The sequence below is a fragment of the Momordica charantia genome (assembly GCF_013281855.1).
Source record: "Momordica charantia cultivar OHB3-1 chromosome 4 unlocalized genomic scaffold, Mcharantia_2.0 BLBB01000004.1, whole genome shotgun sequence".
Lineage (NCBI taxonomy): Eukaryota > Viridiplantae > Streptophyta > Magnoliopsida > Cucurbitales > Cucurbitaceae > Momordica > Momordica charantia.
In genome coordinates, this window is record NW_028275162.1 from 20,415,069 (window position 1) to 20,470,037 (window position 54,969).

Sequence of the window (54,969 nt, forward strand, 5' to 3'; positions counted from 1 at the left end):
TTTTGAACTTACGAAGTAAGCCGGGTTCCCCGAGCAGAAAATTCTAATGCCGACGCCTTGACCAAGTTAGCATCAGCGTACGAGACCGACCTGGCCAGGTCGGTCCCCGTCGAGATCTTAGATAATCCCTCGATCTCAGAGCCAGATCTGATGGAGATCGACGCTCCAGAGTCCTCATGGATGGACCCGATTGTGGACTTTATTAGGGGCAATTCACCACAAGACCCCAAGGAGCGCAGAAGGTTGGCAAGGCAAGCAGCTCGGTTCGTGGTCCGAAGTGGAGCGTTGTACCGACGCGGCTTTTCCCTGCCTCTATTGAAATGTCTAACCCCTGAAGAGGGCCTATACGTCCTCAGAGAAATCCACGAAGGAGTGTGCGGCAATCACTCAGGCGCCTGGTCGCTGTCAGCCAAAGTGATCCGACAAGGATACTATTGGCCGACCCTCAGCCAGGACGCCAAGAAGTTCGTTAGAACTTGCGACAATTGCCAACGCTACGGAAACATAATCTACCAACCTCCCGAGCTGCTCACCCCCATCTCGGCCCTGTGGCCATTCGCGCAGTGGGGGGTAGATATCATTGGTCCTTTCCCTTTAGGCAAAGGCCAGACCAAGTTCGCTGTGGTTGCTGTGGACTACTTCACAAAGTGGGCCGAGGCCGAGGCACTCTCCCACATAACGGAATCCAGAGTCACGTCCTTTGTATGGACAAATATCGTATGTCGCTTTGGTATACCGAAGGCCATTGTGACAGATAATGGGAAGCAGTTTGACAACGCGAAGTTCAAAAACTTTTGCAGCAAGCTTGGCATAGGTCACCTTAGCTCGTTCCCCGCACATCCGCAAGCAAATGGGCAGGTGGAGGCAGTCAACAAGATCATCAAGCGAGACATCAAACTTAGACTGGACTCCAAGAAAGGAAGGTGGGCCGAGGAGCTACCAGAGGTTCTATGGTCGTACCGGACCACCCAAAGAGAATCGACGGGTGAGACCCTGTTCTCCCTAGCCTTCGGCTCCGAAGCTGTAGTCCCGGTTGAGATCGGCATGCCATCTGACAGAGTAGAGCATCACGAGCCTACAGCAAATGAGGAAGAGCTGCTCCTCAACCTCGACTTGCTGGAAGGAAGAAGAGCAATGACCCAGCTACGCCTGGCGGAATATCAGGGCAGAATGGCCAGACACTACAACGCCCGCGTTCGGCCTCAGACCTTCCAAGTCGGACATCTGGTCTTAAGGAAGGTCCAAACCCATGTGGGTGCCCTTGACCCGACCTGGGAGGGGCCGTTAGAGGTCAAGGGAATAGTCCGACCTGGGACGTACATATTGGCCGATCTGAAAGGAGACGTCATCGCGCACCCGTGGAACGCGGAGCAACTGAAGCGTTATTATCCTTGAAATGCCAAAATGGTTTTCAATGGATCTGTAAAAACTGTTTCAAAAGAATTATGATCGGAATAAATGTGATGATTTAATTTCATGATTCCGAGTTCGACCAGAAATTAAATGGGGGCCACGGACTCCCACACGATCACATTCCAACAGTCTGTTAAAATTCAATCCTCCAAAACCTAAGGGTACGAGGTGCGATGCCAAAACCGTTGGTGAACTTAAAATTCAAACCTTCAAGGCAAGGGGGCAATGTGAAAAGTTCAGAATGATCAAGCCTTTGAACCTGAGGGTACGAGATGCGATATGAAGAACAGTTATGGACTTAGGATTTTAGCCTTTTAACGTTTTTAAGTTAAAGGTGTGATGTTAAAAAGTCCAGAGTTGGTGCCATGCATTGAATACTAGACAGCGATCCGAGTTCAAAATTTCAAGTATTTTAGTTAATGGCGCGACCTCAAAGGTACGAGGCGCGAGGTGACATTGGCTTCAACTTGAAGAAAAAACGAAGAAAGAAGGCAACAAAGTAAAAACAAATGAGAAGCCTCTTTATTGAATGAAAAGCAGAGCCGAGGCTTATAGACCTTGCAGCTCTGCCCTAACACTTACAAAAGAAGAGAAGAAAGACAGAGAAAGACCTCATGAAAGGTGATCGCCTAAGAGTCTGCTTGAGGAGCGCCCTCCTGAGTGGTGCCGACCTAATCCTCTTCGAGGTCGGAGTAGTTAGAGTCCAGATCTCTGACGTACTTATCCACCAACGCTTGGAAGCCAGGGGTGCCGCTAGGCCCAGACGCCCACTGCTCAGCATACCTCTTCTTCAGACCACCGAGATTGATCTGAAGGTCAGGCATGTCGGAAGCAATGCCCTTCATGAGAAACTTGAAGCCCGCGTCAGAGAAGTCTTTGGCAAATCCATCGAAGTCAGGATGTTGCCTGAACGATTCCTCCAATAAGGCTCCACTGTTGAGACGCTCCTTCACCATCTCCAGCTCAGCAGTCGCGTGCTTCAGCTCCTCCTCCTTCGCTTCAAGCGCCTGGAGCATGTCGTCCTTCTCCTTGAGGAGTTGGAACTTCTCCTTCTCCAAGCCCTTGGTGATAGCATGGGCAGCTCGGAGCTGGGCCTTGCGTCTGTCCTCTTCTTTCTTCAGCAGCTCGGTCTTGGCCTCCACCTCAGCCTTCAAAATTTCCACCTTAGAGTGAGCTTTCAGCAGCTCATCCTTCATGGTGGAAGAGGCAGCCTCCAAGGCAGTAGAGAACTCCTCTTTCTCCCTCGCTGCCAGAGCTTCCCTCCTATCCAGCTCGGCCTTCACGGCCAAAGCCGATTGAATGGAAGCAACAAACGCCTGAGAAAAGGTACAAAGAAGAAAGTTAGACCGAGCTACCTGTTAGGTAAATTGAGCAAAAATGAAGACACCAATCTTACCTCAGCGGCATAGTCGATGGTCCTCTGCAGGACGGACCCCGGGTCACTTACAAATTTGGACGCTCTTCTGAGGCAGCGGTCCAAACTTGCAGCCGAGATGCGGGACATCTGGTCCCTCACCCCAGAACTTAACGGCTCGACTCTGAACCGTGCTGTCACGTCGGACGTCCCGCCCATCCTGGCCTCAGGATGGTCCACCCGATCTGCGAAGCTCGCAGGCAGGGCCCCACGAGCTCCGACCTTCAAGGGGGAGGTGGTCTTCTTCTTCTTCCTCCTTCGCTTCAGAGGGGCCTCCTCCCTCACCTCCTCGCCCAAGGACGAGACGTCCGCCGCCTCGGTCTGAACCCTGTGGCGCTTCTCCCTCGAAGGACCCTCAGAAGACTCCAGCTCGATCACTGGGGCTGGATCTTCCGAGGCTGGCCCTGCCACGGCAGGAGTGGCAGGTTCCGAACTCTGGGCGGCCTCAAGAGCATGGGCTCGGCCCTTGGACTTGCGTTTCACGTTGCTTGCAAATCCGCAAACCATGACTGCAAAACAAAAACAGGAGTCAACACAAAGTTAGAGGAAAAAGGGGGGGAGCAAGCTCGGCATACCAAGTTCGGAGTTCGGCCTTGAGGATTCAATGGGACGAACTGCAGGGTTGTAATCTAGCAGCCCGGACTCAAGCAGCAGCTTGTCGGTCACCAAGGTTCCGACCTTCGTACCCCTCGGAAAATGCTCCTTGTAATATTTCAGCGTGTCGAAGGAGGCTTGCGTAAGCTCGAGGACTGGTCGGATTGAAACTGCACAAAGACAAAATCCGAGTCAGACCTGAATAACAAGAAAGAAAGTTATCACAAAAAGTAAGAGTTACTCCGTACCTAGGTTCCCAAACCTAGTGGGAACGTCAAAGAAGGAACGACCCGACTCGTCCTTTGCAAGCATTCCCCGGAAGCGTAGAACCACTTCCTCACCCATCCTTTGATGGAGGTCGACCCCTTAACTATACCGCCTGCGCCTTTCCTTGCGCACATATAGAACCGACCAGGCTTCTTAGCTATCCTTTTCGCTTCGAAGCATGTGAGGAGCTGGTCTACGTCCAACAGCTCGGCCTCTTCACTATCCCGAGCTCGTAGCCAAAAAAAGATGGCCAAAGCGAAAATGACACCCCACCCATTGGGGGCCACTTGAGCCGGAGCCAACCCAGTTTCGAAGAGAAATTCTTGGACAAAAGGGTGAAGGGGAAGCCTGAGGCCGTACTCAAACATTTTGAAGTAGAGAGTGACCCATCCCTCTGGAGGATTGTCAGCTCTCTCCCCCTCCTCCGGAATCCTAAGGAGGATGTTCTCAGGGATAGCGAACCCCCTACGAAGGGATCCGAGGTAGTGCTCAGGTATCCTAGAAGGGTATTCCAAACCCTGACCCGAGGTGGAGGCATCACTATCCTCCCCGTCATCGGAGAACCTAAAGTTTTCTATCTCCTCGAGCTCGGACTCTAACCAACGAGCTAAATCCTCATCGGATCCTAAGTCGCTGCTAAAAGAGGACGACATGGCAACTACGTTCGAAAGAGAAAGTGAGGGAAGAGACCGACCTACCAAGGGTTCGAGCTGCCTTCAGATCGAACTCCAAGAATTCAGGAAACGTAAGGTATGACCTGAAGGATTTGGGGTATTTATAGCTCGTCGGAAAAATTTCCCCACCGTACATGTGTAATCAACGAGCGGCTAGGATCCTCCCGAAGATCCGAAGCGTCGGAATCTTTGAATATTCCGACGATAAATCCACCGCAACGGTTATATTTTCCCACGAATAGGAAGTCGCCACGCGTCCAAAGCAAGTCGAATGAACTTCTCTGCCAGGTCGAGATCGGACCAGACAGAGAGGGGGCCAATGTTTGGGGAAGAGAATACCCTGGACACGTGGAGGACCCCTATTGGTGCTCCAAGATGACTCATGAGTCATGCCCAGCTCGGACCGCTGAGATCACCACTACTAGCGTTGACAAATGCTAAGTATGAGGGCTGAGGTGAACCTGGCCGAGGTTCGATCTACCGAGAAGCTCGGTGGGGGCCGAGGTGAGCTACTGTCAGCGGCGTGATTATCGGGTGTAACCGTCGGTCCCGAGATTACCGTGTGTAACCGACGGTCCCGAGATTACCGGGTGTAACCGTCGGGAGATTAGCGGGACTACCACTCATAAGTAGAGGACCTCACTCCACGATCAGGTAGGATGATTTTCTGACCTCGAACTAAACTGAGAATCCGACCTATACTGACTTGATCGTCGGAGTGCTCACCTTTTTGTGCAGGTCCGCCCAAGTATTCAGATCGGTCCGGAGGTCGAGTTCGAGCTGCAATCTGAAATACACTATTGTGCATATCTTTGCATAAACAGAACTCATTCGAATAATTTTGTCGATCGAATTCGAATGACATAATGGAATTTTGGTGAGGCCCAAAAGAGATAAATTAAATATTTTGAAAGAAATATATAAGAAAGTACATAACTTTGCAGCCCTGTTGGTAAAATTTCAGTGCATGAGGAAAAAAAAGAAAGAGCAGAAAGAAAGCAACTGAGGGTTTGTAATAAAAAGCTCAGTTATTGAATCCTCTTCTCTGCCTGCCTTTTACATCATTGGATCACTAATCCAAAAGACCCCTCTGCCCTTTCTTTCCTTTTTCCTTATTACCACAAAATCTAATTTCCACATAATATAAATAAATATATACTAATAAACATAAATACATGATAATTTTTTTCTTCTGGAATATGGCATCCAAAATTACAGAACAGCCCTTGAATACCAGGAAAAGAAAAGAGGGAGAGAGAGAGAAGGGATATGGATATGTGATGGAGGTGGAGGGGAAGGTAAGAGTGACAGGCAAAAGTGAAAGGTGAGGGTGAAAGGCACATTTGCGAGTGGTGGGTCACTCTGTCAAGGTGACAGACAGTGGTGATATCAAATTCCTCTTTGTTATTTCCACCCACTGTTTCATTCCGGTGGAAAAAGGTGGAGTGAAATTGGTGTGACTCGGTCCCAAACGGGTTGACTCGGATCAGTGAGTTGACTCGGATGACTCAGTGAGCTGCCACCGGGTTGTTGCCGAGTTTCCAGGCGGAGGTGGCGATGAGTGGGCGTGTGTGCCACCCGAGTGTTAGTGATCCGTTGTTCTCTTGAACTTGATACCCTTCTCCGCTGCCGAAGAGGGCGAGGAGCATGCTGGCTTGCTTGAATGCGTTCGAGCCGAGGTGGACCGGCTCGAACCCGGCGGAGGAAAACCGAGCCCGCCACTGAGCCAGCGTCTCGTGGCGCTCGACTCGGTCGGGGCCTTCGCAAGCCACCACGTTGCAGATTTGCTTCCCGAGGTACATTTCGGACATGATTTTGTCCTGGTTGTTAACCGATCCCTCCAGCGAGTCGAAAAGCGTCGAGTAGTAGTGGAGTGACTCAGTGAACCGGTCCACGAAAACCGGACCGTTGTGGTTCGCTTCTTGCTCCACCACCGTCATGATCTCCGGCTTCATCTGTTTCACCACCGACAGAACCTTCTCAATGGCGCCCGGCCGGCCCAGAAGTTTGTGCATCTCGAACACCGAGTTCACCACCACCGATTCCCCCTCGCTCGGCCGGAGCTCCAGCATAGACGCGTCCAGATCCGCCAAACTGTTCGCCACGAATCCTCTGTACTCGAACTCCACGTGGATCGTTTCGGCCAACTGAGCCAGTTTCCAGCCGACTTCTTGCAGGTAATCGGAGTTATCCGGCGCCGGCGGCCCGATTCCGGTTAATCGGAACACCGGGGGACCGCTCGGCCGTAGAGCTAGGGCTTGAATCAGAGCCGGCCACTGCATCCCTTGGTTCATCGAGAAGTCGATTACGTGAACGCGATTCTTACCTTCGAAGGCTTCGAGAATCGCTTGATTCGCGGTGAAATGGGCGAATTTCAGATACGGACAGCTCTCGTAGAAATGCATCTGAAGCATATCGGAGATTGTGTGATCGAGCGGATTCTCAGGGCAGAGTCTGTAGATTCGGCGAGCCAATGCTTCGGCGAAGTACGTGGCGACCTTCCGCATCGCTCCGGCTTGAGAACCCGCCAAGTAACTGATTCGCTTCACCAGAGCCTCCGCGAGATTCAGATTGTTTTGCTGAACGGCTTCTGCGCAAGCCATCAGAGCATGAACCAGTTGAATTCCGTTCTCTTGCGAGTCAACGAGAAGGACTGGGCGAGTCGCGGAATCGGACGTCCCAATCGGCGAGTTGGAGAAGAAATCCGAATCCGACTCGGACGAGGGTTTCAAACGCTTAGCGCTGCTCGTAATAGCCTTGAGGTCGTAATCAGAGCTGGAGGACACCTCGAAAATCCGGCTGCTGGTTTGCCGTTGCGGTTCGTAATCAATGGAAGTGATGGTGGAGGATTCCGCCGGAGCCAAGAACGACGACTCATCCAACGTCGGCGGCGCAGGCAAGGCCGGGTCAAAATTAGGCGGCGGATTAAGCTCAGAGATCATACTCTCAAGCCAAGTGGATATATCAGAAGGATTATGATGAACAGTGTCGAAAGCGAGATGCGAAAGCCCGGTATCCTGAACTTGACCCATGGCTTGTTCAAGCTGTTCAAGCTTGTGGGCAACTTCCGCCATGTCCGACGACTTAACCTTGTACCCGAGAACCGCAAGAAGCTCGTCCATTCCACCGTCGAGGTGGGCGTCCTCCTCCCAGAGCTTTGCTTTTCCACCATTAGAGGCGGCAGCCATGGAAGGAGGCTCCGGAGGGGGATGCAGCTGATGATGCTCCCTCTTCATCTCGCCTTCAGACGGCGGAGAATTTGAAGAAAAGAAAAATTGGGGGAAAAAAGAAGAGATTAGAGAATCAGAGGCTTAGGGAAACAATGGTGTGAAATGGAGCGGCATCTTCTGAATGATTGAATCAGCTTCCATTGCCCCTGCTTCATCTTCATCTGCCCTACATAACAAGAAGGACCCAAACGGACCCCGCCGTCAACGTCATCTTCTAACGTCCGTCAAATATCCTCGAACCCACCCATGACCCAGCTGCTTTTTCTTTTAATTAAATCCAGATTTTTTTTTTTTTTTTTTTTTGTGGGTGTGTTTAAAATGCGTGAATGGGCCGAGGGCCCACTGGTTTCCCGACGGACGAGGCCCAACTCGGCTGACACAGCGCACTTACCATACCTCCGCCAAAAAGCCATTTCTTTATTATTTATTTTAATTTATAGTACACCCTGTACTCGATTCCAGTCTCCACCTGTCCGATTCTGAAACGTGTCCGGATACTCTCCTGTGGGCCCCTCCTCCAAACCCTATTTTTCCTCCACTTTTTACCTTTTTTTTTTGGCCCTCGTTTGTATTTCTGTCAGAACAATCCTGGATTCCTCATTACTATAAACGCAACCCCTCACTCTTGTAGGTGAAATTTCCCAACTTTTACTCTTCCCAATTTAGTATTTTAACTTTTCCCCACTCCATATCCAACTTTTCTTATTAATTCTAAGCTGTTTTATTTATTAAGTCATATGCTTTCATTTTCTTTTTTTTTTTCTATATTATTTAATATTTCGTTTTCTTAGAATTAATATTTATTTTGACGTGGTAGTTTGAAACCAACGCTGATTGCTCGAATATGTAGGACAACTTTTTTTTTTTTTTATCTTTTCTTTTTCCTTGTCCAAGAGCAACCATCCATTTAATATATAGTTTTGTACCTCAAAATCACAACCATAGGCTTATATTACTCATATCTACAAAACTAGGATGCATCAATCTCCACACAAAAAAAAGATTCCTTCTCATATCAACCCTCTTGCCCCTCACAATAACCCTATTTAAAAAAAAGTTGATGCCTACATATCTACACACTTTTTTTCTACCCGTCTTAGACCCCATTTTATATATATCTCACCGCTACCCCATAAAAAAAATATAGCTTATTCGTACTATGAAAATTTCGATAGGACTATCATTCAAGTGGTTGGATTTCTACATGATACGAATCTGCTATGAACTTTTTATTTAAGAGATTTAGTTATGGTAATTTTTATTGCTTTTAAAAATTATCTTTTTTAGAATTTAATTAAGTAAGGATATTATTGATGATGCGGCATTTAGAATTTAAATGGATGGCTATTTAAAGTCTTGTCACGAGGTTGTTTTACGGCTTAACTTTGATATTTTCCTTTCAAGTTAGCCAATAACTTCTCAAATCTTTACAATTCATGTTTCTAGTTTTATACTAAGAACATTTCGGTAGGATTGATCATTATTTTATCTTATGGGATATTCGATTATGAGATTCTTTACCTGAAATTTTTTTTTTTAATCTCAAAAGCTTTGATATGAACGCAATCTATGTCTACTAAACCTTGGAATTGAAATCTAACTGATTTTGGAAGTTTTAGTTTCTATGAATTAGGATTCTTATTAAAAAAAAAAACTTTTTATTCAAAATCACTTGGATTTTCACAAGATCATGAATTTGAATATGCTCTCTTTTTATTAATAGAAGTAATCTAAAGGGTAAAAAATTCAATCATTTCATTGCTATATACGAGTTTTTACACGTCATCTGTAAAGGTAAAAATTCTAAAGAACGTAACTAAGTAATAATTTGACTATTTTGCTGAATCCGAACAGTAAACTTTCTAACATCATATAAATATTATAAATAGATTCTCACATATTAAAATGTATACGAAGGAGGTTGAAAAGAGCTCGACTTTTTAAAAGTAGATTTGATGGTTTAAGATTTATAAAAATGAGTCCACCGGTGGATCCAATTTTCGGCATCTATAGATAACTTTACATTAATCTAATGATATTGATATCTTAATTTTAATTTTAAAAATAAAAAAGATTTTGAATTTTATTTTGGTTCGTGAATTTGTGTGCTCACTTTATTTCTAATTCGTAATCTTTAAAACACTTTGTTCTGGGATGTTGGTTGGCTTGCTTTTTAAAGTGTTTATTGATAATTAAAATTTTATTGTGTTTGGTTAAAATTTTAAAGAGTTGTAAATTTCTTTTTTAACTAATTAAAAATTAATAGAGAAATTCTAAAAATTGATTGAAAAATGAAGGAAAAAACACTTAAATGTGCTTTTGATCAGATGAAGGTACATAATAATTAGTTGCTTCCAAAATAATTATTTCACATAAAACTACCTTTTTTAAACAAATACATCCCAAATTCCCACTTACTTTACATGAATAATCATATAAAATCATTGTTTCTGTAAGGACTTAATCATTGTTATTTTTTAAAAAAAAAAGTTATTTAATTGAACTTGACATAAAATATTTAGTTACACGATAAATAAATGTTTTACATAGATCATACTCGTTTGAGCTTACATTTATTAGATTTAATAAATAAATAAATAAATAAATAAATAAATAAATATATATATATATATATTCTTTGCTAAAATCAATACTTTCTTTTTATAAAAAGAAAATAGTTTAAATTAATTAGTGTTTGATAAAGCATGCTAAATATTTTTTTACATAAAAGTACTTTTTATAAAAGAAATTAGTTTAAATTAATTAGTGTGTGAGAAAGCATTCTAAATATTTTTTTATACTAACTAAATTACTCAAAGTACACCTTAAAACTCATTATTTAAAAAATTCTTCTAAACATAACCTATAAGTAATAGGTTATCGCCAAATCGAGCATAGTTCAAGTGAATAAAGCACCTATTTCTGACATAGAGATCATGAGTTTGAATCCCCATCCCTGCATATTGTATAAAAAAAACAAACAATTAATAGTTAAACCAACCAAAACATGACATTTGAAAATAACAAATATTATAATTTAAACATTTAAATAAAATAATAAATAATAATTAAACTTTTGATGGTTTGGATATTAAGAATATTATTTATTGGCCATGAAATAGGCCTTCCTCTCGTCTTCTCTCCACTATTATTGTCAACAGCATATTCCTCGTTCCCTTTCCAATCGCTTTCGCCGGCCTGTTTTAAAGATTTTTTTTCCCTCTTATTTATTTTATTTGTGTTTTTTTAATGAAAACTTTTTACAATTAATTCAATAGGAGATATAAAATTCAGCTACCTTTTCTAACTTTAAACTATCATTTTTTAACTTGGGGTTGTGAATTTCTCTTTTGTTTAATATAATTTGGACCTTAAAAAATTTTCATCTTGATGTTACACCTTCGTACTCTTAAATCATATAATTTGTTAATTAATTTAATGTTACATCATATCGAAAAGGTAACCATCTCGATATTTTAATTTCTAGATGTTGCATAGATTAGAAAATTCAAATTTGTGATGTTTTTATATTTTATTAATTTGTAACAATGTCCTAATCACTAATGAATTTTTTAAGTGAATAATGAAATATAAATCATAACATTGAATTTTGGTGATGAAATATATCCATCTAACTTTCAAACTTTGTAGAGTAATAGTTCATTGAACAAAAAAGGTAAAATTAATTGAATCTTTTAAGATTTTTTATTTAAATGTCTATTTTGATCTCTAAACTTTGTTTAACCAATACTAGTCTAATATGATAATATTTTCACGTAAGATTTTTTTCTTATTTAACCGATTAAAATAAATATTTTAAAAGTTTATAAACTATTTAATTATGAGACTAAAATTAAAGAAAGCTAGAAAGTTCAGATAAAGTTAAATTCAATTTTTTTTTCATAATCTATTACACAATAGCATTCATAATTATAGAACTTTTTTTTTTTGGTTCTTGTATATTTTTTAGTATTTTTTATAATTTTTTTAAATCTTTCTCCTGAGAATTCATTAATGTATGAATTAATTAATTTATCCAAATTGTCCATTGTATATAGTATATTAAACAAATAGATATAACTAATTATATATTAAGCAAATAGAGATAACTAATTAGTGTTGGGTAATCTTGTGAGCACTAATGAAAAAGGGTCCTTTGAAGGATGTGTGACGAGTGATCTTGTGAAGAAAGACACTTTTTAGATTTAACTCAATTATTCGAATTTTGAATTTATTCAATTGAACGACAAATTTAACCATAAAGTTTATTGTATGCACCATTGAGTCATTAGCGATAGGTGATGTTGGAGGCGATTTCTAGAATTTTACACATCACATATTTTGATGGGAGGAGAAGGACCTGCGTGGCCTTTGGATGATAAGGCCAAGTTTTGTCACTTCGATATTGGGATCCAGTATCGAGCCGACACCAATTATAGTCAAACTGACCTTCTTCAATTTGGGTCATGTTCTCTTTTGGGCTCACCAATCTTAACTGGATCTCATTTTTAGATCGAATGCATTTGAGTTTGTTAAACTTCGATTCCATGTAAGTATTCATAAGGTTCATCTTAAAACCCAATTGAAATTGAAAATGAGAGAAGTAGTTCAATTATATTATAAACTTTTGTTAGGTACTTTATGTTTGAAGTGGAATCTTTTCAACACTGCACGACCTAAAAATAATGAATCTAACACAGCCTACTTATTTTAGATTAATTACACTATATAGATTCTAAAAAAAAAGATTCTAAAAAAAAGGAGATAGGAGAAGCTTGGATATGAGTAATATGAAACTTAAAAAAAAAAAAGTTATATATATACCAAAATGAAATTTGTAAACACTCAAAATATAATATATAAATTCAACGTATCTAGAAAACTTAAATAGAACATTACGTGGAAGCCACGGTCTCACTCAATGCTAATCAATTAATTGATTAACTAAAAATTGTCCAAATTTCTCTGACTTACTATCGTATCTTTTTAAATGCATTTAATTTAATAATTCTATTCCTAATAATCTTATTGCGTGACAGAACATAAACCTATGGTTTTTTTTTTTAATAAAAGATGCTAGCTTTCGATTTAATATATTAATGTCTTAAAGTTGTTTGATTATATTTTTAGGATCATTAAAGTTGCCTAATCTTTTCAATATGGATCTTAATGGATTATTTCATTAACCAACTCAAGAGCTGATGTGCCCAATCAACATGTTCAATGGTTACTATATAATAAATAATTATATTTTTTTAGAATATAAGTTTTTTTCAAAACCTTTCATCTATTGTTGGGTGACATCAACATTTGTTTATTTACCTTTACTATTTAAGTTTAATATTTTATTTTTCTCGCTAAACTTTTAGTTTTATTTTATTTTGATCTATCAATTTTTAAGATCTACGTTTGGGTCCTAAGTTTAAAAAAATAAAAGAAAACAATCTCTACCCTTGTCATTATTTTACGATGAATAATTATCTTTCAATTATTTAAACGCGGTTCAATGTTAAAATTAATTTGTTAAAATATACATATTTAAATTTATATTATCCATATATTAAATAATAATTAATGATGAAATAACAACAGCCACCAAAAAAGTTTAACTTTTTTTTTTTGAATTATGACCAAACTATATATTTTGAAAATTCATTAAACTTTAATGTGTTAAATCTATCCCTAACACTATTGTAATATAGTGCCATGTGAAAATGAGTGAATATTTTATTGAAAATAAGAAGATTGTAGAATGAATATTCAAATATTAACCATCATTGGAAGATAATTAGGGAGTGGTATTTGTAACTTTATAATTATTAGGGCACGTCCTCTCGTTTTTTCGTTTTTGATTTTTGATTTTTAGTTTTTTAAGATTAGGGTTGTTCAATAACTAATTTTTTTTTTTTAAAAAAACTATCTGAAATTCTATGTAAATTTCAAAAAGAAAAGGTAGTTTTCAAAATTAGGTTTTTGTTTTTTTTAAATCGAATTATTTTTTTCTAATACTCAACTTTTTTCTACTTCTTCATATTTATCTCTAAAAAATTTATTTATCGTTCTAACATTTTTTTATTTCTAAATTTCTCTCTACAAACTTTATTTTTCTCTCCCTAAAATTTTCATATTTTGAATATTTATTATTATTTGTCTCTCTCCAAATTTTTCTGTATTTTTTTTTCTAGAAAACTAGTTTCATTTTTCTCTCTAAAAATTTAATATTTTTCATAATTTTTTTCTCTCTAAAATTCCATGTTTTATAACTTTTCTTTCTCTTCGTAATATATTTTTCTCTGAAAATTATATTTTATTTTCTCGTTTAATTTTCTTTTACCGTAACTTTTATTTATCTTTGTATTTATTTATTTTCTCTACAAATTATCTTTTGAATCTTGTTATTATATCTAAATTTGTTTCCACTATAATTTTTCTCTTTCTTTATAATTTTTTTTCTTTAACATATCTTTTTCTCTTCACTTTATTTTTTTTCTCCACCATTTTTCTCTTTTTCTCTTTAACTTTTATTTCACTATTTTTTAAAAATCTTTTTATTTATCTATCTAAAATTTATCTTTCAAAAGTTTATTTCCATCTCTTAAATTTTTTTTTTCATGTCTCTTTAGAGGAAGACAAAAATTTCAGTATGGTCCAGTCCCAAAAATAGGAAATGCATGTCTCGACCCTATCCTCGTCCCCGATTCCATTTTTTAAATAATTAATATATATTTATTACAATTTTTTTATACTTAAATTCTAAAAATAATTATAAAACCGATAGCTTTTTTTAAGAACATCTCTCGGACCCAAGAAAGATGTGGAGACGGAGACTAAAAATTTTCACGAGCACGAGAATGGGGGAGAACATCCTCACTCGCACATTGTCATCTCTACCCTACATAAAATTTAATATGCATTTTAAATTTTCTTACTTTTTAAAATAAAAAAACTAAAAAATGGGTTATCAACCCTATATGTTTTTGTTTTTTAAAAACAGAAAATTAAAAACAAGAAAAATCCAAAACAAAAAACAAAAATGATTATTAAACAAATCCTAAATATATATGTATATATCTTTTTCATATGTATCAATTTAGGATTAAAAATGACTCGTTGATAGCTATATTTGAATAATTTTTTTCAATTCCTAAAAAGAAGGGAGCCGTAAGGGAAAAAAAATAATTCAAAGGTTGTTGGAACGTGAAGTTTTGAGGTTGGTTTAATGGATTGAAAATAAATAAACAAATCCAAGTGGTTATTTATTTATGTGAAAATGACTTAAATCAAATAATTTATTTCAAACGATCCGACGGCGAAGATTTAAGTCAAAAACCGCCGCCTCCGCCGCTGTGCACTCTCTCTAGTTTAGTTGGCCGGCTATGAGAGAGAAAATGCAGGCTATCCAAAGCTACAAAATTTTAATAATTGACATTTTGCATTAAGTAACGTTTCTTCACTCTCTCTCTTCCCAACTTTCTCTCTCTAGAGGGGGGGGGGGGATTTAAAAAGTCGGAACGCATATTTTTAGCCATCAATTATTAGATTTTGTAATATTTTAACCGTTAAATTATGATTTTAATGTCTAGGTTGCGTCAGTTTGTAATTTATAAATATTTTATTTATTATTAAAAAATTATTTTATTATTTCTTTGCATTATTAGCATTTCAATAAACTAAAATCAAATGTTATTTAATGTAATTGAAACAATATATATTTGATACACAATATATATTTACAATATATTCGATATAAAAGTCTGTAACAGTATCTATTTAATATACTGTATATATTCGATATACAGTATATATTCAATATATATGTTCGATATACAAGTGGATAATGTTCCAGTAATAACCTAAATGGTCTATGGTACATGGATAAGGTTTGATACCTTATCCTGGTAACACTATGGATACGACCTACTTTATAATAGTAATAGTTACAAACGACTTTATCCAGGTCGTTAATATAGAGACATGCTAGTGGGGGTATCCTATAATGAGTTTTTATAAGACCGGACCATGAAATAATTAATCATTGGCTCTAACATTGTTAGTCAATAGGTTGTTATCTCATAGGATGACCAAGTAACTCGATCTTAATCCTGAGCGAGTTATGGCCTCCTGCATATAAGGGATCGTCCTTTGATTTGTATGGGTGAGAGTGACTCAAATTGCCAACTCAATAATCCTACCATTTTGGGGACGAGATCGAGTGGGGAGCTGGTAACATAACTACGCAAGATGAAATTGATTCAATCCCGACTTTATGGAAGTAGATGAGTGTGTTCCCTTACATATTGACTCTGGAACTTAAACAAGGGGCCCCACCCTCTCACTGGCCCGAGAGGGACTTCCGTTATTGGTCAGATCATAACCAGGTTGTTCATTAGAAGAGCAGTAGTATTTAAGGGGCAAGATGTAACTCAAGGGTACGTAAACCGGTAATTTGACCTAGCTAGAGTTACGAGCACTCATGAAAAATTGACTTGCCGTTAATGGTCGTACATCCATGGAAACGAAAATATTTTGCGGTAAGAAGAGTGCAGTTGCAGATCTGTAGTGGAGTGACCCAACATTAGTGAATGTTGATTAACTCGGTTAATGAGTTTAACTGATTAATCTCGCATCGTTAGAATTTTTTATCTGTAGGTGTAATTAGGTCCCCTTGCTAGCTCACAATGGATAAAACAAGGATTAAGAATTATGAGATAATTTGAAATGTTCAAATTATATAAGGGAATGTATATAATGTATATTTATACATTATATAAATATATGTTAATTTTGGATAAATATTCAAAATTAATTCTATGTATTTTGAGTGTGGGGACTAATGTTATGGATGAGAAAAATCCTATTTTCTACGTTGGGAATTCAAAAGAAGAAGATATCTTGATGGTCTTGGGATTTTCCCTAGATTAAGGAGAAGATATAATATATCCAAAAGGATAAGATATCTTGATGGTCTCAGAATTTCTCCTAGATTCAGGAGAAGGTATCCTGTATCTAAAAAGATAAGATATCTTTATGGTCTTAGGATTTTCCGTAAGCTAAACCTTAAAGGTACGCTAAAAATCTCTCAACATTCTTACTCTCTCAATCCCATACAATTGGATCCCACAATCCGGATTCTCTACCAGATACTTAGCGAGGAAGATCAAGTGGTGTTATCCCATCGGGTTTACACATAGAAGAGTATTCAAAGGTAAAATCCAACGTTCTTCCCTATTTTATATTTTTCTGTGTTTTAAATTTTCAAAAAAAATTCAAGAATGTGTTCTACTGCTTTCGCACCAGGATTCACATCCCTTCAGCTCATTCTTCAAAAGTTGCAACCTCGCATCATTTTTCTTTGAAAAGAGTGAAACAAATGTGTCCCATGCCACTTTAGGGGTCTCTGCATTCCTAATGTACTCCAACATTTCTTCATCGATAGTAGTTTTCGTAGCAAACATGACCTTACCTGCCCTGACCTTCCATTTCTTCAAGGCGGTTGCATCCTCTTGTGGCGTGACTTCACTACCTCCAACAACTTCCCATAAGTCTTGCCCTTGGAGATACGACTCAATGCAAGTGGACTATGTTTTGTAATTTTGCGTGTTGAACTTCTTGATTCCTCCAACAATTTGAATGTCTCCTCTCATCATCTTGTAGTGATGAATGCACTCCACAAAAAAGTATGTCCCAGACAACAAGCTTCATAGTCCCAGACTGTTGACAATCTTCAAAAGCTCCACCAAAGCAAACTATGCTAGCTTGGATATGATACCACTTGTTGAATAAATTAGCACAAAAGAAAATAAACAATCGTTTGAAGAGAGAAACTTTTATTAGGAAAGTATAAATGTAGACACTTTTTGAAAGAAAGCTCTCTCACACTTTCTAACTTTTCTCACTTTATTCGCTAGTTCAGTTGATTCAGTTCACTTGATTTACTATCTTCACTGAATTCACTTTCTTAACTTGATTCACTCTCTTCACTTAATTGACTCGCGTATATTGATGACATCCGTTTTATTTATAGGAGATGAATCCTTAGAGCTCAAGCAAAAAGATCTTTCTAGGCTTCTCTTAAACTTTATGTATTCTAGATACTTTTTTATAGTTGTTTTGTATGGTTAGTGTGTTGTATTTTAACAATACGAAGTGAGTTTTCTTTTTAAAGGGTGTAGTTTTTCTTCACTTTAGAGTTTTCCACGTAAATTCTTCTATTTCTTCACTATTTTTTATGCTTTATTTCTCCAACAATGTGGTGGTTAATTTGGATACAACATTTTTGTGGTCTTGTTTGGATTGAAAAGTATTAAAAAGAAGCTATGGCTTTTATCGTACTCTAGAGTACAATTAGTAATCTTTGTTCGATTTTTGTCATTCATTTTTAAGCTTGAGACGTAAATAACATTGGATTTCTATTTATGATTGTTATAAAATGGTAGGGAAATAGAGACCAATGACAAAATAGTTTTAACCAAGGAAAAAATCAAATTAGATAAATAATTAGTTAACATAGGATAGACTTGTTATTGTCCCATTTTCATGTTTCTTAAGAAAATTTTTCGACATGTCATCTAATAATTAGGGATTATTTTAGTTCAAGCACGCTTAATAATTTTGAAGTTCTTATGAACGAGTCACTAAAAGCAAGGTGAACATTATTGTTATGGGTGGTAGTTAGTTATAAATTCTTTTCAGCATCTCCTAACCTAACTTGCACAATCTTAAGATCTCTTTCATCTGGACCTAACGTTGGTTCATTTATTTACCCCAATTTCTCATGTGGATACGATGTCCGTTCATTTATTGTGAAATATATCTATCGATTTTTCAATGGTCCTTGTACCAAAAATTCAAAATAAGAGAGAGTAAATTTTCCTACAAAGGAAAGAGGAGAACGGCCTTTCTTGTGTGGTCCTCGCCTCGGTGCAATGGACACCAAGGAAAAAAAAACATATCGAGATTTTGTTCTAAAATATTTATTTATGATTATGACATTTTTATATACACAAAATTATTTTACAAGTTTTTAAAATCTCAACATCTAAGAAAAAAAGGAATAGAATATTGATTAAAAATTAGAATACATGCAAACTTCTCCATGTATATCTAATCAAGTACAAGACTTCAAATTTCTAACCCCTAGACTCCCAAATAGCGATAAATTTTCTAACGAACCCTAATACATTTATAGTCTATTAGACATTTAAAAAAAAAAATCAAGAACCTATGAACATAAAATTAAATGTTGTGCTTAATAATTCTTCACTCTTTCAATCTTTTATCTAATAATTAAGTCCCCAAATAAAAAAACATCTAAAAATTTAGAGACATGCTAAATACATTTTAAATTTATAAATCTATTAAATACTGAGTTTTATTATTATCATCAAATTTTTTTTTTTGTGAAAAGTAAAATATTATGAGAATTGGATAATGATGAGGAAGGGGAAGAGGAGGTAGCATATAGGGGGCAATGATGGGAGATTGGTGAAGCAATAATATTTGGATGGTTGTTGTTGAATCCCAACATGATAAGAAATTATAATTAAAGAAGATGTAAACATATATGGGGAGATGGAAATGAAATGAAAGGTGCCATACCCCAACATCTCATCTGTCACAGACAAATATGCTATATTGCTGCCGCATCATTCATGTCATGCCCATGATCTATTTTTCGTCCTTTCCATCGAATATATCGAAAATTATTAGGTAACATTTTTGTTTCTTATATTTTTGTTAATAAATAAAAATATAACTGATTGGTAACTGTTGTTTTGAGTTTCGTTCTTTATTTTTTTATTGGAAAAGGAAAGGGAAATGTGTTTGGTAAGTGTTTTTCTGGTTTCGTTCTTTATTCTTTCATTGGAAAAATAAAGGGAAACGTGTTTGTTTCTTGGTCTTTAAAATTTTAAATTAAGAAAAGTAAATTTTTATAGAAAAATTATTTTTTTATTAAAGTTTTAAAATTTTATGTTGTATTTATTTTTTAATATTTATTATGCTTTATAAGTCAAAGAATGATAATATAATCCTTTTATTTACGTTTTGGAAAAAAAATTGGAAACAGAAATGAGAAACGAGAAATTACAAACTTTTTTGATAGCATATTTGTTTCTTATTTCTTGTTTCCACTTTTTTTTTCTCCGTGGAAAGATAAATAGAATGGTATTTTTAACTATTTCTTGTTCTTTGCTAATTATTTTTTAATGAAGGTATAAGGTTAATTTATTGTTTTTTTTTTGTTGATCTCTAAATTCTATATTTAAAAATTAAAAATTATTATTATTTTTAATATTTATAATGCATTATATAAGCTTAAGAAAGGACCCAACAATATTTTTATTTATATTGAGGAACAAATTGAAAATGTAAATAAGAAATAAGAAACTTAATTTTATTATTTCTGAAATTTATATACAATATTAGAAACGCTAAAAAACATGAAAACCAAAAATATAGACAATTAACAAATGCTTAATTTGGAGGCAATTTATCGACCGCCATGTATCAGCATCTGGAGTCAACAACTATTAAGATGATAAAGACAACCCATTAAAGAGGATCTGACGAAGTTAAGTTTCCTCACACTTTGAGCTATCACACATTCTACATACTGGTTGACCTACGACAGGTACGAGTTGAGGTTAAAGAGTAACCGATGGTGCACATATGACAGGCATATTCTCCGACAAGATAGTTTGGTCCTAGGTGGTCAGAAGCCGGCCTGTCGGGAGCTCGTCGCCCCACCTCTCATAAAAAGTATGCGAAATATATTTTCTCTTAAATATAGTTTGCTATGTACTGACTAGAGCGTCGAAGTACTAACCCTATTTTGCAGGTCTTGAATACTTCGGAGCAACTAGTCCAAGCTTCGTAGATCCGAGTTTAATCACCTTTACAATCAAACAGCTTTGGTTTCTTGACAAGATGAAAACGAGAGATAAAAAGAAAAAACGAAAATATTACCAAATTTCAGATATTTTCTTCTCACATATTAAACGGCATAGATTCGTTAACCACATTGTTCCGCTGTAAGCTATTGGGATGCACTTTCCTCCTTCCTTTTGGTGGTGGGTATTGGGTGGGAGACTGAAATAACCCTCTCCCTTATATGGTGGGTGAGGGAACTAACATGAAAAATGGTGTCAAATCAAATGTTATGGAAGAAGAGAGGAACCTCACATATATTCATATATGTATTTGCAATATGTGTCTTTTTTGTTCACACACACCATGGACTTGTGCGAAGGAGACGTGGACCATACGTGGTGGTCGACGTCTCTCTTTTTTCTCAATAATTTTTCGCATCATTTCTATTTGAGTGGAGTAATATTTATATTAAGATCTCTCTCCATTGAGAAAAAATTGTTTCATGTCATCTACATGGATGTTGATAATCTATTGCCAATCATTTTTCATGGTAAAAGTGCATGAGAATTTAACCTATTTAGTGGAGAAGGACTGAAATATGCTTTTTAAGTAAATATGATAATAACACAGAAAAAGTAAATAAATATGTGGAGAAATTTTAATAAAACTTGTATTTGTGTGTAACGAATTAAAACAACCATATGGAACAGTTTAAAATGAAATAGGACTCATAAAAGATGGGTTTTGTAAACATTGAAAAAGAATGTGCTGAATGAAGGGTTGGGTGTAATTGGAAAGAGCTCCTCAATTTGAACCAATATTGCTACATATATTTGATATGAGCTGATGAGATATTTGTTGTGGATCAGATACGATTGTGTTTGCCATGTTTGACGCAGCTAAATAGATACTAACTATTCCTTTGGTAATATTTCCGTTTCTTATTTCTCGTTTCTAAGAAATCTAAGGATTTTGCAACTAACTATGTTTCTTGTTTCTCATTTTCTTAGAACATTCTTAAAATTGTATAGAAATTTTGAAAAAAACCTAAATAAGTTTATTCTTTCTGGTTCTTATTTCATTATCCCAAAATATAAATAAAAAAGATTGTTTTATTGAATTCGTGGATGTTGAGATTGTGCAACTCATTTTTCTTTACTAAAAATGAAGAAACAAAAACAAGAAATACATGACCGTTGCTAAATGAATCCTAAGATATCAAGTTATTGGTCATGCTTTGAGCAAAGACATATATTTCAATCGTTTGGCCCATTTGAGCCATTTTGAGATGGGTCGTATGATGAACATGTGACATTATTTGAGGCCTCGATCGTAAAAGAGACTTGTTCAATCTCTATGAATATATAATATACCATCTATGTAATATTTTTTTCCATATTCAACTTTTATTCTACTTTTTAAAAAGGTTTGTAAACACGGCTTTCATTGATGTACTATTTGCTTGTCATCTACATTTTAAAATCTAAGCTAAAATTTGGAAAAACAAAATTAGTTTCCAAAAAAAAATTTTCTCATTTTTAAAATTTGACTAAAAATTCACCTATCTTTCTTACATACTACGTATAATTTTCAAAAACTAAAAATTAAAAACGAAATTATTATCCAAAACTCTAAAGATTTGAATCTTCCATTCCAATTATAAATTATGAAACAAACCATAAAAATTTTTAATACAAAAATTGGATTATGAGACAAAATTTCAATTCAAAACCAAACATAATCATGATCCATAGACCCTAGCTATTTATTGGTAGCAAAAGAAGATGCCTTATCTTCTCTTCTTATCATTTGGATGCAAAAAGTAAGTTAATTTAGACAAAAATTTATTAATATATACGCACATTATTGCAAAGTTTTCAAATCATTGAAATCGAATAAATCAAAATATATGTGTAGTTGCATTTTAATTTTATCACAAAAATAAAAAATATTATTAGTTACATATTTGGTAACGTTACGTCTTCTCCTAGACTTTTATTATGAAGTATTAACGAGTGTAATTAATTTAATTACTATACAAGTCTTATTTATGTGTGTTGAGACATCAGTTTTTATTAGTGCAATTACTCTCTCTTAATTAAGCCTCGATTTCAATTATTTCCTTGCATGTTCATGTTTTCAAGTTTTGTAAATTGAATACCTCATAGTTCAACGTTAATTAACGTATGTTTCTAATTAAGTGATGTATAAAATATTATTATTTATTGAAGTTTTTAGATATCTATTATTTTTACTTATATTTGAAATGTCATTAAGTTTATTCAAAATGTCATTAAGTTTATTCTCATAAATTATTTGATTCTGGAGTGGCGCTCATTTCAAATCTGTCAATGCAAATAATAATTAACACATTTATGTTTGTTGAAATGTCAAAATCATAACTGGGAAGTGTTGAAAATTGAAATAATAGTCGAAAAAGGAGAAAGAAGACTCTAGAAGGAAAAAAACATATAAATTTACACGAAAATCATAATTTTCTAAACCAAAAAAAAAAAGGAGAAACCTCGAGCAAAGAGAAAAATCCATAAAATTGATACAATACAACCTCTTAGTTTGAGGTATATGTCAATTATCGCTGAATTATTTATACTCGCTTTGACCACATTATTTTATTTATAAAATTCTTAATGATTCGTAGATAAGAACTCTAATTTATCCAAGAATAAGTTAGGTCCCATATCTAACTCAATTTCAATATCTATGTTAAAGAATAAAAACTATAAATGGATTAAGATTAGATTGGTTATGTGCAATTTTTCAAGTCTCGAGAATAAGTTAGGTCCAATATCTAATTCAATTTTAATATTCATGTTAAAAAATAAAAACCGGAAATGGATTAAGATAAGATTTTTTATGTGCATCGTATGATTTTGTAGGTCTCTCAACTTAACCCAGTCTTTAAACCTAAATTTGGTATGTGACTTAAAATTTTAGCCTTTGGAACTCTATTATTAAAGACACCAGTTTGATAACTACTTTATTTTTTAAAATTAAGCTTATAAAAACTACTTTAATTGATGTGTTTCTTTATTGTGTTATCTTCCTAAAAACAATTTCAAACTATAATGTCCAAAGTTTTGGAAACAAAAAGAAAGTGGTTTAATTTTTTTTTTTTAATTTAGCTAAAAATTTATATGTATTTTTAAGAAATATAAAAATATATTAAAAAAATATGAGAAATCAAACATTACTTTTACAAACTTAAAACAAAAAAGGAAGGGGTTATTAAGTGAAGTTGAAGCAACACACCTCGTTAATGAATTATAAACACAAGAAGTAGATATTAAAGCTGCATACTCACTTTTCTATATAACTCTTTCCTCTGTAATTTTACATTATTCTAACACAAATTACATAATCTCGATCAAAATAATCTGATTTAGGATTAAATACTATTTTGGTTCATCTACTTTTACGATGAGTTTTTTTTTTGTTTTTATACTTTCAAAACGTTCATTTTTATCTTTTTACTTTCGAATTTTATTCATTTTAATCCATATACTTCAAATTGTCCTTTATTGGTTCTTGTCCTTTTAAAAAGTTATTAGTTTCACCAATTCATTTTCATTTTTATCATTTATTTCAATTACAATTTTAACATAACACTTCACTCATAAAATTTATTGAAATATAACTATAGAGGACGAACCAAAACATACCTTTTGAAATTTAAGTTAAAATTTTACAAATAGAGATTAAAATGGTCACTTTAAAAGTATATGGACAGACCAAAACGTACCGTTTGAAAGTAAAAAAGTTTAAATGAACAAAAGTTGATAGTATAGAGCTAAGATCAATGACACAAGAATCAAGATAGGATTAAAACATATAATTTACATCATTCTTTTTTATTTTTATTTTTTAAGGAAAACAAAGTGAAGTGATTATCCATTATCCAGATTTAGTTGAGAGTTAGTTGACATTGTAGTAATTTAGTGCCGACGTGAAGTGTAAGAAAAATTAAAGTTCAGTGAATCTTCACTATTTAGCGATAGACTTGAAAAAATAAAAAAAAATAGTCAAAAATGGGAAGCATTTAATAATAATAAATTTGATAAATTAAAGAAGGGAAGTGGGGTCTTGTCCAAGTGGGTCAAACCTTGTCGGTCAATTACTTCTTTCCAATTTCATATCAATTTTTTTGTGTGCGATCCAATGATGTGATATGTTTTTCTTTTCCTTTTTCTTTTAATTAATCAATGATAATTTATTTCTTAAAATACTTTTTTTTTTTTCTGATATTTTTTCTGCCCATACCTTTAAAAATTACAAGGCATTTTAAAAAATACTTGAGTCTCTATATCTTGTCTAAGGTTTCATATATTGAAATTTTGCCTAAGACTCTGTATATTTCTTTTAAATAAAATTTAGATGATATATTCATATTCTATATTAAAGTCTTTCTATTAAAATTTTGTTTAAAACTTCATATCATCTCATCTCGAGTCGTTCCTGAAATATAATACGTTTTAAATTCTACTGCAACAATAAAATCCATCTTTCATTTTTTAAGCAATCATCATGCTAAACATGTTTATAAATTGAAAAAAAAGTGATTTGATATTGAAATTTGGCTACAATTCTATAAAGTATTGTTAAACATGTTAAAAGTGTGACCTGGAAATTTTAGACTAAAATAGTTCGCATTTTTAAGTAGAAAACTAAACAAAATTTGGCTACCAAGCCTCATGTTAGCCTTATTATCAGATTCGAAGTCCGAAAGTCAGTACAAGCTCAATTCAGGTTCAATTCAAATCCAATTTAAAGTCAATGTTTGATAACTCGACCCAATTCAACCAATCCCTCAATTGGATTGGATATGGATAATGAGTTATGATCAAATATTATCAACCTTTAGATAGTGTTTGGATCAATCTGATCCAATATAATCAAATATTTATTATTATTATTATAATATTGTATATATATACCTATATTAATTATTAATATATAATTAATTAGTATTTAGGAATATTTTTATTGTCATTCTCATTCTCCAAAATTTTTTATATTAATATAATAATACAATTTATTTCTTTAAAAATAAAATAAATGAAGTTATTATTATTATTATTATTATACAATTTTTTTTTATAAAAGAATAAAACAAAAACATAAATTCTAAAGTCGAGAACTTAAAAGAAAATTATTATATGGGTCAATTCAAGTCCGATCCAAATTTTCAATTCAAACCCGATCCAATTTTATTCATTGAATTAGACCGTAAATTGGTCATGAGTCTAGATTTTAGTGATCGGGTCGGTCCAAATCCGACTCAAACAGTACTTAAGGTCCGTAGGACTTGGACATACTTGGACCTTTTTTCTTTTTTTACCAGCCTGAGGGTGAACCTCATGTAACTGATTTATTTTTTATTTTTTAAAAACTATACTATCTACTCAAATTTCAAACAAATAATAATTCAATTAATTCTTTTTAGAGTGTTACATCACAAAAAAAAAAGAGAGAGAGGATCGAAATCCGTGAACGATTTCTAAGGTCTATGAATAAAAGCTATTTACATCATACAATTTCGAGCATTAGACTCATACTTTGAATAATTTGAAAAATAGGCCAATCCCCATTTCATTTATTGAAAAGTAGCCCTTTCTTTTCACATGTAGAAGGTTGCCAGTTCCAAATTCATTGTATCAAACCAACAACCATTCCCAAATTCCTTTCATTTTCATCCAAATTTTGGAAGAGATGTTTCATTCACCCGTTTCAATAAGTTTCTTTATTAGAAACCTTAGTTGCAGAACAATTAGTGCCAGACTACGTGGTCTCGAAAACTTCTAGAATTCACCTCTTTAAAACTTTATCAAAAATAAACTCATAAGCCAGCGTGCATACTTCTTTTAATTTGTATTTCTCTCATATCAATAACTAATTATATATACATTCCATACATGTAATTTATTACACAAACATATTAAAGATTGATTCACAATAAATGGTTAATAAATTTGAATCGACAATCGTGATCAAGGAGAGACGTATCCTAAGATTTAAATAGATGTCACATCTCAATAAAAGAGATGTGTGATTTAATTCGAGGAATAATGTGTAAAAATTCATCTATTTTCAAAGTATATATTAAATAATATTATAATAATAGTTGTTGCTACAAAATTGAATTGGAATATAGCATAAAATAGAAAGTGACAAGTGAATTTAATTAGAGAGTAGTACTCTAAAAAGCCTAAATGGGAAGGAAAGCATATAGAGGAATACAAATAGAGGTTTTGCTTATACAAAATATGGCTTATGTACTCCCTCAAAAGTACTTTTTAAAAAAGCCTCACCCACTGATTACTAGTGTGGCTACATTTTCAGCTATGAGTTACAAATATGATGAATTATTATTTTTCATTTTTTTATACTTTATATTTAATATATATTGTTATTAACATGGACATAGTTTAGCGATTAAGACATCTATTCTTTTTAGATGTTAGAAGTTCAAATCTGCGTCTCACAATCCTGCCAACTTAAACATAATTCAATTGGCTAAAGTTTTGATAGGTGATTTGTTATAACTTCTTTTGAGTGTGTAAAGTAGTTTTAACATCAAATTTTTAATTTTGTCTTATTTAATATTAAGACTTTGTGAAACTAAGATTAAAAGTCGACAGCCATTTTAGATTTAGAAAATTGTGAATACCTTACCAAGATCATTATTGGAGTATGTTTAAGAAAAATTAAAATCTATAAAAAATTTTTATTTTTTAAAATATTTGTAAATTTATATTTTATAAAAGTAAATTGATATATAATACTTCTATAAAATCATTGTAATTTTATTATTTAAATATATAATAATATGATATATTGAATTTAGATAAATTGGTAATTAACCTAAATATTAATTAACTCTAATGTAGCCATTATTAACTATAATTATAGTAATTAATGATTTATGTGTGTTTTCTTTAAAGGTAATGATTTATGTGTTCTAAATTTATCTACTTTGTTTTATTTTTTAATAATATTTTATCAAAATTATGCTAAACCCCTCTTTTAAAATCGAATATAAAACTGTTTTGTTTGGGTTTGAATTTTTCATTGCTGAGTTGAACCAAGGAATAAAGATTCGGCCCATTAAGAACCAATCTCCATCGTGTTAATGGGCTTGAGTATTAAACGGGCCATCTCAATCCCAAAATCGAGAAGAATTGTGTGTCTTTTTTTTTTTTTTTTTTCTTTTCTTTTGAGATAAATAATATAGACGGTTTAGACCACCTAATTATATATATATATAAACGACTTAGCTCTTAACAATTTACAGACTTGTCAAAATAGAGGATGAAGTCCATGTAAAAATTATCAAGCTACCATGTTCACATATTTTTAATAAATAAATAAACAAATTACAAATAGTGAAAAAAACCCCAATTTTAGGTCATCTTCCCCACATTCAAGAAACCATAACCTCTTTCAATCACTGAAAGGTTGTTGATAGCTCTTGGAAAAGAGGCTCTGCCGTTGGTCGAGGAACCTGTTTGGGATTTTGGAATGAAAATAAATGATAGAGTGCAAGTGTATAGCCGTCACTATTAGTAAATCGGAATGAGTATTCCGAGTATCGATCCTCAGGGACAAATGAAGTCTTTTTAATGAAAATGATGTTGATCGGTGACTTTGCAATTGAATTCGAGGTAACAAATATCAAAGATAATGTTGGTTTTGGTACTTTAAGACTCAATGCAATAAACTCAGCCCAATTACTTCAAATTAGTTAAAAATACAATAACTTTTTCCAACTAGGCGCCAGACGTCTCTCATGAATTTTCTTCGGTTTTGCTTCGCCATCTTCTTATGTCTAAGTGATTTTGGAGGTATAAGTTCATCCCTAATATGTCTATTAGAAAATTGAACTTAATTTAATAAAAACCAATCGTAACCTTAGGTCGAGGTCCTATGTGTAGGTTATTCGAGCGAAACCTTAATGTGTCTAAAGTGTTTCTCTCCAAAATTAAATCATCAAAGTCGTGAAAATGTATCTACCCTTTCAGTATTGATGCTTGGTTAAAACATTAATTGGTCAAATCAAGTTTTAACTTTTATAAAACAACTTTAAGTGATAAAAGAAAACACCTTTTGTCTTGTTAGATTTTAAAAACTTTAGTTAACTATCCATAGCCGGGCTTGGGAAAATAAATTTAGTTCATAACTTTAGAGTAAAAACAAAATTTAACATTGATGAAAATAAGAGACATGATTAAAAGATGAATAGAATTTAAACAAACTTGAGATGATGGAGTTGTAACTCCAATGACCCTAACCCGTTCTTTTTCAAGATTGGGAAGCAATACTCGATCGATTCCACAAGATTGTGTAATTACAACGTCGTAATGAGAGAGAGAGATGAATATCAAAGAACTTGCTGGAATTTTAATTGAATAAGATCAAACTTACCATTCAAGAACAACAAGCTGGAAAATAAAAGATAAACTTGAAATAAACAAAGTTTAAAACAATAACAACTCAAAACTTAAAGGGAAAACGTAAATAAGCTGAGAGTAAATGTCTAAAGCCGAAATGATCACTTGAGGATGATAATGGAAGTGAGAGGAGCTGCTGAATTTACAATAACTTCAAGGCGGTTACTGTTAGGAGGTTGAGACATTCATGGAGAGTCATCACTTTAAAACACCTTTTAGTTGGTGTGTTGTTGAATTAGCAAACATCAATGCATGGAAGACACGTGGAGGGGCTTCCGAGTCTTTGAACGCAAGTTGCGCCCGGAGCCATCTGGCCGAGGGCACGTCTGCCTGGGCGTCACGCATCGCTGCTCCCCCTCGCAACCCCTTTGTTGGTTGCTGTGGGTGGGGGCACACGCTGGCCTTCCGTGCGCACCGTCGCGCGGATGGCTTAAATCCGAGTCCTCGGCGCCTGTCGTCGCGACTCTACGGTGGTTGATCAAACCTCGGTACCGCATCGCGGCCCCAGCCAACGTGCCTCCTCTCGCTCGCAAGGGAAGAGTCGACGAGGCCACTCAGACCGACCCTTCGAACGTCGTCCCGAAATGGAGGCGATGCTCTCGACGCGACCCCAGGTCAGGCGGGACTACCCGCTGAGTTTAAGCATATCAATAAGCAGAGGAAAAGAAACTTACAAGGATTTCCCTAGTAACGGCGAGAGAACCGGGAAGAGCCCAGCTTGAGAATCGGACGCCGAGCTTCAAAACACATTTTACATTAAGGGCATTCTCCGGATTGGGGAAGGCACCAGTTGCCTAGCTCTGTATTTTTCTGCACAAAATTGTAATTTCCGTTAGAAATCAACTCTAAATGACGTAAAAACGTCTTTTATGCATGTATAACCTAAGATAACTCCAAATGAAAGGTTTTAGACACTATAATAAGCTTAAAATACGGTTTCTGAATGTAAAACGTTAGAAAACAATACCAATTTAGCTTATTTTTACCCTTATAAATAAGGGAAATCAGAGCCACACCTCTATACGTTGTATTACCATGGAGATCATCGTCGAGGTTGCCATTGTCAGAGTGTCACGTGCCGCGTGCTGTAGGTCAAGCATGAGGCCATTGACTATCAAGTTCACGAGATTGCCGCACCATGGGTGTCGTCACCACTGTAGAACCAACGCAATGGAGGGACATCCATTTTGTTTGGGTTTGAATTTTTCATGGGCCGAGTTGAACCAAGCAAGAAAGATCCGGCCCACTAAGAACCAATCTCCATCATGTTAATGGGCTAGAGTATTAGAATGGGCCATCTCAATTCCAAAATTGAGAATTGTGTCGTGTGTGTGTTTTATTTCTCCTTTATCCATTCCCCACAAATTTGAGAACCACGTGATTTTTACACCACACAAAATAACAAAATAGTCTACAAAAGATAAAATCAAAACGTAAAAATTTGGTTTCAAAACATACAAAATAATTAAAAATTTAAGTTATGGGCTTAGATTCTAGTAACTGTAAATCGTATTCGAGGCGCATGTGATTTTGATATGGATCAAATTCAGGCCTTTACTTCTTTGACTCGGCTCGCGTGAGTTGTTTCTCTAGCATAAATGGCAAGTGGGAACTTTGAAGTATTTGCAGATATGACCTTGAAGTCTACTAATTTTCCCTTGTGTCCTCGTGGAGCCATAGAGAAAGATAAGACTTTGAAAAGATTGAGAAGAGGGTGTGATTTCAGAGTTATGAATATGAGGTGCTGCCTTGGCCTTGGCCTCCACATCCCCAGGGCCTTGCCTTCTCTCTCCTCTTCTCAATCCCTCTTTCCTTCTCTCTCTTCCATTTCCAAACTGCAGAAATTGCCGTCTAATTCTACCCCCAACAATAAAAATGTCCTCTCTCTCTCTCCTCTCCCTTCTTTCTCTCTCTTCTTCCTTTTTTTTCCTCTCTCTGAACTTAATTTTTGGGTGTAGTTTCAGGCAGTGGCAAGCATCAGTGAAGATCCCATTGCCAATGTTCACCAGAAGAAACCCAGTTTGGCTTTTCAAGTTGCAGCCCTTTTAGCCACTGTGAGCAAATCAAGTTTGGATTTTGGAGTCTTTTTTAATTCAAATTTGAAATTTAACGTGATGAAAAGATTAAAAAAAAAAGATTTTATTTTATTAATTTCTTTTTTGAAACAGATTGGGGAGCCAGCAAATGCTGTAACAGGAGACAACAACCATGAGGTTCCACTGTCATGGATTTTGACACAATTGGGCATTGTTGGATTCTTTTACTTCCTTGTCTTTCCGGTAAGAATTCCTAATTTTGGGATTTTTTTTGGTTTTTTTGAAATTTTGTTTTTGATAAATTGAATTTCCAAAATTGGTGAGTTTTTGGCAGCCAATCATCATGAACTGGCTGAGGATAAGATGGTATAGAAGGAACTTGTTGGAGATGTATCTGCAATTCATGTGTGTCTTCCTTTTCTTCCCTGGGTAAGTTCTATTTTATTTTGATGGTAGAAAGGCAATTAAAGGTATTTTTATGAGTATTTCCAACAGCACTGTAATAAAAACAGCTTAATTACAACAAATAACTTTCATCTATATTTGGTTTATCTCTTAATAGTGTTTCTTGATTAAGTAGTTTGAGCTAAAAGTTCTCTACAAATGCTTTCTGACAAAGCACTCTAGATTCTTTTATGCTGTCCTCAAACATTATGGTTTTGATGGAGAAGTATGGTAAAAGTGATTCGCTTCTTGGTTGCAGAATTCTAGTGTGGGCGCCATTTCTGAACTTCAGAAAGCTTCCACGAGATCCATCGCTGAAGTATCCATGGGCGACGCCGGAAGACCCATCTCAGGTCAAAAATGCATACTTGAAGTACCCATTTGCGAAGCCTGAAGATTACGACTGGTAACTGTTTGTAAAAATGCCTCTTCCAAACCCCTCCTCCACTTCTCTTTCCTCTGCATGCAGCTGCACCACAAATTTCTCAAAAAAAAAAAAAAAAAAGCTTTGCTTTGTATTATTTATATTGTAAATGATGTACGCTTAATGAAAATGTAAGATCCCGTTTAATAACTTTAAGCCTCAAATAGTTTCTACTTTGTTCTTTAACTTTGCCCTCAATCTTTTCATTTAGTTTGTTTTGAAATGCCTAATCAGTTGACAGCATTCTTGTTTAATTTATTTGATTGCCAATTTTGCCATTCAATTTTACCTTTACATTTTATAAAAGGGAGCTTACAAGAGTAGCAAAAAGTTAATAGGAATTTACAAAAGTAGCAACTAATTTGGAGGTCCAACCTATGCATAAAAAAACAAAAGTCTAATATACCTTTAATGAACATGGAATCTAAACAATGATATATGGGTGTTTAGAAAATCTGGTAATCCGAACAACCCAATTCAAGTTGGGTTAGGTTAGGTTAGAAACTATTTCGATCTGGACTGGATTGGTTTTTTCTACAATCGAAATTTCGGTCCAGTTTATAAAAAAATTTGGATAGGTTCAACTCGAATCGAACCGAGTGTAAGGAAGGCTTGAACCTCTAACCTTGTGGTTAAGAGCCACATGTTCCAACCAACTAAGCTATTCCAACTTGATTGTTGTGTTACTTTTCTTTGCTATTCTTACTATTTGTTTTGTTGTTGAATTGTGTTGTGTAGTTACATATTTTAGATGTAATGTGTGTCTTTTATAACATAAGTGGTTGTGTTCTTTACCTGATATGAATGTTAATATATTATTAATCTACCTGATTTGTTATATTATCGTTGGAATCAATAATAATAATATATCTTATTATAATTAGTATCTTGATGTACCAACAATATATCTGATACAAATGCTGATACATACCTAATTTGATATATTAAAATTTGGAAAGATAAAATAGAAATAACTAATCCTCTAAAAATCATATTTCAAAGTATTTTGCCATATTTGCATAACCCAAATTTTTTTTTTACATTTTTTACATTTTTTATTTATATAAATGACGGTTCAACTAAAACACAAATCCTATTTTATATAAAAATAAATCAGAGTTTGAGAGCAAAGTTAGAAGAAAGTCATTTGCAAAAAAATTAGAAGAAAGTGTCAAATTTAGTGGCCAAAACAAAAAACAAAAAACAAAAAAAGACTAATTTGTAACTTTCTCAAAAAATTACAATAAATATGTAAAATTTTCAGCCCAAACCCCTGAGGCCCATATAGCGACCTTCGGCCCATTTCTCACATCCGGAAAAAAAAAAAAAAAGATAAACGAGGAGAAAAACTTTTGCCCTAGCTCTTCCGTCCATCTGATCTTTCTTCTCCTCGGCTTCATTATCTCCAAATTTTTTATATTGGAAAAGCTCCGAATTTGAATTCTATATCAGTTCAGGTACTCTCTGCTTTGATTTTTCGCGCATTCTAGGATCTTCGTGTTTCAGTAAAGAACTTGTTGCTTAGATTTTCCGAAGTGTTGATTGGTTTTCCATTAAGGCAATAGCTTGACTATCGTAATGTTATGCTAACTTTGCTGTTTCTGGACTGTGAATCTGAGATTGTGTTTCCTCAATTCCATTGCATTTGGCCTGCTGACATATCTTTTTAATGATCAGCTTGTTCAATTCTTGAAGATGCCCCGAAGGCCAACAAAGCGGCGGCAACCGCTGGGAACTCGACCTTTAACTTTTTCCTCATTTGCTCGAGCTTCTTGTATGGTGAGGAATCAAATTTTGAAGTCAAAATATATGAAATCTCACCCTAAACATGAAGGTAATAATGCACTCTCAGTAATTTTTCTTGTCTTGGACTACTAAGTTCATTTATTTGTGCTTTGGTATCGATAACGCTGAGTTTGTAGTGAATATTATTATTGCATTTTGTTCTAATTGTAGGTAATGGTTTTATTAGGAATAGTCCTGAGGCTCAGAGTGACTCATCTGACTCTTCTTCCAGTGATGAAGACTTTGAAGTAAGACTGTCTATAGCTTAAGTATTGTCTTTTTTAAATAAATTTTTTCTTGGTTAGTTTTATTTATTTATTTATCCATACACATTATCATATATGAACTATGTTGATCTTTTCTGTAGGAAATTCAAGCAGATTTTGCGTTTTTTGATCCAAAGCCCGACGACTTTCATGGGGTGAAGACATTGCTGCACAACTACCTAGATGATACACAGTGGGATTTAAGTGGATTTTCTGATCTAATATTAGGACAAACTACAGTTGGTACTGTGATCAAAGTGGAGGGAGATGAAGATAATGGAGTATTCTCTTTTATCACTGCCCTTAACTTGGAAAGATATAAGGTATGCAACATAGAAGTCTGATCCAATATTGAATTTTCTGTCGGTCTGGCTGTAGTTTTTTGAGTTCATTTGTGCAGCTTTATGAACACCCTTTCGAAGTTACTACATGCCGACCCTTTGCATTGTGTGAAATTAGGTTGGTTTAGTGAAGGAAACTTTAGCAACTTACTACTTAATGGTAGAGATCTCATCTTGATAACTCTCATATTTCCTTCAATTTGAACAAATAGCAAGTTATTCAACATAAACAACCTTTCCACTTTCATTATGTTTGATGATGAGGCAGGGGCTCCAGTGTCAAGTCTTATGATTCTGTGCAATTTGTTTTGTTGTAGACAAACATAACCTTTTCACAGGCTAAATTGTCCTTTACTAATGAACTGTGAATGAAATTTGGTCTTACTAGGACAGTAGATGTATCCTAGAGCTCAAGGGGTATCTCCTTAAAGTTTGTCAGGAAAAGGATCTAAAGAATAAGTTGAAGCTGATCTTGGAGGAGCAAGCATCCAGTGTTGGTCTACTAGTCTCTCAAAGAATAGTGAATCTTCCTCCCCAACTTCTGCCTCCACTCTATGATGCCCTTTTTGATGAAATCTCATGGGCTATTGAGGATGAGGTTAGAAATTTAAACAATTTGGACCCTCTACTTGATAAGTATTTGTATGGATGTTTGAAAATATTTATTATCTGTACTTAAAAAGTTTTTTTTTAAAGCCAACTAAAGAGCTCCGAGATTCCTTCCGCTTCAAAATGTATGTTTTAGTCAGTAAAATTTACCAGGTATGCCAATGTAGCAAGTTTATTTCTGCTTCTACTGTTCCACATATATGATTTAACAATTAACAACTATTTTTATATGTGCCCTTGTTTATTTTACTTGATGTTTATTTTCTTATGTGCTGCTGTGGTTTTTGGTCACAAACTACAGCTCAAGAATCCAAATCATAAGAAAAGACTGACTTCTGAAACAGATGAGTCAATTATCTATGTTAAGCCAGAAGACGAAATATTTCACAAGGTATTTTGATCTACATTCCTGTACTAAAGTTGCTCCTGAGACTCTCCAAACTGTTTAACATATATTTTTTTCTCATCGAAAACTTATTTCAGCTGTGTGTATGGTCCTTCTGCTTTCCCTTGCACATCCAACCACAGACGACTAACGAGGCAAGTATGAAATGTACAGTGATTTAAGACTAGTAAAAATAGTTGGTATGCAACTGCAGGATTAGAAAATCACATTTTTCCTCACAGGGATTGCATAATTTATTGTGTTAAAGGCATTGCGATATTTTTTCGATTTCATGCTTCATTTCTGTTGGTTTTCTTGCAGCTAAAAGGCTACCAGTTAATGGGAATGGTAATGGCAGTTGAAGCAAGAAAAATCCCCACATTTAGAGATGAGTTGAAATCTTTAATAAGTGAAGCAAGTGTCTAGTTTGAGGAAGTCTCCAATTTTGTTGTTGATGCGAGCCAGATTTTAATTAGTTGAGTTGAGTTTGTTTCTTTGAGGACTTTTATTTATTGCACTGAATGATTAAAAAAATGTGTTTGAATGGATTTTTTGGGCAAGACCCTTTGTAAATGTGAAGAAAATTGTTGGTATCATAGATATTTTAGTTGTGAATAGCGTGCACGTGCACTTACTCTCACCATTATTATATTCTGCCATTTCATCATTTTGTGGTATGACATTTAAATGGATAACTGTCTGTTTAAACTCTATTATAAGAATTTTTCTGTTTCTTAAAACTATGAACTTTTTGTTGGTGGGCAACAGTTAACAGGTAGAAATTGTTCAATCTCCAAACCTCAAATTTGTTGTGCTATAAAAAATTATTTAAAATAAAAATTGAATGAACTCAAGTTTTGAAAAATACAAGTAAAAAGTTATTCCAATATAATAATGTTGCTAATTAATTTAAAAGTGATGGTGGAAGATTCTGTCCTGAAATAAAAAGATGATCAAGAAATGAGTATCAATGTAATGATTATATTTATGTTTTATTTTTAGTTTGATTCCAAACAGTTTTACTAAATTAATATCAATAGATTTTTTATTTCAATTCTAGAAAATTTTTAATAAAAAACATTAATAAATAACATTCCTAATTCAATTGATTTCATTTCTAATTAATTTTTATTTCGATTGGTGAAAAGGTGAAGTTATCATCGTTCAACAAATTACCTTTAATACACAAAGAATTCTCCCAGCACTGGAAATTTTACTTATATTTGTGATAAAGTAACTATCATCTTTTTAATCATGATAAGTAAAAATATACTCAACCAACCTGAACTAATTAGTTTAGAAGTTAAGATACATTATTTTTTCTTTAGAAATTAGAGGTTGAATTATCATCACCACATTTGTTGTATTAAAATAAAAAGCAAAAATATACTCAATCAACAGCTTATCACCATGAATCTTTATTAGCAATTGTATAGAATTATGAATCTTTCTAATCCTTCAGCCATTACAAAAAAAAAAAAAAAAAAAAAAAACTGGGCTAGTAGCCCATGGTTTAGAAGCCCAAGTTTGTGGTAAAAGGTTTAAAGGTTTAGGCTAGTGAAAGGGGGCTTGAGAAAGGAATCCCGGGGAGAAGTTAAGCTTGAGGTTGGAAAGTAGAAGGAAGCTAGAGTTGGACAGAAAATAGCGTCTTCTAGAGTGTCAACAAGCTTAAGCTTCTTTCATTTCTTTGCTCCAGTTGAAGTACTTAGCAGAGTATGTAAATTCTATGCATTCTTGATTAAAATGAAAGGTTGAAGCATATGACAGGTTGCTTGAAGTACAAATTTCTAACACTCTTCGTTGGTGAAAAAGGGAAAAAGGGCATGTTCTTGCTTGGGACAAGTAAGATTTTAAGTTTGGGGTGTGATAACTCTCCAAAAGAGAGTTATTCTAGTGTTTATTTGGATGATTTCATGCAAAGAATTGTTAAAGTGTGTCGGTTTTTGGTTCTTAATTAGCCTAGTTGAGATTAGAAAGTGAAATCCAAGCTGAAAACCCCAAGTCTTAAATGCTTTAGCTAAATAGTGTACTAATTGCTGGTATTTCTAGTATAAATGCACAGGTTTGGAAGCAAAAGACTAAGCATAAAGGAAGTGCAAAAATCTAGAGAAGAGTGGGCAAGATAATTTCGAGGCAGAGCAGATAAATGCTGGAGCGAAGCAAAGTTGGAGCATGGATTCACTGCGCAGTAACAGCCTAGACACGAGATTATCGTGTCCGTACAATTGTCAGCTGGGTGCCCTAAATTTGGAACCCGATATAAAAGGGAAATGTTGCCCCAGCCGCCATACACAGATCCCTAGAGAAGCACGTTTTTTAGAGTTGAAAAGACAAGAAGAACGATTCTCTCCATTTTGGGGGGAGAAAGTTGACAAAAGAAGGAGATATTCCTCTATAATCTCGAGCTGACAACTTCTTCTTCTTCGTTTTTCGGCTATCTTCCTAAGATGGGTTGTCTTCTTCTTCTACCCATTTTATTTTCTTCTTCATTTATGAGCTAAACCCTATTTCGGGGGAGATTCCCATGCTGTAACTGCTGTAAACTGAACTTCTAACTACTATATTCGTTTTTAAATGAAGCTGTATTGATTTCTGATATCTTATTGAGCATTGTTGGCCACTTTGTTATGTTTGCTAGCTTCTATATTGACTCGGGAGGGCTTATGGTTGCTGACTTGATTCATTTGGGATTAGTACTTTTCTATATTATTTTGTGGATTCTTAAGAATGAGGTCCCCTAATCTAGCCTAGAGCTTGTTTTTATTGCTTGGAACTTAGCAACAAAAGTTTTCATGTTCGGCTGTCTCGGAAGGGAACCAAGTCGGACATTAACGGATGTTTGTTAGTTAGAGGGTAGGTTGATAGGTTTGTAAATGCATGTGAGTCTCCCCCACTTTTCCATATCTGTATTCTCCCCGTTTCCATATTTTGTGCTGGTTCTTCTGCTTGTTATCAGCTTTACAAATTTTGTTTGCTACTGTGATCTGTTTACTGCTTGTTTATTTAATGTTTATTTGTTCAAGTTACGAAACAACATCTATACTTCTTTATTTTACGCTTTTGGTATCCGTGAACACTGTTGAAATATCATTCAAAGTCCATGTGGATTCGACCTCGTTACGTACTACAACCGACATTTCGTGTATACTTGCACGTGTCGTCAACACGTTTATGTGGACGCAACAAGCAACCACCAGGTTGTGTTGCTCATGGGGAGAATGGAAAGGTATGTCGCCTTTGTAAATCCTTATATGGGTTGAAACAAAGTCCGCGAACATGATTTGGAAAATTCAGTCAGGTGATTAAGAATTTTGGAATGAAGAAGAGTAAGTTAGATCATTTTGTTTTTTATAAATGATCTGAGTCTGGTGTTATCTTACTAGTTGTATATGTTGATGATATTGTGATTACTAGTAATGATACATCAAGCATTCTATCACTCAAGTATTTTCTTCATAGTCAATTTCATACTAAAGATTTGAGAATGTTGAAATACTTCTTAGGAGTTGAGGTAATAAGAAGCACGAAGGAGATCATTTTGTCACAAAGAAAGTATGTACTTGACTTGTTAACTAAAACAGGAAAAATAGCTGCTAAGCCACGTAGTACTCCAATGATGCCTAATTTACAACTTAAAAAGGAAGGGGAGTTGTTGAAAGATCCTGAGAAGTATAGGAGGTTAGTAGGGAAGCTGAATTACCTTAGAGTTACTAGGTCTGACATAGCTTATCCAGTCAGTTTATGAGTTCTCCTACGACTGACCATTGGGCAACATTGGAACATATTCTATGTTATTTGAAAGGTGCTCTTGGACGTGGTTTGTTATATAAAGATCATGTCCATCTTAATATTGAATGTTTTTTAGATGTTGATTGGGCAGGTTCTACGGAAGATAGGAGATCAACCTCAGGATATTGTGTATTTGTTGGAGTAATTTAGTTTCTTGGAAAAGTAAGAAATAAAATGTGGTATCATGTTCAAGTGTTGAATCATAATATCGAGTGATGACACAATCGGTGTGTGAATTAGTATGGATATATCAGCTTCTGACTGAATTGGGTTTTGGCATCACCACTCCAATGAAAATTTTGTGTGATAATCAAGTAGCTCTCCATATTGCATCTAATCCAGTATTTCATGAACGAACCAAACACATTGAAGTTGACGTGAGAAAATACAGCAAGGATTGGTGGTTACAGGATATGTGAAGACTGGAGAGCAGTTAAGAGACATCTTCACTAAAGCATTGACTGGTGCACAGATAGATTATCTCTCTAACAAGTTGGGCATGATTAACATATATGCCAACTTGAGGGGAGTGTTAGAGTATATATATTAGTATATTTTATATTCTTGTAATAATATGTATTAATGTGTCGTTTACCTTCCTCTTCTTGGATTATGTCAACCTTTTATATTTGTGTATATATATACTTCAGTAATGAGAATAATCTTCGTCTGGTTCTCTCAAACTTTAGTTTCTAGAGAGAGAGAAAGAGAGAATTTTTTTCCTTTGTTTTCAAAAGAACAATGCCTAGTGCATTCTACCTTTTAGTTATTTGAAATACAATTGTGATGCAAATGACACATCAACAAATTTGTGTAGGAATTTCTCCCTTTGCTCGGGTCCATTATCCCTTTAGCCCATTTATTAGTTTTATGTTTTAGGGCATGAAAGGGGGGAAAAATTAAAAGGGTTTTTCATGAGCCTTTTGAGAGAAAGGGAGGGTGTTCCTCTATGTGTGTGGGAGAGTGTATTTTTCACGCCATTTCTTAATAGAAGCTTGAGATATTGATTGAAGAATAGATGTACACCAACTTGGTGGAACCATATAAATCATTGCGTTCTTTCTTCGTCTCCTCTTTTTCACTTGTTTTCATTTTTACAACAATCAAAAGCAACAAGCTGAGAAATTTCAGACAGCTCCTCTTCGACCCCGGAACGACCTGACCGCTGTACGAGGCTAAGATTGCAAGCTGATTAGATTTTTTTTTCCTTGTTTTCAAAAGAATGACAATGCCTTAGTATGCTTGCCATGCACACTCATATTTTGTGCTAATGCCGATACAAGTTTGAAAACCTTTTATTTATTTAAAAATGATAAAACTTAGGTGGTGAAGAATAAGTAGGTACTACTTGCACCGCAAAAAAAAAACACAGTTATTTATTTTAGTTTCTCTATCTTCTTTTAGGTATTTATCTTTCTGGGTCGTCAATCTTTTATTAGTCGTTAATCTTTTAATGGAGCTAAGTAAGCATTTAGTTGTGTTCTTTTAAAAAAAATGAAATAACTACCAACTTTTCAATCATGAGAAGGAAAAAGATACTTAACGGACCCCTCACTCTGATACCATGTTAAGGAACCACCACTCTAATCTAAAAGCTACAGCTGATAGATTTGATAAATTTAATTCATACATTGAATATCTAATACAGTACAAGAAAGTGAGAAATACACCGTCTTCGTAGTAATAATAATAATGATTTTATTACTTGAATCAACTCAAATGTTGGAGAAGAACAAATCTTACATGAATAATGTTGGTAATTTAAAAGTCACAGTGAAATAAAAGGATGATGAAGCAACAACCATGCGGGTGATCTTGCATAAGGGCTTCTCACCAAACATCTTCCCAAGAAATCTTTTGCCATCGCAGATAATCGACTTGGAATCTCCGGCAATTCCTCACTGTAACCGATCAGAGCAAGAAGATCGGAATCGGAATCCGTACAACTCCACACTCCTTTTCCGGTCAGCATCTCCAACACCACGCATCCAACGGCCCATATGTCGATAGGCCAATCGAAGTCATTCTCCCTCGCCATCTCCGGCGCCATGTAAGATAACGATCCTTTCATTCCGTTGCCGCCGGTGCTCACTTCGTCGACCATCTTCTCCGCCAATCCGAAATCGGCTATCTTCGCCACCAAACAACCTCCGTCGTCCGCGCTCGGCTGCAGAAGTATGTTCTCCGGCTTGATATCGCAGTGAATGATTCCACGGCGGTGGATATAAGCAATTCCGAACACTATGTCTCTCGTGTACCGGCGAACCTCCGACTCCGGCAAGCCGTCAGGTCCGAATTTGGAGATTCGATCAAACAAGCAGCCGCCGGAGCAGTACCCCAGAAGTAAATTGTAGACTGGTTTGCCGGATCTGGTTTTGGTGATTTCGTCTCCATAACATCGAACTACGTTAGGGCAAGAGCTGAGTTCATCGAAGACCTTCCTTTCGAACCAAAGCGAAGACGAATGTTCGATGAAGGAAGATTTGACGGCGATTTGAGAAGGAAGATATTGATACGACGAATCTGAATCGGAATCCAAATTGATGACGGCTCTGTTAACTGTGGCCAAGAAAACGGAGCCGAAGCTGCCTTCGCCGAGAAGAGGGCCGCGACGCCACGACCATCCGTGTGAGCTCTCCAAACCGTCGGATTGAAGGAGAGGAATTTGTGTACAGGCCTTCATGATTTGATCGCACTCGATGTTTTTCTTCATTTGTCCTCCATTGTTGTTGTTGTTCGGCTTGGTTCTCTTGGCGAATTTCAGAACGCGTCTCCTCGGCCTTAGACATTGGCGCCAATCGGGAGAAGACAAATGGGAAGGAAGCTTAGTCATGGCTGAATCCTGATGATACAAAATGGCGATCGAAGAAACGAAAACAGAGTTATTCAAATATTTATAAAACTCGGAAGAAGATGATGCTTTTCCAATTTCAAATCTTAGGTATCTTCTTGCTTTTCGTTTCGCGGGAGGTAATTTTTACCCATATTCAAAATTTTCTTACATAAACTCTATTCATAATAAAATTTTATCACTAAACCATAAATAAATATTCAAAAAATACAATAATCTTTATTATTTTAAAAGTAAATATTATTTTCGTAGCTTTAGTTTATTTTGGTCATATATTTTTAATTTTTGTTTATTTTAGATTCTATACTTTCAAAACGTTCATTATTATCCTTTTGTTTTTTTTCCTTTTATTATAATTTTTATCTCATTTCTTCCCATCATAATTTTAACATGACATGTCATCCACTAGATTTCTTGAGATGCAACTACAAATTTGTATTAAAACATTTTTATTGTGTATAATATTTGTGTTGAAATATTGCAAATACGGACCTAATTTGTCATTTTGTAAAAGTATAGACCAAAAATGAATGTTTTAACTATAATGAACAAAATTTGAAAGTATATGGACAAAAATAAATATTTGAAATTACATAGAAAATATTTAAACCTAAAAAAGAACTTTAAACTATGCGTGAGGACTACTATTAAGATTTATTAGAAGTATACCAACTAAATTTGGCCCAGGGACGGCTAGAGATGATATGAGAACTCGGCAATACTTTAATAGGGAGGCCTTAATATAAATATATTCTTTCATTACATGCTTCATTTTCAACCATATATTGATATCTACTATTTTTGTTTCATATTTTGATTTGTCTATACCTATCCTTTATTCTATTATTTCATCATTTTTATTACTTTTACTTTCAATAATAAATTTATCGTTTCTGAGATTCAATCTATTTTTCTATTCTTTTCATATCTAGATTCATATTTTATGTAGACCTATTGATTTTCTAAGTAAATAAATCTAAACAAATCTCATATATCAAGGTATTAAACCATTAACAATATGAAATAAAATTTTAAAAATTAAAAGAATTTGAAAGAAAATACCTAAAATTTTGAAGCCGCACGATTGATTTGAACAAATAAGAAGCTTTTTCTACTCCAATTGATAACCACACCTAAATGAGTTGTGAGACCACAGAAGATCAAAAATTAAAAATTGAAACCTGTGAGAGAAAGTTAACTTAATATAAATCTAACCTACACTGCACAATATATTCATGGAGTTTTTTTTTCAGAGAAGCTGAAAGGTTTTCAAATTTCGAATTTAGATTTTTTTTTTTGAGTACTCAAATTTCGAATTTAGTTTCTTTTTTTTTTTTTTTTACTCAAATTACGAATTTAGTTACTTCTTGCATTTCGTTTCTCGGGAGGTCTCTTTTACCAATATCCTAAATTGTCTTGCACAAACCTTATGCTATTTACAAAAGATTTATCGCTAAACCAAAAATAAATATAAAAATAATAACACTAGAAAAAAAAAGAAAAGAAAATACAATATCACCGTTGAAGTTGTTTGTTTGATTTTGGGCTAAAATAAAATTATTTTTTTCCGTTTTCGAATTCTCTTTTTAATTTAAAAAAATATGTTTTTGTTTTCTATTTTTGAAGAAAACGAAGGTTAGGTTATACCAAATTCAAAATAGAAGAATGAAAATAGTATTTAGACCTAAAAAATAACACTAAACTATACATGATCACGACTAATATTAAGATTTATTAGAAATATACCTACTAAAATTAACCCAGTGGATGCTAGAGATGATATGAGACCTAGGCAATATTTTAGTAGGGAGACCTTAATACGATAAAGCTAAAGTTTATTTCATAACATGCTTTATTTTCAACCATATCATTATCTACTATTTTTGTTTCATATTTTATTTGTCTATACCTATAATTTATTATATTATTTGAGATCATCCTTTTTGACATTCAATCTATTTTTCTATAATTTTTCATATCCAGATTGATATTTTATTGTAGACATATTTATTTTCTAAGTAGGTAGATTTAAACAAATTTCAGATATCAAGATATTAAACAATCAACCATATGAAATAACTTTTTTTAAAAAGTAAAAGAATTTGAACGAAAGTACCTAGAACTTTGAAGGCGCTAGATTAATTTGAGTAAATAAGAAGCTTTGATTTCTATCAATAATCACACCTAAAAGAGTTGTGGTACTGTAGATGATCAGAGATGAAAAACTGAAATTTGAGAGACTGAAAAAGGAAGGGAGAGAGTTAAATTTAAAATAAATCTAACCTAACAATATATTTATAGATTTTTTTTTTTAGAGAAATTGAAAGGTTTTTTAATTTCGAATTTAATTATCTTCATAGCATTTTGTTTCACGGGTGGTCATTTTTACCCATATCCCAAATTGTATATAAAATTTACAATAATTTTATCAGCAAACCAAAAATAAATATAAAAATAATAAGATTAAAAAGAATAGAATATTACAGTAGAAGTTTTCTTTTATTATTATTTTTTTAGTGCAATATCACAGTTGAAGTTGTTGGTTTTATTTTGTAGTAAAATAAAATTAATTTTTTCCGTTTTCAAATTCTCTTTGTAATTTTAAAAAACCCGTTTTTGTTTTCAATTTTTGAAGAAAAGGAAGGTTAGATTATACGAAATATAATTTAGGATATGTTTAAATTATTCTTTATTATTTTAAAAGTAAATATAATCTTGGTCTATGTAATTTAGCTTTAGATTATTTTTCTCCAGTATTATTAATTTTTGTTCATTTTAATTTATGTACTTTTAGAACGTTCATTATTATCATTTTACTTTTTGTCCATTTTTTTTTGTCATTTTTATCTCATTTCTTTCCACCATAATTTTAGCATAACATGCCACTCACTAAATTTTTTGAAATTCAACTATTAAATTTGTATTAAAAAGTCTTTATTTTATATAACATTTGTGTTGAAACGTTGTAAATAAATACTAAATTTGTCAATTTTTAAAAGTATTGGGGACAAAAAAATGAATGTTTTGAAAGTATAAAGACTTTAGGGAACAAAATTTGAAAGTATATGGACCAAAATAAATATTTGAAAATACATGAAGAAAAATGGACTAAAGTCAAAATAGAATAATAAAAATAGTATTTAAACCTAAAAATAACTTTAAACGATGTATGAGGACTAATTAAAATTTATTAGAAATATCTGTACTAAACTTAGCGAAGGGGTGACTCGAGACGATATGAGGTCTTAGACAATATTTTGTTAGAAAGTAGGGGTGTTCACGGGTTGGGTTGGGTCGGGTTAGGGGATTTTTTGGGACCAACCCGAATTTTCGGGTTGACCATATGTACAACCCAACCCAACCCAAATTGATGGCCAACCCAACCCAACCCAACCCAAAAAATTCGGGTTAGGTCGGGTTGGGTTGTCGAGTTATAGCTATTAATGAGTTTTTCTTGTATGCTTCTTTTTTTTCTTAAGACCACGAAAAAGGAGAGAGGGACAAAGAAGAAAAAATTGTCCATGGAATTGGCTTGGATGTCCATTCTTCCTCTCTAGAAGAAAAGGTTGTCAAGATGATGCGCCTTTCGAACGGTAGAAGTTACGACTTCGCTTCCGAGAACAATCAGATCTGAAACTAAGATGAGACACATAAAAGAAGTAGACGCGAGAGAGATGGTGAAAAAAGAAGAAAGAAATGGCAAAGAGAACCCAAGCAGAGGCGTCGGTCTGAAACTTACCCACTTCAAAAATGAGCGACGGCGGCCGGGTGGCGAGGTGGCGGGATGGCGATGGATGCAGCAGGAGGTGGGGTGGGAGGAGATGGTGCGGTGGCGGCGGTGGGAGGAGGGAGCTTCAAGTTCAAGCTTGGATGATGGATAAAAATGGAGGAGAGGGTTTGGTTGGGTAAATGGAGGAAAGGAAGAGATTAGAAACTAGAGAGTAAGAGATGAAATCCTAGATGAAAATGGATGGTTGAGATTAAATGAAAATGGATAGTTGAGATTGAACCTAGAAAATAAGGTTTTGATTAATAATTATACTAATATATATTAAAAAAAAAGATGTCGAGTTGGATTGGGTCAACCCGAAATTTTCAAGGGTCAACCCGAGACCCGACCCAACCCGGTTGGGTTGGGATTTTTCCAACCCAACCCAACCCAAGATTTAATCCAACCCAACTAGGGTTGGGTAATATTCGTCGGGTTCGTCGAGTTATCGGGTTTTTTGAACACCCCTAAGAAAGGCCTTAATATAGTAAAGTTGAAGTTTATTTCATTACCTGCTTCATTTTCAACCCTATTATTATCCAATATTTTTGTTTCATCTTTTTATTTTTATATACCTATCATTTCTTCTATTATTTCATTATTTTTATTACTTTTACTTCCAATAACAAATTTATCTAGAGCATCCCTTGTGAGATTCAATCAGTTTTTCTTTTTTTCTTTTCTTTTTAAGCTTTTCGTATGCATATTCATATTTTATTGTAGACATATTGATTTCGTAAGTAAGAAAATCTAAACAAATATCTGAAATCAAAGTCACGAAGAATCAATGATATGAAACAAATTTAAAAAATAATAATAAATTTTGAATGAAAAATACCTAAAACTTCATAAAGATGCTATATTGATTTCAACAAATAAGAAGCTTTCATCTCTATCCCCAATGATAATCACACTTAGGAGGAATTGCGCGTGAGAGCAAACAGAAGTTTGAGACTTAAGAGAGACTGATAAATTAAAAAGGAATGGAGACGGTTAAACTTAAAATAAATCTAAACCAGTATATTTATAAATTATTTTAAAGAGAAGTTGAATGTGAACATGTAAGGTCTCCCAACGTAAACTTAAGAGCTCAAAAGGTTATTTAAGGGTGAAGATTTTTACGGAAATTTGAAAAAAAAAAGGTGCAGTAAAGGATAAAAGTTAACAAATTTAAAATTTAAAATGATATGAAATTAAAATTGAGAGAAGTCTATGCGCTTATTAACCGTGGATTTTTATTTTTTATTTTCAAGAGAATTATATTTTACATTTTAAAATTCTTGAAAACTTTTATATTTATTTAATTTAAACGAACTATGTTGATTTATTAATAAATAAAGAACTAAAAAATTATTTTTTTAAAGTAATTACAATGAATGAATTTTTAAATGAATACTTTTATATATAATATAAATTAGAGATAATATTAAAATAAGAATCATTATTTAAATCCCTCCCTCCCTCATCTGTCACAATAGTGAATAGAGATTTGGAACAAACTCTAATCTCTATTGGAGGAATTCTTCATTTCCCCATATCCCATTCTCAATCTCATTCCTAAAAATCGAATTACCCAAAAAGAAATTTCTGTAAACATTGGGTATTTTTGGACCACAGCAAGCAAATAGAATAATCATTTAAATTAGTTCTTGTATAAATACATTTTGAATGGAATAGTTTACAGGATTTTCCCTTATATATAAAAAGTTTCTTTCTTTTGAACTAGTTTTTTTTTTTTTGAAAGATTAAAAGATTTTTCGATTTTTAAAGTACTTACATAATATCATATTCTTTAAATTAATTACAATTTTGAGATTAAAATAGTTATCTAATTTTGAAAAGATAATCACACCTGGAGGAGTCGTTGACTGGAGATGATTAAAGATGAAAATTTGAGATTTATGGATTTTTTTAGAGAATTTGAAAGGTTTTCCCATTTCAAATTTGGTTATCTTCTTGCATTTGTTTCGTGGGTGTTCATTTTTACCCACATCCCAAATTGTATATAAAATTTGCAAAAGTTTAATCACCAAACCAAAAATAAATATAAAATAATAAGATTAAGAAAAATACAATATCACAGTAGAAGTTGTTCGTTTGATTTTGTATTAAAATAAAATTAATTTTTTCCGTTTTCAAATTCTCTTTGTAATTTAGGGAAAAAAAAACCGTTTTTGTTTTCTATTTTCGAAGAGAAGGAAGGCTAAATTTAAAAGTAAATTTAATTTTGGTATATGTAATTTAGCTTTAGTTTATTTTAGTATTTTTGTTTCCTGATTCGTCAATAGCTATCATCTATTCTATTATTTCATCATTTTTATTACTTTTACTTTCAATAACAAATTTATCGAGAGTGTCTTTTTAGATTCAATCCATTTTTTTTTATTGTTTTAATATTTAGATTAATATTTTATTAATAGACATACTGATTTTCTAGGTAAGTAAATTTAAACCAATCTTAGATATCAAATTATTAAACAATCAACAAATGAAGTAAATTCTTTAAAAACTAAAATAATTTAAACGAAAATACCTAGAATTTTGAAAGCCTGCTAGATTGATTGGAGTAAATAAGAAGCTTTGATTTCTACTCCAATTGATAATCACACCTGGAAGAGTTATGTGACCACGAAGATCAAAGAATAAAAATTGGGATTAGAGAGATTGAGAAAGGAAGGAAGAGAGTTAAACTTAACCTACGCAATACATTTATTGATTTTTTTCTTTTTGAGAAGTCGAAAGGTTTTGAATTTTGATTTTAGTTATTTCTTGCATTTTTTCTCGGGAGGTAATTTTTAATTACCAATGCCCCAAATTGTCTTACATAATAAAATTTACAAAAATTTTATCATTCAGCCCAAAATAAAAAATAAAAAATAAAGATTAAAAAAATACAATATTACAGTAGAAGTTGTTTGTTTGAATTTGGAGTAAAATAACATTCGTAGTGTCCGTTTTCAAATTCTCTTTGTAATTTAAAAAACACGTTTCTTTTTTTTTTTCCAAATTTTGAAGAAAAGAAGTTAAATTATACAAAATATAATGTATGATATGTTTGAATTATTCTTCATTATTTTAAAAATAAATATTATTTTGGTGTCTTACACTTTTTTTTTTAGTTTACTTTGATCTCTATATTTTTCATATTTTTCTTATTTTTTCCTACAGTTTCAAAACATTCATTAGGATCATTTTACCTTTTAGTCCTTTTATTATTATTTTATCTCATTTCTTCCGATTATAATTTTACCATGATTAATCACTCACTAAATTTTTTGAAATGTAGCTATAAATTTGTATCAAAAAGTCTCTATTGTGTATTAGATTGTATTGAAATATTGCAAATAAGGACCAAATTGATCGTCTTTTAAAAGTATAGAGACCAAAGTGAATATTTTGAAAGTAAACTACACTGAACAAAATTTGAAACCAAGAGCGGCTTAAGATGATATGAAGCCTTAGGCAATACTTTAATAGAGAGATCGTAAGGTTGAATTTTATTTCATTACCTGCTTGATTTTCAACTATATCATTTTCTACTCTTTTTGTTTCATATTTTGATTTGTCTATCCTATCATTTTTATTATTTTTACTTACAATAACAAATCTATCAGAAGCACCATTTTAATATTCAATCTGTTTTTCTATTTTTATTTTATTTTTAAGCTTTTCACATCTAGATTCATATTTTATTATTGACATATTAATTTTTTAAGTAAGAAAATCTAAACAAATCTCATATATCAAAGTATTCGACAATCAATAATATGAAGTAAATTTTTAAAAAGATAAAAAAATTTGAACGAAAATACCTAGAACTTTGAAATCACTAGATTAATTTTAGCAAATAACAAATTTTGATTTCTGTTCCAATTGATAATTATACCTAAAGGAATTGTGAGACCACATAAAATTTTGAGACTTGAGAGAGACCGAGAAAAACAAGGAGAGCGTTAAACTTAAAATAAATCTAACCTACCTAATATATATTCATGAAGTTAGCTAACTTCTTACTTTTCGAATTTCAAATCGCAGTTATCTTTTTTGCATTTTGTTTTGCGGGAGATAATTTTTACCAATTCCCCAAATTGTCTTACATAATAAAATTTACAAAAATTGTATCACTCAGCCCAAAATAAATATAAAAATAAAAAATGTTTGAATTATTCTTTATTTTTTAAAAAATTATGATTATTTTGATATCTCACTTTTACCTTTTTTTTTGTCTTTATATTTTTCATTTTTATTCATTTTAGTTCCTATATATCGAAATGTCCATTATGAACCTTACATTTTAATAAGTTTCTTTCCTTTGGGCTAGTTTTTCTTTAAAAAAAAAACAAAAGATTAAAGGGATTTTCGGTTTTTAATAGACAAAGATATATATAATATCACATTCTTTAAAAATTAATTAAAAAATACATTTTGAGACAAATATTTATCTAATTTTAGATATGAAGTCATAAGAAAATTTTTTAAAATAAAATGTGAATATACCTTTATTAAAATAATTTTTTTTAGGGTTGAAAATAAAATTTATTATTTTATTATTTTTGTTACTTTTACTTTCAATAACAAATTTATCAAGAGCACTCTTTTTGACATTCAATCCATTTTCTATACTTTTTCATATCCAAATTCATATTTTACTGTAGACACATTGATTTTCTAAGTAGGTAAGTTCTAAAAAGATTGTCAGATATCAAGTATTAAATTATCAACAATATGAAATAAATTTTTTGACAAGTAAAAGAATTTGAACGAAAATACCTAGAACTTTGAAACCGTTAGATTGATTTGAGCAAAAAAGAAGTTTTGATTTCTACTTCCATCGATATTCAGACCCAGAGGAATTGTGGGACTGCAAAAATTGAAAGATAAAAAATTGAGACTTGAGCAGAAAGGGAGAGAGAGAGTTATTATCCTTTTACTTTATGGTCATTTTATTATAGTTTTTATCTCATTTCTTCCGATCATAATTTTAACATAACATGTCATTCACTAAATTTCTTGAGATGCAACTATAAATTTGTATTAAAACATTTTTTTGTGTATAATATTTGTGTTGAAATATTGCAAATACAGACCTAATTTATCATTTTTAAAATATAGGGACCAAAAATAAACTTTTTGAAAGTATAACGACTATAATGAACAAAATTTGAAGTATATGGACAAAAATAAATATTTGAAAGTACATAGAATAAAATGGAGTAAATTCAAAAATAGAAGAATGAAAATAGTATTTAAACCTAAAAAAGAACTTTAAACTATGTGTGGGACTTATGATTTATTAGAAGTATACCAACTAAATTTGGCGCAGCGATGGCTAGCTAGCTAAAGATATACGAGAACTAGGCAATACTTTAATAGGGAGGCCTTAATACAAAGATTATTTCATTACATGCTTCATTTTCAACCATATCGTTATCTACATACTATTTTTGTTTCATATTTTGATTTATCTGCACCTATCCTTTATTCTATTATTTCATCACATTTATTACTTTTACTTTCAATAACAAATTTATCCGAGAACGTTTTTGAGATTCAATCCATTTTTCTATTCTTTTTCATATCTAGATTCATATTTTATGTAAGACATATTGATTTTCTAAGTAAATAAATCTAAACAAATTTCATATATCAAGGTATTAAAAAAGTAACTAACATCAAATAAATTTTTAAAAATTAAAAGAATTTGAACGAAAATACCTAGAATTTTGAAGCCGCTCAATTGATTTGAACAAATAAGAAGCTTTTTCTACTCCAATCGATAATCACACCTAAATGAGTTGTGAGACGGGAAGATCAAAAATTAAAAATTAAAACTTGTGAGAGAGAGTTAAACTTAAAATAAACCTAATCTATAGAATATATTTATGGAGTTTTTTTTTTCCAGAGAAGTCGAAAGGTTTTCAAATTTCGAATTTAGTTACTTCTTGCCTTTCGTTTTGCGGGAGGTCACTTTTACCAATATCCTAAATAGGCTTACATAAACTATATGCATAATAAAATTTACAAAAGATTTATCGCTAAACCAAAAATAAATGTAAAAATAATAAGACTAAAAAAAAAAGAAAATACAATATCACAGTTGAAGTTGTTTGTTTGATTTTGGGCTAAAATAAAAAAATTTTCCGTTTTCAACTTCTCTTTGTAATTAAAAAAAAAAAACACGTTTTCGTTTTCTATTTTTGAAGCAAATGAAGGCTAGATTATACCAAATATAATTTAGGATATGTTTGAATTATTTTTTATTATTTTAAAGGTAAATATTATTTTGATTGATGTATTTTTAGCCTTAGTTTATTTCAGTCTCGTATTTTTTATTTTTCTACGTTTTAGTTTATATACTTTAAAAATATTCATTATTGTCATTTTATTTTTCCGTCCCTTTACTATCGCTTTTATCTCATTTCTTCCAATCATAATTTTAACATGACATGTCACTCACTAAATTTCTTAAAATGCAATTATAAATTTGTATTAAAAGATCTTTATTGTATATAAGATTTGTGTTGAAATATTGTAAATAAGGATCAAATTGGTCATTTTTTAAAAGTATAGGGATAAAAAATAAATGTTTTGAAAGTGTACAAACTATAATGAAAAAAAATTAAAAGTAAATAGACTAAAATGAATATTTTGAAAGTAGATGAAAAAAATGAACCAAAGCCCAAATAGAAGAATGAAAATAGTATTTAAACCAAAAAAAATTACCTTTAAATGTGATATTAAGATTTATTAGAAGTACACATACTAAATTTAGCCAAGGGCCGCTCAAGATGATGTGAGGCCTTAGACAATAATTTAATAGAGAAGCCTTAATATATATATAATAAAGTTGATGTTTATTTGATTATATGCTTTATTTTCAACCATATCATTATCTATTATTTTTGTTTCATATTTTGATTTGTCTATACTTATAATTTATTCTATTATTTTACCATTTTTATTACTTTTATTTCAATAACAAATTTATCGAGAGCACCCTTTTGAGATTCAATCCATTTTTATATTCTTTTTCATATTCAAATTCATATTTTATTGTAGGCATGTTGATTTTCTAAGTAAATCTAAACAAATCTTAGAAATTAAGTTATTAAACAATCAACAAGATGAAATAAACTTTTTTAAAAGTAAAAGAATTTGAACGAAAATACCTAAAACTTTGAAGCCGCTAGATTGATTTGAGCAAATAAGAAGTTTTGATTGCTACTTCGATAATCACACCTGGAGGAGTTACGAGACCACAGAAGATCATAGATAAAAAATTGAGACTGGAGAGCTGAAAAGAGAGTTAAATTTAAAATAAATCTAACTTAACTTAAAATAAATCTAACTTATCCAATATATTTATGGAGTTCTTTTTTTTTTTAGAGAAGTTAGGTTTTCCAATTTCCAATTTAGTTATTTCGGTCATTTATAACAATATCCCAAATTGTCTTACATAAACTCTATGCATAATAAAATTTACAAAAATTTTATCACTAAACCAAAAATAATAAAATAAAAAAAAATACAATATCACAGTAGAAGTTGTTTGTTTGATAATTTAAAAAAACACGTTTTTTATTTTTATTTATTTTTTTTTGAAGGAAACGAAGGTTAGATTATACCTAATTCAAAATAAAAGAATGAAAATAGTATTTAAACTTTAAAAAAAAAAAACATTAAACTATGCATGATCATAACTAATATTAAGATTCATTAGAAATATACCTACTAAATTTAGCCTAGGGATTACTAAGGATGATATGAGATCTAGGCAATATTTTAATAGAGAGGCCTTAGTAGGATAAAGTTAAAGTTTATTTCATATTGTCTGTTTTATTTTCATCCATATCATTATCTACTATCTTTATTTCATATTTTGATTTTCCTATACCTATTATTTATTCTATTATTTTATCATTTTAATTACTTTTATTTTCAATGACAAATTTATCGAGAGCACCCTTTTGACATTCAATCTATTTTTCTTTACTTTTTTATATCCAGATTCATATTTTATTGTACTCATTTATTTTCTAAGTAAGTAAATCTAAACAAATCTTAGATATCAACCTATTAAACAATCAACAATATAAAATAAATTTTTATTTTTTAAAAAGTAAAAGAATTTGAACGAAAATACCTAGAACACTTTGAAGGCGCTAGATTGATTTGATTAAATAAAAAGCTTTGATTTTTATCGATAATCACACCTGGAGAAGTTGTTGTGGGACTACAGATAATCAAAGATGAAAAATTGAGACCTGAGAGAAACTGAAAAAGGGAGAGAGTTAAATTTAAATTAAATCTAAACTACCTAAAATATTTATGGAAATTTTTTTTAGAGAAGTTGTAAGGTTTCCGAATTTCGAATTTAGTTTTCTTGCATTTTGTTTCGCTGGTGGTCAATTTTACCCAAATCCCAAATTATATATAAAATTTACAAAAATTGTATCACCAACCCAAAAATAAATATAAAAATAATAAGATTAAAAAAATACAATATCACAGTAGAAATTGTTCGTTTGATCTTGTAGTAAAATAAAATTAATTTTTTCCGTTTTCAAATTCTCTTTGTAATTTAAAAAAAAAACCATTTTTGTTTTCTATTTTTTAAGAAAAGGAAGCTTAAATTATACAAAATATAATTTAGGATATGTTTGAGTTGTTCAATATAATTTAGGATATGTTTGAATTGTTCTTTATTATTTTAAAAGTAAATATAATTTTGGTTCATGTAATTTAGCTTTAGTTTATTTTTCTCCAGTATTATTAATTTTTGTTCATTTTAATTTATATACTTTCAAAACGTTCATTATTGTCATTTTACATTTTGGTCCATTTATTATCATTTTTATCTCATTTCTTCCTATCATAATTTTGACATGACATCTTACTCACTAAAAATTTTAAAATACAACTATAAATTTGTATTAAAAGGTCTTTATTTTGTACAATATTTGTGTTGAAATGTTGCAAATAATTACTAAATTGGTCATTTTTTAAAAGTATAGAGACAAAAAATGAACGTTTTGAAAGTATAAAGCTTTAGTGAACAAAATTAGGAGATTAATCTGAGTTCTCAGCATAGATAAGTCATGAATCTAGTGATGGAAACATATTTAATATGAATGTTTGAGTTTATTTACAAACTACAGATTGTTAAAAAAATAAAACAATTGACAAAAATATTCCAAAATTAATTAATAAGAAAAAGAATAAAATAAAACAATTGACAAAAATATTCCAGAATTAATTAATAAGAAAAAAAATAGTAAAATAAAGTATCATCAAGAATTAATGTTATTGTTAAAAATCTTGATATATTATCAAAATTTTATCT

The 54,969-nt window shown here is 32.8% G+C and overlaps 5 protein-coding genes and 2 long non-coding RNA genes across 10 annotated transcripts; 3 read left to right on the forward strand and 4 right to left on the reverse strand.

The window, feature by feature from the left end:
• Positions 1–1,297: 1,297 nt before the first annotated feature.
• Positions 1,298–5,217, reverse strand: LOC148211997 (uncharacterized). Its single transcript, XM_088122796.1, has 3 exons — positions 3,670–5,217; positions 2,810–3,591; positions 1,298–2,729 (listed from the first exon to the last, which is right to left on the reverse strand). The coding sequence occupies exons 2-3, from the start codon at positions 3,332–3,334 to the stop codon at positions 2,085–2,087; spliced, it is 1,170 nt and encodes a 389-aa protein (XP_087978922.1). The 5' UTR covers positions 3,335–3,591; positions 3,670–5,217; the 3' UTR covers positions 1,298–2,084.
• A 276-nt stretch (positions 5,218–5,493) lies between these two features.
• LOC148211998 (DELLA protein GAIP-B) lies at positions 5,494–7,801 on the reverse strand. The gene has a single exon (XM_088122795.1). The coding sequence runs from the start codon at positions 7,596–7,598 to the stop codon at positions 5,871–5,873; it is 1,728 nt and encodes a 575-aa protein (XP_087978921.1). The 5' UTR covers positions 7,599–7,801; the 3' UTR covers positions 5,494–5,870.
• Positions 7,802–19,307: 11,506 nt separating this feature from the next.
• On the forward strand, positions 19,308–20,798 carry LOC111025671 (uncharacterized). The gene is made up of 2 exons (XR_015790386.1): positions 19,308–20,351; positions 20,431–20,798. It is a non-coding gene; the product is annotated as an uncharacterized LOC111025671 (long non-coding RNA).
• On the reverse strand, positions 19,966–21,371 carry LOC148211999 (uncharacterized). The gene is made up of 2 exons (XR_015790387.1): positions 20,584–21,371; positions 19,966–20,485 (listed from the first exon to the last, which is right to left on the reverse strand). It is a non-coding gene; the product is annotated as an uncharacterized LOC148211999 (long non-coding RNA).
• A 9,221-nt stretch (positions 21,372–30,592) lies between these two features.
• On the forward strand, positions 30,593–32,017 carry NDHL (inorganic carbon transport protein-like protein). Of its 2 annotated transcripts, none has more exons than XM_022303566.2 (5): positions 30,593–30,804; positions 30,892–30,981; positions 31,096–31,206; positions 31,298–31,392; positions 31,667–32,017. In XM_022303566.2, exons 1-5 carry the CDS (start codon positions 30,658–30,660, stop codon positions 31,815–31,817), a joined length of 594 nt encoding a protein of 197 aa, XP_022159258.1. In that variant the 5' UTR covers positions 30,593–30,657; the 3' UTR covers positions 31,818–32,017. The 2 variants fall into 2 exon arrangements, with proteins under 2 accessions (XP_022159258.1, XP_022159257.1); XM_022303565.2 differs by having other exon boundaries at positions 30,603–30,804; positions 30,886–30,981.
• A 1,117-nt stretch (positions 32,018–33,134) lies between these two features.
• Positions 33,135–35,832, forward strand: LOC111025672 (CDK inhibitor P21 binding protein). Of its 3 annotated transcripts, none has more exons than XM_022303568.2 (9): positions 33,135–33,288; positions 33,509–33,665; positions 33,788–33,864; positions 33,984–34,205; positions 34,612–34,821; positions 34,920–34,985; positions 35,134–35,223; positions 35,316–35,372; positions 35,539–35,832. In XM_022303568.2, exons 2-9 carry the CDS (start codon positions 33,527–33,529, stop codon positions 35,641–35,643), a joined length of 966 nt encoding a protein of 321 aa, XP_022159260.1. In that variant the 5' UTR covers positions 33,135–33,288; positions 33,509–33,526; the 3' UTR covers positions 35,644–35,832. The 3 variants fall into 3 exon arrangements, with proteins under 3 accessions (XP_022159260.1, XP_022159262.1, XP_022159261.1); XM_022303569.2 differs by having other exon boundaries at positions 33,146–33,288; positions 33,527–33,665; XM_022303570.2 differs by lacking the exon at positions 34,920–34,985.
• Positions 35,833–40,774: 4,942 nt separating this feature from the next.
• LOC111025669 (mitogen-activated protein kinase kinase kinase 20) lies at positions 40,775–41,772 on the reverse strand. The gene has a single exon (XM_022303564.2). It carries the CDS (start codon positions 41,717–41,719, stop codon positions 40,775–40,777), a length of 945 nt encoding a protein of 314 aa, XP_022159256.2. The 5' UTR covers positions 41,720–41,772.
• Positions 41,773–54,969: the final 13,197 nt, after the last annotated feature.

Excerpts from the sequence above, each read along its gene's own strand:
- LOC148211997 (XM_088122796.1), bottom strand. The coding sequence starts at position 3,334 with ATGGTTTGCGGATTTGCAAGCAACGTGAAACGCAAGTCCAAGGGCCGA. Across the intron at positions 2,730-2,809 it reads CCATCGACTATGCCGCTGAG|GCGTTTGTTGCTTCCATTCA; the intron begins GTAAGATTGGTG and ends ACCTTTTCTCAG.
- LOC148211998 (XM_088122795.1), bottom strand. The coding sequence starts at position 7,598 with ATGAAGAGGGAGCATCATCAGCTGCATCCCCCTCCGGAGCCTCCTTCC.
- NDHL (XM_022303565.2), top strand. The coding sequence starts at position 30,658 with ATGAATATGAGGTGCTGCCTTGGCCTTGGCCTCCACATCCCCAGGGCC. Across the intron at positions 30,805-30,885 it reads CTACCCCCAACAATAAAAAT|TTTCAGGCAGTGGCAAGCAT; the intron begins GTCCTCTCTCTC and ends TTTTGGGTGTAG. Across the intron at positions 31,207-31,297 it reads TTTACTTCCTTGTCTTTCCG|CCAATCATCATGAACTGGCT; the intron begins GTAAGAATTCCT and ends AGTTTTTGGCAG.
- LOC111025672 (XM_022303568.2), top strand. The coding sequence starts at position 33,527 with ATGCCCCGAAGGCCAACAAAGCGGCGGCAACCGCTGGGAACTCGACCT. Across the intron at positions 33,666-33,787 it reads ATCTCACCCTAAACATGAAG|GTAATGGTTTTATTAGGAAT; the intron begins GTAATAATGCAC and ends TTCTAATTGTAG. Across the intron at positions 35,224-35,315 it reads AAGACGAAATATTTCACAAG|CTGTGTGTATGGTCCTTCTG; the intron begins GTATTTTGATCT and ends AACTTATTTCAG.
- LOC111025669 (XM_022303564.2), bottom strand. The coding sequence starts at position 41,719 with ATGAAGAAAAACATCGAGTGCGATCAAATCATGAAGGCCTGTACACAA.